The 69,499-nt window shown below is 34.9% G+C and overlaps 9 protein-coding genes, 2 long non-coding RNA genes and 2 other non-coding genes across 24 annotated transcripts in view; 3 read left to right on the top strand and 10 right to left on the bottom strand.

The window, feature by feature from the left end:
* The window catches only part of LOC140839899 (probable leucine-rich repeat receptor-like protein kinase IMK3), a 3,024-nt gene extending 711 nt beyond the window's left edge, over nt 1-2,313 (top strand). The window contains exons 1-2 of the mRNA XM_073206886.1: nt 1-1,421; nt 1,508-2,313. The exon at nt 1-1,421 is cut by the window's left edge and continues 711 nt beyond it. Coding sequence (XP_073062987.1) covers nt 1-1,421; nt 1,508-2,139 — 2,053 coding nt within the window. The 3' untranslated portion in view covers nt 2,140-2,313. The remainder of the gene's footprint in view (nt 1,422-1,507) is intronic.
* Nucleotides 2,314-2,896: 583 nt separating this feature from the next.
* LOC140839900 (protein DETOXIFICATION 44, chloroplastic) lies at nt 2,897-8,675 on the bottom strand. Of its 2 annotated transcripts, XM_073206888.1 has the most exons (14): nt 8,250-8,456; nt 8,052-8,173; nt 7,045-7,077; nt 6,919-6,964; nt 6,700-6,830; nt 6,287-6,422; nt 5,869-5,965; nt 5,659-5,759; nt 5,026-5,189; nt 4,857-4,928; nt 4,620-4,736; nt 3,974-4,069; nt 3,771-3,892; nt 2,897-3,347 (listed from the first exon to the last, which is right to left on the bottom strand). In XM_073206888.1, exons 2-14 carry the CDS (start codon nt 8,064-8,066, stop codon nt 3,290-3,292), a joined length of 1,188 nt encoding a protein of 395 aa, XP_073062989.1. In that variant the 5' UTR covers nt 8,067-8,173; nt 8,250-8,456; the 3' UTR covers nt 2,897-3,289. The 2 variants fall into 2 exon arrangements, with proteins under 2 accessions (XP_073062989.1, XP_073062988.1); XM_073206887.1 differs by having other exon boundaries at nt 6,919-7,077; nt 8,250-8,675.
* An 8,703-nt stretch (nt 8,676-17,378) lies between these two features.
* LOC140839901 (uncharacterized) lies at nt 17,379-23,556 on the bottom strand. The gene is made up of 3 exons (XR_012119808.1): nt 23,079-23,556; nt 17,596-17,772; nt 17,379-17,507 (listed from the first exon to the last, which is right to left on the bottom strand). It is a non-coding gene; the product is annotated as an uncharacterized lncRNA (long non-coding RNA).
* A 1,705-nt stretch (nt 23,557-25,261) lies between these two features.
* LOC140838014 (abscisic acid receptor PYL4-like) lies at nt 25,262-26,267 on the bottom strand. The gene has a single exon (XM_073204100.1). It carries the CDS (start codon nt 26,231-26,233, stop codon nt 25,445-25,447), a length of 789 nt encoding a protein of 262 aa, XP_073060201.1. The 5' UTR covers nt 26,234-26,267; the 3' UTR covers nt 25,262-25,444.
* A 1,909-nt stretch (nt 26,268-28,176) lies between these two features.
* LOC140839902 (uncharacterized protein At5g01610-like) lies at nt 28,177-30,559 on the top strand. Its single transcript, XM_073206890.1, has 3 exons — nt 28,177-28,440; nt 29,717-29,771; nt 30,080-30,559. The coding sequence occupies exons 1-3, from the start codon at nt 28,354-28,356 to the stop codon at nt 30,448-30,450; spliced, it is 513 nt and encodes a 170-aa protein (XP_073062991.1). The 5' UTR covers nt 28,177-28,353; the 3' UTR covers nt 30,451-30,559.
* Nucleotides 30,560-32,812: 2,253 nt separating this feature from the next.
* On the bottom strand, nt 32,813-37,814 carry LOC140839903 (protein FAR1-RELATED SEQUENCE 5-like). Of its 7 annotated transcripts, none has more exons than XM_073206897.1 (7): nt 36,891-37,814; nt 36,237-36,319; nt 33,865-36,112; nt 33,654-33,787; nt 33,489-33,566; nt 33,253-33,330; nt 32,813-33,145 (listed from the first exon to the last, which is right to left on the bottom strand). In XM_073206897.1, exons 3-6 carry the CDS (start codon nt 34,907-34,909, stop codon nt 33,256-33,258), a joined length of 1,332 nt encoding a protein of 443 aa, XP_073062998.1. In that variant the 5' UTR covers nt 34,910-36,112; nt 36,237-36,319; nt 36,891-37,814; the 3' UTR covers nt 32,813-33,145; nt 33,253-33,255. The 7 variants fall into 7 exon arrangements, with proteins under 7 accessions (XP_073062998.1, XP_073062997.1, XP_073062995.1 ...); XM_073206896.1 differs by having other exon boundaries at nt 33,633-33,787; XM_073206895.1 differs by adding an exon at nt 36,473-36,560 and having other exon boundaries at nt 32,814-33,145; nt 33,489-33,787.
* LOC140840360 (small nucleolar RNA R32/R81/Z41) lies at nt 37,602-37,693 on the bottom strand. Its single transcript, XR_012119948.1, has one exon. It is a non-coding gene; the product is annotated as a small nucleolar RNA R32/R81/Z41 (small nucleolar RNA).
* On the bottom strand, nt 37,773-37,896 carry LOC140840296 (small nucleolar RNA SNORD14). The gene has a single exon (XR_012119884.1). It is a non-coding gene; the product is annotated as a small nucleolar RNA SNORD14 (small nucleolar RNA).
* Nucleotides 37,897-38,963: 1,067 nt separating this feature from the next.
* Nucleotides 38,964-41,591, bottom strand: LOC140839904 (small ribosomal subunit protein eS4x-like). Its single transcript, XM_073206898.1, has 5 exons — nt 41,439-41,591; nt 40,704-40,781; nt 40,377-40,557; nt 40,014-40,111; nt 38,964-39,616 (listed from the first exon to the last, which is right to left on the bottom strand). Exons 1-5 carry the CDS (start codon nt 41,439-41,441, stop codon nt 39,182-39,184), a joined length of 795 nt encoding a protein of 264 aa, XP_073062999.1. The 5' UTR covers nt 41,442-41,591; the 3' UTR covers nt 38,964-39,181.
* Nucleotides 41,592-42,088: 497 nt separating this feature from the next.
* Nucleotides 42,089-42,831, bottom strand: LOC140838015 (uncharacterized). Its single transcript, XM_073204101.1, has one exon. The coding sequence runs from the start codon at nt 42,581-42,583 to the stop codon at nt 42,233-42,235; it is 351 nt and encodes a 116-aa protein (XP_073060202.1). The 5' UTR covers nt 42,584-42,831; the 3' UTR covers nt 42,089-42,232.
* Nucleotides 42,832-43,424: 593 nt separating this feature from the next.
* Nucleotides 43,425-46,095, bottom strand: LOC140838016 (uncharacterized). Of its 3 annotated transcripts, none has more exons than XR_012119523.1 (4): nt 45,754-46,095; nt 44,299-44,604; nt 43,929-44,004; nt 43,425-43,798 (listed from the first exon to the last, which is right to left on the bottom strand). It is a non-coding gene; the product is annotated as an uncharacterized lncRNA (long non-coding RNA). The 3 variants fall into 3 exon arrangements; XR_012119524.1 differs by lacking the exon at nt 45,754-46,095 and adding an exon at nt 45,598-45,731; XR_012119525.1 differs by lacking the exon at nt 45,754-46,095 and adding an exon at nt 45,592-45,725 and having other exon boundaries at nt 44,299-44,597.
* Nucleotides 46,096-53,006: 6,911 nt separating this feature from the next.
* LOC140839906 (ethylene-overproduction protein 1) lies at nt 53,007-57,452 on the bottom strand. Of its 2 annotated transcripts, none has more exons than XM_073206900.1 (5): nt 56,945-57,452; nt 54,802-56,817; nt 54,258-54,549; nt 53,865-54,174; nt 53,007-53,621 (listed from the first exon to the last, which is right to left on the bottom strand). In XM_073206900.1, exons 2-5 carry the CDS (start codon nt 56,808-56,810, stop codon nt 53,371-53,373), a joined length of 2,862 nt encoding a protein of 953 aa, XP_073063001.1. In that variant the 5' UTR covers nt 56,811-56,817; nt 56,945-57,452; the 3' UTR covers nt 53,007-53,370. The 2 variants fall into 2 exon arrangements, with proteins under 2 accessions (XP_073063001.1, XP_073063000.1); XM_073206899.1 differs by having other exon boundaries at nt 54,802-56,870.
* An 11,260-nt stretch (nt 57,453-68,712) lies between these two features.
* LOC140838017 (uncharacterized) overlaps nt 68,713-69,499 on the top strand; it is a 1,768-nt gene continuing 981 nt past the window's right edge. For both annotated transcript variants that reach the window (XM_073204102.1, XM_073204103.1), the window contains exons 1-2: nt 68,713-69,251; nt 69,345-69,421. In XM_073204102.1, the coding sequence (XP_073060203.1) occupies nt 69,176-69,251; nt 69,345-69,421 (153 nt within the window). In that variant the 5' untranslated portion in view covers nt 68,713-69,175. The remainder of the gene's footprint in view (nt 69,252-69,344; nt 69,422-69,499) is intronic.

Here is a 69,499-nt window from a genome sequence, read left to right on the forward strand (position 1 = left end):
CCGACGACTCAGCCTCCATGACAACTTTCTTGTTGGACCGGTGCCAACATCCCTCGGTTTCCTTCCGAATCTCAGAGGGATTTATCTTTTCAATAACCGGCTTTCGGGCTCGATCCCTCCATCAATCGGTAACTGTTTGGTTTTACAAACTCTTGATCTTAGTAATAATCAGCTCACTGGTACGATTCCTCCAAGTATTGCAAATTCCACAAGGTTGTATAGGTTTAATCTGAGCTTCAATGGCCTTTCTGGTTATATTCCATCAACACTTTCGCAGAACCCTTCTTTAACTTTCCTTGCCCTTCAAAATAACAATCTTTCTGGTTCTATTCCTGATTCTTGGAGCAGCAACAATAGCAGCCATTCTTATAATCTTCAGTCTATGAATTTAAGTTACAACCGAATCAATGGGAACATACCCGAAGAGTTTGGTAATCTCTTGAAGCTAAACTCCCTGGATTTATCAAACAATGCAATCACCGGAACCTTTCCTCTGAGTCTCACCAATCTCTCTTCTCTGGCAACCGTAAATCTGGAAAACAACAATTTATATAGCCAGATCCCGGGATCAGTCGAAAATTTAAGGAATCTTTCTGTTCTAAACTTGAGTAGCAACAGGTTCAAAGGGCAGATTCCAGGGACCATTGGTAACATCACCACTCTTACCTTTCTTGATCTTTCACTCAATAATCTCTCAATGGAAATACCAACTTCCCTGGTGAACTTACCCCATCTTGATACGTTCAACGTTTCATACAATAATCTTTCGGGGACCGTCCCATCTCTTCTTGCAAGTAGATTTAGTTCGAGCTCGTTTATGGGCAACATTCAGCTGTGTGGATACAGTAGCTCGACTCCATGTACTTCTCTCCAACCCAAAAATCTGCCTTCACCCAAAAAACATCTCCGAAAATTGAGCTCAAAGGACATAATTCTCATATCTGCTGGAGCCCTGTTAATTGTCCTACTAATTCTATGCTGTGTTTTGATGTGCTGCTTGATCAAAAAGAAGGCAGCTTCAAGAAATAGTAAAGCAGGTGGTGTTCTGGCAAAGGCAACTCCAGCAGCAGGGAATATAGTCGAATCCGGAGGCGAAACAGGAGGAAAATTAGTCCATTTTGACGGGCCTTTTGTATTTACAGCTGATGATTTGTTGTGTGCTACTGCAGAGATAATGGGAAAGAGCAGTTATGGAACAGCATACAAGGCAACATTGGAAGACAACAACGTAGTTGCTGTAAAAAGGCTCAGAGAGAAGATCACTAAGCCACAAAATGAATTTGAAATCGAGGTTTCAGAACTTGGAAAGATTCGGCACCCGAATATCTTGGCACTTCGAGCTTATTACCTTGGACCTAAAGGGGAAAAGCTTCTCGTCTATGATTACATGCCTAATGGAAGCCTTGCTTCCTTTCTCCATGGTTAGTTTACTCATTCGACCATAATCTACGCAACTAAATTTTTCTTTTTGTTTGCTAACCATCACAGTTTTATACGGTGTATGCAGCTAGAGGGCCAGAAACAAACATTCAGTGGCCAAAAAGAATGTCAATAGCCATAGGTATAACTCAAGGACTTTGCTATCTCCACACCGAACAAGATATAGTACACGGAAATCTTACCTCGAGCAACGTTCTTCTTGATGAGCAAAACAATCCTGAAATAGCAGATGTTGGCCTCTCTCGACTCATGACTAGTGCTGCCAACATGAACATCGTAGCCACAGCAGGCACAATGGGATATCGTGCACCAGAGCTTTCTAAGATCAAGAATGCCACCACAAAGACCGATGTTTTTAGCCTCGGTGTTATATTACTGGAGCTCTTAACAGGGAAATCCCCAAGCGAGGCCACAGATGGGCTCGACCTGCCTCAGTGGGTGGCATCAACAGTTAAAGATGAATGGAGTGATGAAGTTTTCGATGTAGAGCTTTTGAGGGATGCGCCAAATATACGCGATGAATTATTGAATACTTTGAAATTAGCCCTCCATTGTGTCGACCCCTCGCCCACAGCTCGGCCTGAGGCTCCCCAAGTTCTGCAGAAACTGGAGGAGATAAAACCAGAAATGGACACTAAGGTTATTCTACCAGCTTCTGGTGATGGTACAACCGCAGCAGTTGAAAAAAGAGTTGAGTAAATTTTGAGAATTGAAGTGTTCACTATATTATTTATTCTTTCATTCTTTAATTAATAATTTTGCTTTGATATGATATTACAATTATAGATCTTTTTTTCAACAGTTTACTCCATGCATGTAGTATACGTATATGAGGTTGTATTCTTTTGCTCATGTAATATGTTCTAGCTAAATACTTGTGAGAATGAATATATATGTTTTTATAGAAGTTTGTTTCTATTTTTATATTAAATGTTTCCATAAAAATGTATTATTTATTTATTTAATACAATCACTAGTTTACATCGTAAAAAAATAGGGGGATCCGTATCCAAAATCCAAATATATATACATCACTTTAAAGACAAAAACTTGTGTGAGACGGTCTCACGGGTTGTATTTGTGAGACGGATCTCTTATTTGGGTAATCCATAAAAAAGTATTACTTTTTAAGCTCAGAGTATTACTTTTTATATTGAATATGGGTAGGGTTGACCCGTCTCACAAATTAAGATCCGTGAGACGGTCTCACATGAGACTCACTCCACTTTAAAAACGCCATAATTATAAACGTCATAATTATTTAAGAAATTAATTTATGCATGCCAATGGAGAAACATTTTCAAGTGAGACAAGGAGTAGCACAAATGGATTACTTTTTCTACAAGGACTTCCCATCCAAATACACCCTTATGGTTTGTGTTGGCAATAATATAGATGATTTTAAAGAATCATATGAAATTACTCAAACTAAACTTCGCAATAATGAAGTGCACGCTTGAGTGGAAACTGGAATTTGCATTGCATAACTAAACCAGTTTACAAGAACCTGATCAATACAATAAAACTGAATGTTTGAACTTTACAAATCAAACTTACAAATCGAGGTGGGAATATTATGTTGATTTGTTCCCTGTATAAGCCAAGCTGTTCGACTATGGTCAATGAAAATGAAGATATGGCTTGCATTTTAGATGTTGGTATTCTCTCGAGATAACAGGTAGGCGCACCTAGATATAAACCATCGACGTCATAAAGTTCCATAAAACAAATCTGTGTTCAAAGTCGCCCCTGATGAGGTAGGGTCAGCCACCCAAAGAAAAAAAACTCTTTGGAGGCATTTCGCATAAACCCGGAAAGATCTTAAAGAAAATCATAAGCAGCTCAAATGTTACTCTTTTTCATTATCTGGCCAGAGCAATCTCCATGGTCCGCTTCTAGAGTTAAGCCTGTAAATAATAACCACTTAGCGGCGTTGCACGAGGTTAAGAAGCATGAACATGAGTAAGAGTCTGCAATATTGATGTTATTCAATCTTAACTTGAAATTATCAAATTCTGGCTCAGCTCAAACATGTTCATTATATTTTGAGCACAGACTATTTTGTTTGATAGCTCAAAAATCATCCACGCTCTAGGATGTATTTATTAATATTTTAATAAATACATTTACAACTAAATCAGCTCACAAGCTAGAGCTAGAAAATAAAATTCAATTAAACAAAATTAGCTTGAACTTGAACACTAATCAAGCCAACTCAGTATTAGACTTTCTTGTGACCAAAAACAATTTTAGCTCCAGTTCAAGTTAAAAAAGAAAAGAAAGAGGAATGTCGATGATTCATGAGAATTTTATTATAGTCACTTTTTCACCTTAATACACCAGCGAGTACACGCAAAGTCATAAATAGAAACAGCCCACTCCAGACACCGGCAAGACCAAACAGAGGAGCAGTCATCAATATGAAAACTGAAGAGATCAGTCCAACAAGAGCCTGCTTATCCAAGCGAAACTGAATTATTTAGTAACAGAGTATCTGACGAGGGATCTACAAACAAATGTAAAACAACATTACCATGGAATATGCAGCAAATCCAAAGTCTGAAACCCCATAATAAAGCCCATCCAAAACGAATGCAACAGCATTCATCGGCTGAGATCCAGCAACAAACTACAACACAAAAATAAGTGATCAAACATGTTTCAGTAAAACAATGGCTCTGTATCCTTTGCTAAACAGGATTCTTAAACATTATTATCAGGCTCCATTTCGCAAAAAAATATATTCAAAATATGTAACGTTGGCATTAATTTGTCACTAGTTCATAAAGCCCTGGCTGTGAAAGGATTTATGTTAAAAAGTAAGAAAGTTATACACCAGAGTCCAGAAATATCAAATGCTGCTAAAGTTCATTATGATAGGTTTAAGGAACACTCTCCTACAAATCCTCAGCGAAAAAACCCAAGGCCATGCTTTCATTCCAATAGAGAATAGAATACACCCTCAATATTATTCTATTGATCTAATCCAAGAATTCTGAAGTGCTCTGAATACCTTTAGTGGCATATGAGTTAGCTCACTTAAAAACCAAGTCTACGAGGTTTAAAGAGATATAACTGTATTACGATACTGTATTTGATCCTCTTCAAGCAATCAGTACCACCTCCTGCGCGTGAGCCAAATTCAGGAAGAATTCCTGCAGAATTTAAATTATTCTTACCAATGTTCCTGATCTCGCTATTCCAAGAACTTCTGAGTCTGGACTAAATAAGCTAGAAAGAGAACCGAATCCAATGAACAAGATTACAGCCAAAGCCAGGCCCATGATTAAACCAACCTGAATAATCATCAAATGAATAGAACATTCAGCAAGGTAACCATTCTAATCAATCAACATAGAATATAAATTTAAAATGCACAAAAAGTTATAGATGGTTGAGAATCAGATGGTTTGTACCTGCAGCACTTTGTAAACCAGTTGCCGTGCCAGACCGTAGTTCCCTTGAGAATAGTCACTAGCAAGTAGAGCCTGTGAAAATATGGGAACTACTTAAGCCTCCTCCAAAGAAACACCAAAAGTGTTGCCTGAATGTGTTTATTATGCCTGAAAAATCTCACATTTTTACCTGCCCTGCAAGTGCTAAACCATCATTCAGCAAAGATAAGGCTAGCCAAACTTGAAAACAAATCTGATGCCCAGCCATTTCTATGGGACCTTCACGTGCAGCCATGGACGTAGCTAATGTTGTAGTCATAAGAACTGCTATAGTTCTTCCTGTCAGGAGAGCTCCTGGGAAATGAAATTAAAAAGAAATGTCGACAACTGAATTTGGCTCATGTATTTGAATTTTTTATGCCAGTCAAAATGTTTATTTGGCCATAGAAGTGATATGGATGATTGATTATGGTTTTAGACCAACAGTCGTTCCGTATTTGACATACACGGACATTATTGGATCATTATTCAGTTGCTTACTAAGTTTTAGTTTTAAATTTTAAAAACATGAAGTGTTCCTCAAACTTCATGCTTTGACAAGGATTTTTTCTGATCACAGATTAATAGCAAAACGACTTGTTTCTGGACGATAAATTCTGCTGATGTCAAGGAGATCTCAAAATAAGCCATGTTTGAAGTTTTGGATGTAAAGAACCTACAATATGCCGATCACCAATTTCTACTTTCAAGTCATCAACTTCAGATTGGCTAATATAACCAAATCGAGTAATTAAACAACTATCTACGTTCTTCATCGACATACCGGATTTAAGGTATTGAAAAATCCTCTGCCCACTGATACTTGGAGCTATAAGTAGGACTTCATCGTTCAGCTTACATAGAAGAATTACGGCTATCAAGTACCTGATAAACATATACAAAAAATCTAAACATGACAAGGGAAGTCTGTGTTATCATGTTATACTTTGTGTGATGCAAATACAGAATTAGTTTTACCACATCGACGACATACTCAGAAATCACAGTAGACATGGCAGCACCACCAACACCAAGCCCACATAAGAATATCAGTATTGGATCTAGTATTGCATTTAGTAGGTTCCCAACACCTAAAAAAACCACACCAGTCATGGTCAGGGATAACTGAACATCGTGACATAGAAATGTCCTAACTAGCCCCGCTGTAATTGCCACTATCTAAATTTTTTTTTAGCTAGAGTCAAGTCAAATGCTAGTGCTTTTTTACTGAGATTCTAAGAAAGATCATACATAGGTAGTCATCCTTTTAAAAATCACATCAAGTTGCACCCTCAGATTGGAGAACTAGCACTCTTCAATAATAATAAAAACACCCAAAAGGGATGATTTCTACAGTATGCTAGTGAGCGCATGTAGGATGTACTGAAAAATTTTTGCAACATGATACTTGCCAACAGCAAATAATGGTGTCTTTGTATCTTTGAATCCTCTGAAAGTTCCTTGCGCGGCAAGCGCTACTACAATTGGTGGTGCACCGAAGGCCCTCAGAGTAAGAAATTGTTCAGCTGGCATACGCATTGGTGAATCCTACAATAAGCCAAATGTGAGTAAGGGTAAGCACGCAAAGTTTTCTATGGATCATGGCTAATTTAACTGGGACAATGAGTACAAGTTTCACTAACAAACCAAATCCCTTGTTGCTTCAGCTAGCAAAACAAAAAATATGATTGCCAAACAGAGAACTGAAATGACATTCTATTGTGCATATTGTTCATCAACCATTCAAGGATGGAGAAGTCTAGAATTGTAAGTAAGTTAAAATAGACCAAATATGAAGTTCCTTCATCAGCTGAGTAACACATACAACAGGTATACCGATGGAATTCAATAGGAAACTGGAGCCTGTGAAAAGGGCAACAGTTTCTATGACGCCAAGGGCTGCAGCAAGCATTATAGAAGTTGATACCGAAGGAAGGAGCATCTTGTTTTGCTGCTCTGCAAGACAATATTATCGAATAAACATGATGATGAGAAAAAGGACCACAGAACCAGGAATTGACTGTATATGATGGTTTCAAATTACCTTGATCAGTTTGAGGAGAGTCATCAGCAGCCATTTTAACTGATGCCTGCTCTTCAGCGACAAAGGATGTCGTTATATTCAGCAGAGGTACATTGAACAATTTAGACACAAGGTTGAACACTGCACCTGATACACCAACTGCTGCAAGTTCAGCAGACCCTAGAAACACGACACCGTAAGTTTAGAAACATGCTCGTGATGAACTCGAAAAATCAAATTAAATGATTTCTGGGAAATGCGTGGAAGTTATTCTAATGACAACAGGCGTAACATATGAAAGAGTGACATCATCCGATATACACGGAAAGTTATGAGCCTACATATGTGACACACTGTAAAGCCCGAGTCTGGTCAGTGACCCATGAAGCCCAGGCCCAAAATTCCTCCTATGCCAAGAACTCAAAGGGGGTAGTAATGACATTAAAAGTAGAGATCGTGAATATGATAACATCACCAGCTATTATACGAGAAATTAAAGTCGCTCCTGAAATAACCAATTTATGGCAGTAATGAGGCAAATTTGAGAGGGGAACATCTAGGGTATATGCCTCTGATTTCACCTATATAAATACCCCATCAAAAGCTTACAAAACTCTGAAAAGCATAAAAATTAGCAATGATACTATTCCAGCGAGGACAAGAAATTTTCGGCTTAGATGATCCTACTAAAGGAAAACTCAAAATTTCAAGCTTTCTTGCTTCCCAATTTCAGTCATTTACTTCTTGAAACCAGGCATTTCTTATAAAAATCTGAATGAACATGTGTATGATTTACAATCATAAAAATTTGAAAACACGAAGTAAAACATGTTTTAGAACCAAATGATTGGTCTAAATATGTGATCCGGTTTAGGTTATGTTCTAATCCTGAAGTGTGGGATATGATAATTGTTACTCTACCTAATAAAGTAGGAAATTATTGTTCCAATATCTTCAGACACTAATCGAACACGGAAAATGGATACTATCAAATCCTTCCATAGAGTTCCAAATGCAAACAATCTATAGCTCACAACATCTGCCAGATTCAAGACTGTCACAACTTTAAGGAATACCTTTTCAGGTGAATTCTTAATCCCATGCAATTACTAAAACAAAAAACAACCAATCGGTCATCCAAAAAAAAAAGTTACCCAAATGGCCAACATATGCCGTATCTACAAGTGAAGCAATAGGGTCAGCAGCAAGAGCCAATGTTGCTGGCAGTGCAATCGACAAAATCTCCATCCCAAGTCCATCTAACTTGAATTCACTCCTACAGAGCCAAAAATGTTAACCCATCAAACCGATAAATCACAACGTAACTGCAGAAATACACGAAAACAAAGTACCCTAAACGATGCACCAACGAAGAGAAAGAATTCGAAACAGAACCGCCAGAAACATCATCAAGTTCTGGGCCCGGATCCGGGTCACACTCACACCCACTGTCCCGATCATCCGTCACAATGGAATTCACCTTTCGTGGCACGTTGTTGGAGCTTTTGGCAGCTGACAATTTCTGGATTTTCCGAAATCGAGGAGAAACATGATTGGCGCTTTTGGTAGAAAACTTGTATTGTGGAACGTTTTGATCCGGTAAATTTCCATAATATTTGAGACTGAAGTGGCAAGAAAGGAGAAAATGGCCGTGGCAGTGGTGTAAGAAACTACACGCCATCGATGAATCTTCTGGGAAGAAAGAATTTTTGGGTAGATAGATGTTGCTGGATAAATCTTTGTTGTAGAATTTTAACGGCTGTTATGCAATTCCAGGTAATCAAATATATCCAATGGCCACGTGAGCAATTACATCAGAGTTTCCGATTTTTCTTCGCTTGAATCAGGTAATACGGTTGGAAGGAACCGATCCATCCACATATGAATGTTAGATGCGCATTCTTTCTTTATTATAAAAATTTGTGTATAACGGTCTCACATATCATATTTATGAGATGGATCTCTTATTTGGATCATCCATAAAAATGTATTACTTTTTATGCTATTGTGAATATGAGTTGGTCGACCCATCTTACAGATTAAGATCCGTGATACGGTCTCACATGAGACCCACTCCTTCATCATTGTCGTGGTCGTCGAAAAATATACTAGTATATATATGATTTATAATATATATACTTATTTTTTGTTTAATTAATGATAGTTTCTCCATAATTTAAAAAAGTTATTTTTTGTTTAATTAATGATAGTTTCTCCGTAATTTAAAAAACTTATTTTTTGTTTAATTAATGATAGTTTAAAAATGCGGTTTATTTTTATTTATGTATATTTTAATGTATGTAACATAAATTTTAATTTTTCATTTAAACCATATAAAAAACATTGATCTCAAATAAATAAATACCGATAAATTTAGTGATTACGACTTGATTTCCTACATTCATCATATATATAAAAAAATGTCGAATATATAATAAATATAATTATATTGAGGGGCAATATTTGTCGAAAGCAGTCGAAACTTGGTGTTAAAATTCGATTTAAAATATTTGTGTAATAATACTAACATTACTTAAACGACAAAAGTCATAGATATTCTTTTTCAATTTCTTAACAAGGTCCACGGCTTCTAATTCCTGCATGGAAAATACCCATTCAGGCAAAGGATCAAAATTCATTGTTCGAGGATTTAAAATACCCAAAAAAAGGAAAAATAAAAAGATCATAACCAGGGACGGAGCCACATATCTAAATAAAGATCGGTAACCCAATTTTTTTTTAAAAAAAAATTATATATAAATTTTGGATTAATATAATATTAGTCTGGATAGATCAATTTAAAATATATAAGATTATAGAGTTTAAAATTCTGACGGAACAGAACCATATTCCTAGTTCCGCGATTCAGCATAACTCAGAAATAATTAAATCTCATAAGACATACGAGCATGGGTAAATGAAAACGAACTATGGAGCGTGCAGGCAGCCCTCCTCCAAGGAATCCAAGATCTCAAAGCAAAGACAGCACAAAGAAACCATGAAACTCAGGATGGATAGCGCCGGCGAGATGATCTGATCTATCACCCGAGAGTTGTAAGCAAGATCGCCGGCGCTATCCCTCCTGAGCTTAGCGGGTTCTCCATACTTTAATCAAGCGGAAATCGGCATCAGTATTATATTCAGAAATAAAAATGAGGGTTGAGGGAGAAATGAATGCAAATTGGGGGAGTATTTATAGCAGCAAAGTAACGTGGGGATATATTACTTGTTCCCTCGAGAAGGAGCTCCCTGCCTTTGGAAATCTTTGACTAGATTTTATAATGTATCTCATTTTTTAAGTAATATTAATAAAATATCTGCTCTTGTATTATATATAAAAAGCTAATTTAATTTGTTTAATATTTTTTGTTAGGGTTTGTTTTCTTTTATAAATAATAGTAATGGTATTAATTTTTTTACGGGGAAGAGATAATTTAGGAAAGCAAATTTGTATGTTATTGGAGATTAAAAATAGTTAATGCAAGAGTTTAAATGTTCAATATTTTTATATAATAGAAATCATAAAAGAGAGTATATTTTTTGACTTTAGACATATCAAGATACTAAGATCTCATTTTTATGTCACCTCTTGTTTGATACACAATATCCAATATTTTCATAATCGGATCGATTTAGTTTAAGAGTGAATCTCATGTGAGACCGTCTCACGGGTCATAATCCGTGAGACGGGTCAACCCTACCTATATTCACAATAAAAAGTAATACTGTTAGCATAAAAAGTAATATTTTTTCATGGGTGACCCAAATAAGATATCCGTCTCACAAATATGATCCGTGAGACCGTCTCACACAAGTTTTTGCCTTAGCTTAAAGACAATTCAATCGGTTGAACTGACAGTCAAACCGAAAAACAGTTGTATTATATAAAATAATAATATAATATCATTAATGATATATTTTAAATTATATAGATTTTAAATATGTATATAAATAATAAAAAAGATATATTTATCCAAATTTATATTTAAACTTACATATAAGATGTATATAAGCGTCAAATAATTCAAAAAAACCCGGTTGGCTGGTTTTCCGGAAGGTTTTTGGTTGGTTTTGACCGATTTTAGACATTTTTACCGCCAAACAAATTTTTAGGGTGTTTCATATCGAACTCGTGACCGGTTCGGGTTGAGCCGATCGATGTGATCCGATTCTAGAAACACTGATAGTATTCTTTTGGGAGTAATATTTTTATCTTCTTATTGTAGAAATTATTTTTTTTATTGTGTTAGGAAAATAATTACACAAATAGTCATTATTTTCCGTCTTAAATATAGATTAGATGGATACGTTTCACGGATAGATATGTCTCATAAAAAATTTACTCAAACAAATAAACAAATCTACGAGACTTAAGTTAAAAAAATCATTGTTTATTAATTAAATTAGAAATATATGAAAATATAGTTAAAACAAATATAATAAACGATGTGCACTAGCAGACATTAATTTATTAATCATGTCATAATTTATTGAGCATATTATTTAATTTAAAACACTATTAAAAAAAATCTTCGACTTAACTTTTAATGTTTATGACTGAAAAAAAAATTGACAAATCATATAACCAAAAATGGTAATTTTCTAGTTAGACAATAATGATTACTGACTAAAGTCCATTTATAAGTTAAAAAATATGTAGTAAAGGTCTCTGCCGACTACTTTTTTTGGTTGAAAATCAGAGTATTTTTGTGGTTGAATTATTAGAATTAAAAGGTCCAATTCTATTTTCTTACTTCATCATTACTTTCCTTTTGTTCCACTAATCTTCGGGTCAATTATGAACCAAAAATCTTGGGTCCTTTTGGTCCATAGATTCTAATTTCCAAGAAAAAAAAGATGGTTTAACAACTTATAATCAATATAATAATAGAGTAGGTCTAATGTGAGACGTCTCACAGATCTTAATCTGTGAGACGGATCAACCCTACCCTTATTCACAATATAAAGTAATACTCCTAGCATAAAAAGTAATATTTTTCCATGGATGATTCAAATAAGATATCCGTCTCACAAATACGACCCGTGAGACCGTCTCACACAAGTTTTTGCCATAATAATAATAGTGAATACCCCATTATCAAGTTAAACGTCGCAATCTTACAATTAATCGGACAACTTAACCAAAGTTTAAGATATAATTTTAAATAATAAAGTAGATTTTCGATAACATTAAATTATATATCATATAATAATCTTTGCAAAATTTATAATCATTAGTACTTTTAGTTGATCACGAAAACTTTATGTGAAATATTTCACAGTATGAATATTTTTATAAAATAATATGTGTTTCTAACTTAAATATTTATATAAAATAAAATAAAGACAAGAATGACTAGACAAATCTGAGAGACCCGTACCCCTCTATCTAGGTCTTGGTTATAGGCAACAGAATCGACTCCAAAGTCTTTGAGTGATCTTGATCTCTTACCCTGCTTGTGTTCAGTATACGATAAAAAAAAATTGAAAAGTAAGTTTTTTGTGAGACGATCTCATGAATCTTTATATATGAGACAGATCAATCTTATCGATATTCACAGTAAAAAGTAATACTTTTATCATAAAAAATAATTTTTCTTCATAGATGATCAAAAAAGATATCCGTCTCACAAAATACGACTCGTGATATCGTCTCACACGAGTTTTTCAATCTATATATATATGGCAAATTTAAATATTTCATTTTTTAGATATTTAATACATAATATCAAAATATCGAGATTTCTGGGAAAAAAATCATTTATTATTTATGATTTTTTATTTTTTTCAAAATCATGATTGTAATATGCGAACTTAAAAAATTAAACTTCTCAAATAATCGGGTGGTGCGATCAAAATCTTTTATCGAGGACAGTTTTCAAAACAGAATCAGTCGGATATAATCACAAATATAAAGATGATAATAAATAATAATATTGGAGATATTTGTAATGATTTATTTAAACATATAAAAGAGAGACATCAAATAATTAAAAAATATTTATAATGATAAAAATAATAAGGCTGAAATAGTATAAATAATCACTTAAATAATATTCGTCTTTTTGTTTAGGTAGCAAAATTTTATAATCAAGATATTTAACTATTTTATCTCGACGAATAAATAGAGATATATATACATCATAAACTTCGTCTTGAAAAAACTCTTGGTTTTGGATATAGATTTATTTTGAGTTGAACTTTATCTTTTTTTTATTATTATTTAATGAAGTTACTTCCATTAAAAAGAGTAATAATACAATATATCAAATATTACCTAATCAAACTTACTTAAACTGCAATTAAGTTACATCAATAGAACTAGAAAAACATCGAAGTAAGAAGATCTTAATCTTCTTAATTGTTGCGTCAATATTTAGTTTCTTTTTTTCAAACATGATTTTGTTTCTTACATTCCAGACATGGTAAATCGTAGCTGCAAGAGCCGAGCATCTCATCTTTGCCAGCGTCGAGCTCCCTCGATACACACCTCTAAATGCTTTGAGTACCAATGTTTTTGCACCCATAATTTTTTTCATGCCAAGCCAGTGACGAATTCCATTCCAAATACGTGCAGAAATCGGGCATACGAAAGCAACATTAGACAACTTGATGCATCTATATTAATCAATTTTATCCGTCAAAGTGACATCAACGTCAGATTACAGACATAGCTTAGAAAAATAAACATTCATTTTCTTTGTTAAAGGACAAATAGATTAAAACCATAATTCCTTAATCTTAAATTTTTTTTAAAAAAAAATCATTGTACTATCAAATTTTATAACACCAAATTCATGTTCTTATGATTTGGCTTTTTGTTAAGAGTTTTAAATACATAATAAGTGAGTTTCATGTGAGATCGTTTCACGGATCTTAATCTGTGAGACGGGTCAACCTTATTCATATTCACAATAAAAAGTAATACTCTTAACATAGAAAATAATATTTTTTCATGGATATCCCAAATAAGATATTCGTCTCACAAATACGACCCGTGAGACCGTCTCACACAAGTTTTGCCATATATTTTTTCGATTTGATCGTTGATATCGAAATTAATTTATTATTTTATTATAAAAAATATATAAATATGTATTCAAATAAGAGTAGGTCTCATGTGAGACCGTCTCCCGGATATCAATCTGTGAGACGGGTCAATCCTACCCATATTCACCACAAAAAGTAGTACTCTTAGCATAAAAAGCAATACTATTTTATGGATTACCCAAATAAAGATCCGTCTCACAAAATTTGACCCGTGAGACCGTCTCACACAAGTTTTTGACTTCAAATAATAATGTACTCTAAGAAATAATATCGAATTAGAAAAGGGACCATATCTATTAAGACTCACCCACTCACCCTCCTCTCCCACTCTCATGCAAACATATTTATTAACTTCCAGGGTAATTACCACTCCACCAGATCAAAGATGTGGTGGTGGGAGCTCTCATGCACGAACTTTTGTCTACAAATTTTTTTTTATAATAGGAATATATTTATTTGTGGGGTGCATAAATTTCAGAATTTGCCGGCTATCTCCTGATAACGTTAATCCAAAATAAAATAAATAAATTGTTATTTAAAATATACAACGAATAAAGCAGAAATTTGATAAACAAATTTGAAAATTGAAACAGTAGACAAAAGACAAAATATATCGAAATAGATTTATCTTTCTGAAATGCAACAAGAAATGTCGATTCTGCACAAGAAAAAATAGCATAAACCAAACCGGGACTTCTAATCTTTTGCAAAGTTCTGAAAATAGATTTGTTCCGACTTTTGCTTCGAAGATCACAACCGACTATTGTTTTCTCAGGATATAATGGGTAAACCTGTAGCAAATGATACATTTTGAAAGAGGCCGGATCATCCCCGGGATATAAAATGACAAGTCCAAATTATGGTAGGATGACGGAAAGGGCTCATGAGTTGCAAAGCAAGTAAGTATCCGGGAAGTCATCCACACGGACAACCAGAAGCCCGAGCTCTCAGACAAATTCCCGGCTAATGACTCGCTACCGGGAAGTCTCAATAGTAGTGCCACACTCGAGTGCGAAAACATGTAAAATCTTACCTCGATAAACGTACCTACATAATCATACTAATTTGATGTGAAGGAAATGACATGAAGTTGATTTAACATGACTATAAGTGGTAGTTGACACTGAAAACGAGGTCATTACCATCTTCTTTCCTATAAATATCATGTTCATTCTACATTAAACATGAGTGCACTCACCTATTCATACCAATAGCAATATTTTCTCTAAAGAGCTTTCTATTTTACAATTGTTGACTTAACATCAGAGTGGATACGCCAAACACTCCTCCGGGACCTATTCATGAGTTCATTTCTTTGTTCGCTGGTTACGGTTGAAGCCATAATCACCAAGTTGTATCCCTTACTCATTTTTCTAAACATAAACCTTCATTCGATTCGGTGGATTGCCCCGACTTCGTTTACCCAATTCACTCAAATCGCATCAGCAAACTTAAACACAAATCCCTACAGCAACGACTGAAGTTTATCACAAACGGAAATTTGAGAGAAGGATATGCAGAGATGGATGCAAACTGGTTTAATTAGGACATCCGAAATGCCATTTAATAGACTGTACGAAAAGCTAACCGATCCAACCCATGCGAAAGGTCAGTCGCTCATATTTAACTCACTCGTACTAATTTTATTTTTCTATGTGACATAAACTAGTCGTTCTATATTTACGTTCTTCACTTAAAATATGACTTGTTTAATTAACCCATATAATATGTTTGTCCAATTTCCATTCGCTACACAATGGAAAATCCCAATCATTTCACCAACATCCAACATGAATTTTATACTCACTCTATCAAAAAATATTTCAAAGCGTTATAATTTCCTTCAGTTAAATATTTTCTATAATCGGAATTCAATTTTATTTAAAAATTTTATAAATATATATATATATATTATATATATATATATAATCGGAATTCAATTTTATTTAAAAATTTTATATATATATATATATATATATATATATATATATATATATATATGTGTGTGTGTGTGTGTGTATGTTGATTTCAACCTTCGTTTTCTTGAGAAAATATTGCCCTGAAAGAAATTAAGTATTGTGAATGCCATGGTCCCTCTTGCGAAACCAAACCTAATTAATTTAAATACGTGCAAGTGCAATGATGATCGGTTTGATGACAGTGAGTGGGGGCTCGTACGTAGTAACGTGTTAGCTCAAGTTACCTTAATGATATTTTTTAAAATTTTAAATATAATAATTCATTTTTTTGTCAAATTAACATTGTCAACGTTACCATTAAATATATAATTGGAATACTATCTTCAAGACAACATTTGATATCTCTGTAGTAAGGATATAACAAATCAACAATAAAAAGAGAAAAAAATGAATATATTTATGTGATATTTTATAAAAATTTATACGTATTTTTTAAAATATAAAATTCGACTTTAACAATTATATTGGATTTATTTTTCTAAAAATAAATTTTTGCCCATGAATTGCAATTCCTGCTTCCGCAAATGGGTCCTTGCTCCCTCGAGCACCAGTGCACCACAAATATATTCCTATAATTGCTATAATTTAATGCCGTGGTCCCTCTGGAGTCTGGTCTTAATTAATTAATTTTAAAATAAAGTTTTATATAATTTTAAATAGTCTCTGTTTCAAGCATAGGGTGACTTGACACGTGATCAATCATTAATATAGGCGTAAAGGATCTCAAGGCACTCCCGGAACACACTACACACCAATGCACAGAATCTGGATAGCTCGTTGGATCTCTCAGTCGCTTCTTCGCTTACATTGTGATAAAACTCTCGAAAAATGGATGGATGAGCATCCCTCCTGTTATCTGACATTTGTATTATTTTCAGATACTCGACGTTCAGGCCTCTCGTCGCCAGCCTCCGTATTGCCGATTCGGCTGCGTGCATGAAGCTGCGATTCGTGGTGATTACTGAAAACCCCATGCCCCTCGTCTATAATAGGCTTATTTGTATCGTAGCAGTTTTGCTCATTCTTCCAATCTTTACCCCTGCCATGTTAACGAACCATACTCGACGTACTTAATTAACATATATTAAACAATTACAAAATTTAAATATTTAGCAGTTAGCATTATAATTCATACGTACACTCGATGATAAGGTGACAAGCTCACGAAGAACAACTTTGTTTTCGTTTGGACTTCGTTTGATATTAAACTCCAACCAATCTGACCATATATGTGTTTAGTGCCATTTCGTAGAGGGGCAGACTCATTTCTTCCACATCGTTGTAGATCGAATCGGAGCTCTCAAAGGAAGACCATCTGATGTAATGCACGTATCAGATACAGGTAAATATTGAATTAAGAAAAGTGACTTGTGCTATTGGTTTCTTGGAATTTACTTACAAGATTGTCATGTGTGTTGTTGCCACCAATACGATTATATCTGCATCGTTCCAGGGCCTAGCACATCTTTCAATAGCCATGACTCTAATTACGCCATTATCTTGCTGGTGGACGTGTTGAACATGGCTTTTAGATTCAACTAGAAATGGAGACCGATAAAACCCTATGCTGGCGTTGCATTCCTTCATGTATATAAACCAAGAAAATTGTTTAAACCCGTTATAAGTATGAACATATTATAAATTTAGAGCAAACAGGATTCTTTCTTACATTCGCCTCAAGGTTGATTAAATTCCCCATTCTGATGACTGATATAGATGAGGATGAGCTAAGAGTCGACTCAATCAAGCACAAAGCATTTATGTCCATTAGTTCATGTTCAAAGAATCGCCCACAAACACAATCCTTTTCCCTCTAATATTCTCCAAGAATTTTGTGCGATTCAACCTTCAAACATGCATAGAATACAAACAGTCAAAATACATATTTCGATCTACAAAGTACATATAGTTTGTGGGATAGTTGGAGGTTGAGTAAATTATATTTACATATTAAATTTTTTGAATTGCATTGTTACCGCCAATAATACATGATAATGCAATGGAACGGTATATATCTCGGTCCTAGCGTACAACTGTAATTAGAATCAAATTCATATGTTTGATTCCCAGGAACTAAAGTTGGCGCAACTATCAGAAATGAAATGAGTTGTTATATGACAGCAATGGCACTTACAATCCTGTGTAGTTGTTATAGAAAGGTGATGGTATATGTTAATGATCGTAATATTGATCTCAAAATTATTGAGTTTGTGTACAGGATGCTCTGTATTTATACATGTTCTGGTGGCTAGCTAATTATTGACCTACTGTACAATGGCATTAAATCGTTATTGACTAAGAACTTAGTTGACTAGCACACTGGTAGTTGGCAGACTTGGTAGACTATGTAACATCCCCCCTCAAGCTCGGAGTAAATTCATCATGCCGAGCTTGGACACCAAGACATGATGCTGATCAGAACCAAGTGCTTTGGTTAGTATATCCGCAGGTTGAGAGTGAGTGGGAATATGTGATGTAACAATGGTGTGATCCCGAATCTTCTCGCGGATGAAGTGACAGTCAATATCTATATGTTTAGTGCGTTCATGATATAACGGGTTGGCGGCAATGTGAAGAGCAGCTTGATTGTCACAACGAAGTAAGGTGGGAGTCTCAAGATGTAACCCCATATCGGTTAGAAGACCGCGCAACCACACAATCTCACAGGTTGTGAAAGCCATTGATCTGTATTCAGCTTCCGCTGAAGACCGAGAGATCGTGTTCTGTTTCTTGGATTTCCAAGATATAGGTGAGTCGCCAAGGGTAATAAGATAACCAGAAACTGATTTACGACTCATGGGGCAGGAGGCCCAATCTGAATCACAGTATGCATATAGGCGAAAATCACAAGAAGATGACAAGAAGATACCCATGCCTGGGGAACCTTTAAGGTAGCCAACTATCCTTTCAGCAGCACGCAAATGGGAAATCTTGGGTGTCTGCATGAATTGACTAAGGTGTTGGACTGCAAAGCAAATGTCTGGACGAGTAATTGTGAGGTAAATGAGACGGCCGATAAGCCGTTGAAACACGGTAGGATCAGAAAGAAGGGAGTCAGTTACAGTAGATCCACATGTTGATGCCAAGCTTTTATCGAATTCTGGTGTGGTTAACTTGAGGTGGTGTTCCATTGGAGTAGATTGAGGCTTACAACCTGACAAGCCAACCTCAGAAATCAACTCAAGGGCATATTTACGTTGGTTTAAACATATTCCATGTTTTGACCGAGCTACTTCAAGACCCAAAAAATACTTGAGAGTGCCCAAGTCTTTAATCGCAAAGTGAGAGTGAAGATAAGTCTTCAAGACTTCTATAGAGGCAGAATCATTTCCTGAGATAACGATGTCATCGACATAAACCAGAAGAATGGTAATAAGTGTATCTTGACGTTTAATAAAGAGGGAATGATCATGTACAGACTGGACAAAACCATGCTGAATCATCACAGAACAGAATTTGGAATTCCATTGGCGTGAAGCCTGTTTCAAACCGTATAAGGACTTCAGTAGTTTGCAAGCATGATTCGTTTTGTTTGGTTGCTCAAAACCTTGAGGAATAGACATGTAGATTTCTTCGGTAAGATCTCCTTGTAAAAAGGCATTAGTTACATCCATTTGGTATAGGGGCCACTGTTTTGCAGCAGCAATGGCAAGGAGGCAGCGGACAGATACGATTTTAGCAACCGGAGAAAATGTATCATGATAATCTATGCCGTATTGTTGAGTATAGCCCTTGGCAACAAGCCGAGCTTTGAACTTGTTTATGCTACCATCGGCATTGTACTTAATCTTGTAAATCCAACGGCAACCAACTGTTTTCTTGCCCGTAGGGAGGGGTACAATTGCCCATGTTTTGTTAGCCTCAAGGGCTGCAATTTCAACCTCCATGGCCTTCTTCCAGCGTGGATCAGCTGAAGCTTGTTTATAAGACGTTGGTTCTGTCAATTGAGAAATGGAAGCAAGAAAGGCCTGGTGTGATGGAGAGATATGATTGTAACTAAGGTATTTTGACAAAGCAAAAGGTATAGTAGCAGGATATGAAGTAGTTAAAGTAGAACAAATGAAATCTTTTGTCCAAATTGGTGGTTTGGACTGTCGGGAAGGGCGTTGAGGAGGAACACGAGGTGAAATCTGAGGAGTTGGGCTAGGTGGAGGATTGATCGAAGATGGGTGTAATACATCTTCATCATGAATATTAGAAGGCAGTGAGGGCCAAGGAGAAGATGTGGCAGACTTGGTTGAGGCTTCAAATGGAAAAATATCCTCATGAAAGATTACATCTCGTGATACAACGAATTTGTTTGTTGAAGGATTAAGTAGTTTGAAACCTTTTTGATGAGGTGGAAAACCCAGAAAAATATAAGGGGTGGCTCGAACATCAAACTTATGACTGGGACGAAGATTGGTTGCATAACATAAACAACCTAGAACTTTAATATGATCAAATGTTGGAGCTTGCTTGAAAATGACTTCATATGGGGTTTTGTTCGCAAGGAGTGGAGTGGGAGTGCGATTTATCAAGTACACAGCGTGCAATACACATTCACCCCAATATATATCAGGAATAGAACCTTGAAATTTGAGTGCACGAGCCACATTGAGGATGTGGCGGTGCTTACGTTCAACAAGCCCATTTTGTTGGGGCGTGTATGAACATGAACTTTGATGGATGATTCCAAGAGAGGTGAAGAGAGCATGACACTCGGTGTTAAAAAATTCAGAACCATTATCAGTTCTAATATTCTGAATATGGGTGTGAAAGTGATTGGAAACAAAGGCAAAAAAATGTTTTAGGATTCGAAAAGTATCAGACTTGAAGTGCATTAGGAATACCCATGTACATCTCGAAAAATCATCTACGAGAGTCAAAAAATACTTAGCACCCTCATGAGTGGGTTCATGATATGGACCCCATATGTCCATGTGAACAAGATGAAAACAATGAGGGGATTTATGTCGTGGAGCCGAGGGAAATGCAACACGAGTTTGTTTGGCAATGGGGCATATATGACAGTGGTGTGTGATTGTATGTGGTGAAATGAAGGGCAAATATTGTAAGCGAGTAAATGACATATGGCCAAATCTTTTGTGCCAAAGATCAATGCTATTATTCATGGAAGAAGAAGCATTACAAGTTTCAAACTTTCGTGTATCAGGAGTAAGAGAAATACAGGGTGAATTATTGATAGATTGTGTGGTAACGTTGGTGATTTTGGTAGGGGAAGGACTTGTAAGATAATAGAGGCCATCTTTGAGTCTACCAATCCCCATTATCTTCCCAGTCAAGAGTTCCTGAAACAAACAAAATGATGGATAGAATATGACACAACATTGGTTTTCTTTGGTGAATTGGGAAATGGACAGTAGATTGAATTTAAAGGCAGGGACATGAAGCACTTTGGTTAAGGCACATGATGAAGAAAGTTGAATGGATCCAGTAGAAAGGATGGGGATAGAATTACCATTCGGGAGGTTAACTGATCCTGCTATAGAAGAGCATGGCTGTAGATTTTGAAGACCAGTAGAAGTTCCTGAAATATGAGCATTTGCACCACTGTCCAATATCCATTCATTAGCATCAGAAATTGATAGTAAACTAGTAGCCATACCTGCTAAATTGGCTGATGGAGGAGAATCGATGGTTGAATTCTCAAGGAGTCTCAAAATTTGTGCATATTGAGTGGAGGTAAACTGTATTCCAGATAATGGAGGAGACTGTGATTCAGCAGTAGTTTGAGATGCATCACTGATTGAGGTGTGCGCAGAAACTCGAGTATTCTTTGAGGGAGGCTTAAAACCTCTTTTTTGAGGAAATCTGTTGTGAAGCTTATGACCTGGAGGGTAACCAATTAAGCGAAAACAATATTCCTTGGTATGTCCTGGTACAGAGCAATGCTCACATTTGATCATCTCTGAATGCTTGGAAGAGGCAGAGTAGAAAGCTGCGGTGGGAGCATCTGATATTGGTTGAAAAACCATCACATTACGATGTGCTTCTTCTTGACAAATAAGTGAGTAAGCTTGACTCACAGAAGGAATGGGATTCATCAAGAGTATCTGACTTCGAATTGAATTATAACTGTCATTAAGCCCCATGAGAAACTGAATTAATCTTTGTTGCTGCTCATGTTCAGCATAAGCTCGGGAATTAGGACATTCACAAGACGGTGAAGTTATCAATGAAGCCAGCTCATCCCATAGCTGCTTGAGCTTCGAGAAATACACTGAAATAGTGTTCGATCCTTGTGAGAGACGAACAATGTCTCGATGAATTGCATAAATTCTGGAACCACAGATTTTGTCAAACCGTTCCTTAAGATCTGCCCAAACGCTTGATGCATCATTCGCATAAACAAGGCCGCAGAAGATATCCTTAGAAACCGAAGAAAAAATCCACGACAACACAACCGCATTACATCGTTCCCATTGATACAATGTTGGAGAATTTGCAGCTGGTTTTCTACAAGTTCCATTGATGAAACCTAGCTTATTTTTAGCTTGGAGTGCGATCGTCATTGCTCTGCTCCAAACATTGTAATTCTCAGATCCGATCAAATTATCAATAACAAGAGACGTACCAGGAGCATCAGATGGATGCAAATACAATGGATCATTGAAGCTGAAGGTTGATGTCGGATTCGCCATGAATACGAAAAAAAATTCCAATGTGTTCGTAAAATTCCTCGAAATTACTCTGAATTACTCAAGAGCAAGATTGAAATTACTCCGAATCATTGAAGATTGGAGTTGCCGACCTGCTGAGTTGCCGACCTGCTGCAGAAACATCACGATCGGAAAAAAATTGCTCTGATACCATGTTAATGATCGTAATATTGATCTCAAAATTATTGAGTTTGTGTACAGGATGCTCTGTATTTATACATGTTCTGGTGGCTAGCTAATTATTGACCTACTGTACAATGGCATTAAATCGTTATTGACTAAGAACTTAGTTGACTAGCACACTGGTAGTTGGCAGACTTGGTAGACTATGTAACAGTATAAACTATTTATATTTTAAAAAAATTAACCGTTACTACAAATTTTACGCTGACAAGAATTCGATTATGTACACAACACAAAGTATATTGTCATAATACATATTATAAGTTTTTTGGCGTGTGATTTTTGTAAATTAAAATAGAGAAAGAACCTCGGAAGATCACACTGATAAGGCTGCCACCGCCAACTCTGATACTTGAGATCCTTTCTTAGTTTCTTCCATACTTCTCACAAGCAAAATCACCCCCTATGAATAATGAACACTCTCTTTGTATAAAGGTGCCGGGTGCCGTTTTGATATCATGAACCCATTTACCAGAAAACAAGTTTGCCGCCTTCTTTTTCTGGCTCAATTTGAGCTTGACTACATCCTAATGTTATCTTCTCTTTATTGCTGTACATTTGAAATATTAATATTCCTTGACTTTCGAAAGTTAAATAAACAAAGAAGCCAGATCAGTGTATTTTCTGATGAATGTCACTGGTATTTATACATGCTTCATGCAGATCATATTAGAATACTTTATAAAAACTACATTTTGCATGCAAACTGTGATTAATCATGGAGCTTCTTCACTGGCGAGCGATTTCACATGGTTATCAAAATTTGATTAGTATCTTAGTCAAATATTTACTGGACTTTTATAATATTATAGATTATGTGTCATGCCACCCTAACATTTCAAATTTTGTATTTGTTTCTTGATATTACATGCATTCTCTGCTATGCAAACGCGGCTTTAAAATTTAATGGAACTTTATGTTTCAAGAATAAAAAAAAAAAAGAAGAAGAAACCGATCGAGTGTTTTTTCCCATTTTTTTTAAAGGATCGCTCAACTAAATTCATAAAGGTATCAACTTTTCTGTATTTTATGCTGAATAAAAATGAATAAGTCCACTTAATACATAAAACACACGACGAATATCCAATAAATTTGACAGATATGAACTCAAATGGAAAGAAGTATAAATAAAGGTAAAGTAACTCTATCTTCTTGCGCGTGTGATCAAAGCATAACTGATAAAGAATGTCATTATTGAGAAGACGTGCGAGTAAAAGGTTATTTTCAATTGGCTAATCCACTTCTTTAAATTTTAAAAGCGTATGAGATAACAATTAACAAGCGTATATGATATTAATTTAAACTAATTTATTTATGCACGAAACTTTGATTTGTAGGCTAGCTATATTTTGTGTTAATTAGGAGTGGAATATCTCTAAAAATATATTATTAATATATATTAGCATGAGATATTGTTAATTGAACTTGAAACGAAATTTTTTTATATTACAATATTGAGGTAGGGGTGAGAAATTTTGGTTTTATTTTCGTTTTTCCCGAAGAAAAAATATTTATGTCATTTCATACAAGCAATGGTAACTCTTTTTGAGATTTTAGAGAGTGGCGTATTTGAGATGGCCTTATCTATTAATGATAATTTTTTTAAAAAAGAAAATTTTAATCCATTTTTTTAAAGAATAATAAATGATCAAACTCTCTAAAACATATAAAAGTCTCAAATCATAAATATTAATAGTTCTAAATTCTGATCGTCTAGCTCGGAGAAATCTATGCTACACTATGTTTCTACTAGTAAATTATGACCTTCGAATTCTCAGTGCATCATGAACAAGTTAAATTATTTTCTCTTTGTACAGAAGAAATTGAAATCTCACATTATATATACTTTTGTGAGGGGAAAAACAAAGGGAAGTTTGAGGGCTTAAAATGTTTTTATAAATAATAAATATAAATAACAAAAACAAATAAATAAAAGGAGGAAATTTTAGAGGAAGAAAGCGTGCGTGCATTAAACATTTAGTAGGCACAACGCCAATAAAGTCGTGGGCAGACCCAAGCAAGTTGCGCCCCAACTTGCATGCATTAAACACAATATTTCTTAAAAAATATTATATAACATATTCAAATAAATTGTATATATATGTAATATAAACTATGAAACATATATATTAACAAGTTGGAAAATTCTATTGACTTTTTCATTGTTTCGAACAGCTAAAGATGCCCAACTTGCAGTTTCATTAACCTGTTTGAATTGATTCCCTTCACCTTTATTTAAATTAATACAGTCTTCCTATTAAAACAATTATATTATAAACATGTGATTCTCTTTAGGGAACAGTCGTTTTGCATGTTCATATATATTTCAAATATATTATTTCAAACATTTTGATCAGATTATACAAAATGATTGTTTCCTAAAGAAAACCACCAGCCACTCACAGTGCCCTCATCGCATCAAAAATCGACCATTCAACTGTATGAATTATATCGACAATAACAAGAATAATAGTAATATAATGTCTTGTTTTTCCTTAAAACTGTGATCTGATTTATTAACGACAAATATGCAAATTAAACAAAAAGACATGACAGGCCATTTTCTTGGATGCCATTCAATTAATGGATACCTCCAACTCCAAGAATATTATATTCAATAACATGAATCCACTAGAAATTACTCAGGCAATTTATATTAATAAAAAATAAAAGTTAATATGAAGAAGGGTTACGTCTGGTTGAATTCTCAGCGATCTGAGCTAAGGACTGAAGATTGCATTTAACTATGGTGTCCACAAACAGTCGGGTTTCTTCTACTGTATTACCTTCCGGCACGTCAACAACGTAGGACTCCACGATCACCGTGCCACCGTCGTCAGCAGCGTTATGGAGGGTGGTCACGGAGCGGTAGTTGGCCAGCCGGTGGTCACCGCCTACTACGCTGAAGCTGATCACATTCCGCTCGTCGTCCAGGATCTCCAGCCGCTCGATGCTGCTGGCAGCGGGCAGCCCGGAGATTACGCCGATTTTTCGGAGGGTTCCCACGCCGCCGTCTCCGAGGATGACGTGGCAGCTCTTGACGAAGTGTTTGTAGGCTTGTGGGTTGTCGAAGCGGCGGACGACTGGCCACACTGCCGATACTGGGGCGGAGATGAGTCGGGTGACGGCGGAGCAGCACTGGTTGGGTCCTGCATCGTGGTCATGGTATCCGGCGACGTGGTCCGGGACCTGGGCGGCGGTGGGACGGCAGTAAGATTGTTTGCATGCGGCTCTGGGGGTTTCGTTGATTCTTTGGAGTAGAAGGGAAGATTTAGGGAGATCGGAAGGCATTTTTCGTGGAGGGTTTTGATCGATTTTCTGGTTGTATGATCGACGAATGTTTGAGCTAAAGCAAAGAGAGATCGAAAGACGTACTAAAAGTGAATTCAATTGCCAAAGAAATCGGCATTTATTGGCTGGTAATGGAGAGAGCAGAAGCAATAGATATATTTTAGAAGCCATTAAAATAGGATCCACTTGCTCTTTTCAAATTACGAAAACAACCTTGTGTAGTATTGTTTATTTATTTAATATAATTTAATAAATCCAATGGTTTAATGAAATGAAATTTGCATACATACATATCCTCTAAACTCAATCTTTTCGATCAAATCTACGCATATATCAATATTTAAACAAATTAAAAAAAAAGTTAGCAGATCAAATGTAGGGTTTTGAGAAGTGTTATGTTGTATACATATGTCTAGCAAGGACACATTATGATATAAATCTGTGTAGGTCTCTTCTGAGACGGTCTCACAAATCTTTATCAGTAAGACGGGTCAACCCTACCGATATTCCTAATAAAAAGTAATACTCTTAGTATAAAAATAATATATTTCATTGATAACTCAAATAAAAGATCTGTCTCACTCAAGTTTTTAACTATAAATATTCATTTACATTTAATGAATATATAATCTCCTAATAATATATAGATCGACTCCCGACCACATTGGCTAGTTGGCTTGAGATTCCCAAACTCCCAAGTTGGTGTTAAAGCCGATTGGCCATGCCCACGACTTACTTGGCTTACACACTTTGCACATTTGAAAATTGGGAACCGTTCGTGTTTGTGTATCTGATGACTTTATATAGTTAAATTTGGAATAAGTCCCCAAAAAGGGCTAAAATCCTCGTGCCATCATTTAGAAAAAAGAGACGTGTTCAACTAAATGTTAAGCTAAAGCTAAAACTAAAATAAAAAAATATTGTCTCATAATTCAAAATACACTTTCACATAATGATGCGTGGCTATTATTATTTGTCACAAGCGGCGGCAATTAATTAGAAATTTAATGCATGATCAACTTGACTGAGAAGACGAGATCGATTGCAATTGTCCTCCTTTGTCATTTTTGCACTTCTTTTTATTTCCTTTCATTGTTTTTTTTTAAATGCAAGGAGATCGCATTTAATCGTGGCGTGGGATTCGATCATGCCCATTGAGTCTCTGATATACAATCTCAACTAAATATATTTTTTTTATTTATTTCAAATAAATTCATTGCAATAAAAATATCAAATTGTAGATATATGTTACGTTAAACAACCAAGGGTTGTATGAATTAGTATTAGGCCGATTTCAAATATACCTATACAAAAAATCTTATCAGAAAGTCTCATATGTTAATATTGTGACACAAATCTCCTATCATGTACGATTTATGAATTCAAAAATATTATTTTATATTTCAAAATATTATTTTTCATTATATGTATGAATCTGATCAACTTATCTCATGTAGATAGATTTGTGAAAACCGTTTCACAAAAGACTTACCGATAGATCTAATGTTAATCCATAATGCAATATCAATTATGATGAATATTGTCATTTCAATTTCTTGGATCGACTAAATAACCAACACTTGATCACTACAGAAAAGTAGCTAGGTTTGCCTGTTATGCATACATTAAATTTAATATAAATTATTATCTATAAAAAAAATTAAAATTAAAATGTGTACATTATAATTAAAATAATGGTCTCACATATCTTTATTCGTGAAACGAGTCAATATTACTTATATTTACAATAAAAGTAATTTTAATTTTAATGATTGATCTTAACAGAAGATTTGTGTTAAAATTATGTTGGAATTTTTTTCCCAATCTAGTTTGGAGTTTGAATTTTATTTAGTTATACATTCTCATAAAAATAAAAATAAAATAATGCGAGGAATATATATTTTGGGAAAAAGTAAATATTTTATAGGAATATGTGGTCTATTATTCAAGAATACAGTGTCAGTAGTAATTTTTTTTTTCCATTTGACTACATTATTAAAGACTCTTTGATTATATTAATTTGAAAATTTATGATATTCTCGAAGAGTTTGGATAAGAGTTAACTAATATTATTAATAATATAATTAATTAAATAATATGTATAATTGAGGTACTTCAACTTCGATGGTTCCTACTGAATAGTCGTAAAGACTTAGGGAGTAGAAAAGTCGCAGAATTCTCGAAGAAGATAACGGAGTTCTATTTCTCGCTTTGAAATTAGGGCTCGGAGGGAGTTTATCTTCGAATTTTGAGGATATTTGTAGTTTCTCTGCACGAATTGGTATTAGTAAATGGATCAAATATTGAATAAGGTGGGGGCTTACTGGTTGGGCCAAAAGGCAAACAAGGAGATTGGCTCAGTTGGCGATGATATTAATGTAAGACTTTGGATTGTTGTTAAGTTCACGGATTTTCACTTTCATTTCTCATTTGTCTGCTGAAATTTGGTTTGTTTGGCTTTCGTGTGTGCTGAATTTGATGTTTACTTTTGATACCGTAGATGTGAATTGTTCAATGCTGTGCAGCTATTCATATTTATGTTTTAGCTAAACTTCTGTTTTTGTGATTTTGTTAGTTTTGGGAATGTTAATAATTGAGGTGGATTATCGAGTGTCGTAATTATGATCTTGCTAATAATAGGTATATGTCAATTATGATCTTGTTTGCTAGTTTCAGACAATGATTTGTAGCAGAGTCCTTGCGATCTATTTGTATGATTATCACGGGGTACTTTCCCAAAGCATCGGCTTTTGGACGAGCCAATAATTTGTCATTCGTGTGAAAATTCACTGAAGTTTTCCATTTACTTATGAGTCTATAGGTCGACTGATACCAAGGAATTGCTGTTTGCTTACATAATGACATAGTCATATTTAATGAATCTGCTGAGTGATGGAATAGTGCATTATCAGAAAGTTTCATGTGATTCATGGAATCTGATACCTGAAAAGATGGCTGGCATCAACAAATCATGTCAAAATTTCCGTGCGAAGTTGAACCGAAAACATATTGCAACTCTTCAGTCGAGAAGAACCATGGAAAACATTTTTGGTCTGAACTTTGCTGTGCTTCTCTGTGAAGTTTAGAAAGTATATATTCAGATTTCCTTTGTATTTGCTCTGAAATTCCAATTGAAAATTGAATAATTAAACAAATTTACTCATGAAATGTAATCTTTAATATACTAACGTTGGTTGAAAGTTCATCTTTCTAACATTTTTTATAGAAGCAGTTGTGTTGATAGTTTTTTTAGAAGACTTTTTGGTGTTTATTTGAGTTTTATTCTGACAATGATGTTTGAAAATCACAAGTGACTGTTAAAAATTCTTTAATACAAATAATTTTTTGTCGAATCTTGTGGAAGATGTGGAATCATGAAGCTGGTAGCTTCAAATGGAAACTCTGATACTGGCCTTAGCTCAAATTTCACACAATAGCTTTACTGGTCTCATGGTTTATCTTTGATCTCTTTTCTTGTTTCCAAACTATACAATGAAAAGAACATTTAATAACTCAGTCGTTTGAAGAGCTCTGTGAGCTTTCATTATATGTTCTGCTGTAATCACAATTCTTTTTAAATTTCTTAGAATTAACTATTAAAGAGTGAGATGTCTGTATTTTGGCTTCACACTTACCTTTGTTTTATTTTGTCAGTCATTGTCAAGCAGTATTGAAGGGGGAGCCAAGTGGTTGGTTAACAAGATGAAAGGTTAATGTTTATCTTCCTAAGTTTCTTTTGAGTTCCTACTTCTTTTTTTATGTATGGGGTAGGGATTTTGGACGAATAAAGGAGTTCACTCGGCCTTTTGTGTATTAATTCTTTTATGGAAGCTTAAAACAGCTTGACATCTGATGGCTATATACTCAACTGCATTGTGATGGTGTCTTGAAGTTTGCACATGTTCCTGGCCTAGTGGATTTCCTACTTCACCTTTTTCTACTAATGTAGCCCCCTTGAAGGTATCCTGTGCTGGTTTTACACCGTAGATTATAAATTGTGAAACTTGTCTGAACCAGGAAAAATGCAAAAGCCATTGCCTGAGCTTCTCAAGGAGTATGATCTTGCAATAGGCATCTTCCCACGTGATGCGACCCATTATGAGTTCAACGAGGAGACTAGAAAGCTTACTGTTTACATTCCATCAGTCTGTGAAGTGGGTTACAGAGATTCATCCGTACTGCGTTTCTCAGACATTGTAACTGGTTATTTGGAGAAAGGCAAGTTGTCTGATATTGACGGCATCAAGACTAAAGTGATGGTGTGGGTCAAAGTGACATGTATTTCATCTCAGAATGCAAAGCTCTATTTCACCGCTGGTATGAAGAAATCTCGAAACAGAGATGCTTACGAGGTTCTTAGAGATGGCATAAGCGTGGAAAAATTCTAAGATGGTTATTTGATGAAATGCCTTTTAAATTTTGAATCCTTTTTTATTTCTCGAGTACTGGTGTAATTTGACTCGTGTAATCATTGTGTTCAATAAAAATCTGTGAGTGTTGGGCACTTGGGCTGAAAGTCGATGCATTTGCTCCAAGTATGATTTATTAGTAATTCTTTTGAGATTATTGTTAAATGTGGTCAATAATTGGTAAGTCTTATAATCTCTGGCTTTGTCGATGTTTGCTTCTGGCAACGCATGAGGATTTTCTGAGTATGCCTATGAGTTTGATCCAGTGGTCAGGGTTCGTTCGACGCTACCGGTATGGGCACTGCCCCATTCCACTCAGTTTTTGCCACGTGGCATTTCTATTATATTTTTTTTTGGACACCAAAACTCAACCGTGGTTTAGACCAACCAAACCAAGCTTTTGCCCTGATTTTTGAAATATTTGAGACAACCTCTCTCACGCTCCCTCTCAAAAAATCACGGCAAGATCTCTCCACAAAAATCACGACAGAGTCTCTCCACAAAAAAAATCGCAGTTCCCGTTCGTTTTTCCAGTCGACGACGGAATCAGGCAAGGGGAGGATTTTCTTTGCCACTTTCCATTTTTTTTGTTTTTGTAATGTAGATATTGTTGTTTGTTTCAAGAAATTTGGGTTTTGTTCCTGCCTTAATTTCATGCTCTTTGTGCTGCGTTTTCTACCCGTGAATCTATTCTGTTTCTGCATTTACATATGTGCGCGAAGCTTCTCTGTACGGGTATCCTATTCTCGTGGTTAAGGAGTTGTTTTGTAATGTTTTGACCTGATTTGAGGAAAATCTGGTTTTGATTTGTCGTGTTGAGTTTTCAATTTTTTTTGGTAAATTGGTAAATTTTCACCAGAAAATTTGGTTTTGATTTTTCATGTTCCAATGATATCGATTGAGAGTGTCTTGCGTATTGATGAAAAAGGTGATAATCAGAGTGATAAAAGATCGAAACTTTGAAGTTTCTGGTGATTCTTTTTCCGATGTATATTCTAAAAAATGAAATTTCTTAATTAATCTAAAACACTAAAAGAAAATCTCGGCTCAAAATTTTTTGGGATTGAGTTGGTTGTTGTATGGTGATTCATATATTTAATATTTTATTTTGTGAAACTGGATCGTGTATTTGAAGAAAGAGGAGAGTTACATGTAGGCAAATTTTTCCCAAAGCTTACAATTGCCGGCAAGGATAAACTCTGAAAAGATTGCAAGGCAATCAAGTTATCTGGCTCCTGCTTTTATTAATCTGCTGGCTAGAAAAGTAAGAACTCAGGCCCCAATGGTGCTAAATGTTCCTGAATATCTCGGTGGTTTTATACAAGGCAAATGGACAGATGGTTGTCGAAGGGGGTTTTGCTCGAAATCTAGCCAATAAATTTGGAGCTAATGATTTTATTTAATGTTCATTTGATAAGATCTGAAACATATGTATTGACTCTCTATTTTTTTTTGCAGTAAAAAAAATCATTTGGCATACCACTATTTTCGTTTATGGTGAGCGTCTTCGTTATTTTAATTTTTTTCCTGTTAATTATATTAAATATTTAGTGTTAACTTTTTAATGTTCTGTATTTATTTTTGTGATTAGGGGAAAACATATGTAGTTTTCATTGGGCGTAAACCTGGTGTATATGACACTTGGGAAGAGGCACAAAAACAAGTTAACAAATTTAGCGGTGCGTCTCACAGGTCATTCTCTTCTAGGGATGATGCAGTAAAAGCTTTTGGTTCGTATCTGGACAATCAAGTTGCAGCTTCTTCCTCTACTCCTAGTGTTGAAAGAACGTCGTCCGCACCTTCTAGTGCAAGTGCAAGTGCAAGTGTCACTCAAGCTGAGAAGATAGTTAAATTGGAAGTTGCACTTGCAAGTTTAGTAGAGATGACGGAGGAGATAAGAAAACAAATTGAATCTCTGAAAATTATTAGTGATAATTAGATATTTTTTGTCAATGTAATCTCTCATTTATTTTTTCCCTTAATTAGCTTGTGGTTTTTTCCGAGTAATTAGCTTGGGGATCATGTCCAAAAGATATTCCATAGTCAGTTGCGAAGAAACCATTCCATTATATAACTTAATCCATTTTCAGAATATTTGAATGATTGTTCTTTCAAAGGAATATAAAAAAGGTGATTCTCCAGCATTAGTGTGAATATGAGAACCCAAAAAATACAAAAAAAGAAAGAGATAGAAATCGAAATAACCATGTGCAGCAGTAGAGGCTAAAAGGTTTATAACTGGACATACAGAACCTAAAATTTCAACATAGGACACAGGTGAGCATTGAACTGGACATACAGAGCTTAAAAAATAAATTAATAAGAAACAGGTTAGAGGATCAAGGCTCACTTAAAAATATTCTCTTGGATCAATGATCATTCAAAATGCCTTGAGCTCAGGCTGCAAAATGCCTTGAGCACTGGTATTCACAAGCAACAAGAGTTTTGAATGTATCCCCAACAATAAGAGTCAAATGAACAACCACACAGCCTACAAATGAACAACCTCAACAGGGCTTCACAAGCAACAAGAGTTTGTTCAAACTACAAAAAAACAAACAACAAATTCTTTAATGTATGTCCAGCTTCACTTCATCCAAACTACTTGTGGTCCTGTCATGATTGAAATGAAGGTATCCAGAGCTTATTCGTCCTCCGCTGGTTTCCGAATAATCTGACATTTTATAAGTTCGAAAATCAAATGCTCGAAAACCACAGAAAATACAGGAAACGGATATGACAACAAAAAACAATTACCACGACAAGGACCTTACTCCTTACTTGTCATGAATGAGGACTCTGAAAATGATAAGGGAATAAATTCATTTCACCACTTGTATACAAATTTGTATTACCTTCCTGCACGAGACATAAAAATTATCGAGTATAATAATGAATTGAGAGTCCTTAAAAAAAAAGTTCGAAATTTGCATGTTAAAAAATTATACAGAATAGTGTTGGTAAAAATTTAAAAAGTTCGAAAATTTAATGCTTAAAAAATTATACAAAGTACTTACTTGTGATGAATTAGGACCCTGAAACTGATAAGGGAATAAATTCATTTCACCACTTGTATACAAATTTGTATTACCTTCCTGAACGAGATATAAAAAATACCGAATATAATAATGCATTGAAAATAAATAAAAAAAACAAGTTACCATTTGATTTGAGTGCTGTACAAAATGTTGAGGAGGTAAAAAAGGATTCTGCGAGAATGTTAAATTTAAGTGTTGTTGGGATGGTATGTTGTTTATTTCCCGTGCGGTGGTGTCATCTTTTGAACTTTGTCCTTTTCTTTTGCCTCCTTTTGCATCTAGCACATCCAAAGAAGATGGTCATCTAACTGCATAATTAGTATATGATCACAAGTTTGAATAACTTAAAACTTACTTGGAATTTCAGCTTTCTCTTTTCCTTTTCGTTTTCCTTTTTTGCTCTTGTTATCCCAATGTCGTGTAATATTTGCATTTGTAACTCCTTTTGCTTTAGCAGTGAGTGGGTTACGTATGAATACTTCATCGATGTGACCGTCACTTGGAATATCATCACACGGCGTCTCATCATCTACACTCAAATTCTGGAGAAGGTTGGATATTTCACCTGTTGCTGTATCAACCAACGTATACAAACTTTTTCTCGCATCCTCATGAGATTTGCTCAATTGAGTTAGATCATACATCGATCTCATTATTTGGTTCACAAACACCATCTCAGATTTATAACCACCACCACCACTTTCTTTGAAGTCATTGTTCACTATAGTTTTTATATTCTTCATCCATCTCTTCAAAATGTAACAGTTGGGTAGAACAGTGACGTCAAAAGAGTTAAACACCGTCAAAACATGCTTACACAAAATCCCCATTGTCTCAAACTTAGAACAACTACACTTTATTTCATGATTCTGCTTATTGAACACCACTTGTCTGACCCTTGAGTTTTCATCGTGGGATTTTACTCTGAACTCAATCAAATTCCAATCATTACCAAAACAAGATGGTGGTTGAACAGATTTGCAATTCAAAGAGTTAACCATTTCGATTTCGAATAACTTGTAAATGGAAATAGTGTAGACATCAGCAGCATGAATCAACAACGGATGATTTTTTAAAATCTGCGCAGGCTTACCATGACGACAACGGGTATCCTCAAACTTCTCCTTCTCTCGCCATTTATTTAGAATTTTTGTATAATTCATCACGAATTCATACAAAGAACACATTTTATTACCTGCTTTCTTCAAAACCATATTTGTGACCTCACTCCTTGAGGTAGCCAAAAGTCCTGCACTAAATCTTCCATTGCTAAAAGCAGTAGCCCATTTTTTCCTGATTTTATACATCCCATTCAACCATTTATGACCACACAAATTATATGTATCGATCATATATGTCCACGTGGCATCAAATTCATCTTCTGGGTCGCAGTAATTCATGCATTTATACCACAATTTTTTGAAATTTGAATCGCCATTTAAATTCCCAAAATGTGAAGGCGCATTTTGATTTATATGTCATTGACATAAACGATGATGGGAATGTGGAAAAACCGTTTCAATGGCATTCATCATGGCCTGGCATTGGTCTGAAAATATAGTTTCAGGTTGTTTTCCGTATATAGCATCAAGAAATGTTGTAAACAACCACTCAAAAGAAGCTTCGGTCTCATCTGACATAAAAGCCAAACCAAACAGCACATTTTGCATATGGTGATTAATGCCAATAAATGGAGCACAAATCAAATTGTATTTGTTTGATCTATATGTTGTGTCAATCGACAGCACATCACCAAAATATTCATAATCCACTCCACATTTGTAGTCCCTAAAGAAAAAATTCATCACTCTATCATCATCATCCAATTGCACATTCCAGTAAAAGTAATTCTCTTTGTTCGCCTTCTCAATAAAAAATTGGATAAGTGCAGTTGCATCTCCATTCTCAACTTTGGTATGCTTTTTTAGCCGACTCATATGGTCATATGCATCTTTTCTAATAAAACCTAAATTTTATGGCCCACATGCTTCATTTTCCATAAAAGAAACGGCATTAGAAACAGATATTCCAGCATTCACCATAGCTTCTAGAGTGGATTTTTTGGCATGTGATAAATTGCGTGCCAATCTTAACAGGTGAGTTTGATCAAGGGCAAACATCTCATGATTATGCTCCTCCAAAAATCTACTCACCGGCCATTCACCCTCTTTTTCCCTTGTAATTTTTAATCTGGCTTTACAGTTACTTCTGGTGATCAACTTTTGATAAACTGGAATCCTTTTACTAGAACATTTTTCATCTTTCGAACCTTCACATGAGCAATTAAATTCCTTCGATTGAAGTTCATTAGTTTTGGGAAAACAACGTTGATCACCCTTTCTCACACTAAATCCTTTGGAATGCGCGTATTGACAATACAACAAATATGCCTCTTCAACACTATTCACAATTGAACCCACTGCTAGTTTGTTCTCCAAAATATCGACAACAGAGATTTCAGTTGGTACCTCAACGTTTTCTGCCGTTGGAAACTCAGGAACTCCACATTGCTGTTGTGAAATGTGATCCAGTTCTACTCCTTCAATATATTTTCCCCCCAACTCTCCAATTGGGTTGTCATCTTCCATTGTCAAGTAGAAAACCTATAGCAACCAACAAAGAGGAAAAAAGTTACATACCCAGGAAGTAAAGCTAACACATAGATATTGGACAGTAAGATTTTGAACTTTTAAAATGCATGCATAACAAGAGGAAAAAGTTACATACCCAGGAAGCGCTAGAAATAGACTAAAATCGTGACTCTTTTTCTTACAACAGCTCCACTCTTTCATCCCATCATGAAATATTGCCTGTCAAAGACACTTCCGTGATTAATTTTACGAATCAGAAAAAAAGCATTTTTGTAAACTAGTCAAAGGAGAAAGTTAGAGAAAGCGTTAAGCATGACATACATCAGGAGACATTAAATTAGTGATTTTTAATAAATACAAGGTAACAATTACATTGCACAAATCGCAGGCCCATTTAAGCTTCCAAATGAATAACACGTTAGACACGCCATGTCAAGTATGTATGACTAAACAATCCTTTCTGCAGACAAATCAAAACCAAATTTTCTGGTGAAAATTTACCAATTTACCAAAAAAAATTGATAACTCAACACGACAAATCAAAACCAGATTTTCCTCAAATCAGGTCAAAACATTACAAAACAACTCCTTAACCACGAGAATAGGATACCCGTACAGAGAAGCTTCGCGCACATATGTAAATGCAGAAACAGAAGAGATCCACGGGTAGAAAACGCAGCACAAAGTGCATGAAATTAAGGCAGGAACAAATCCCAAATTTTTTGAAACAAACAACAATATCTACATTACAAAAACAAAAAAAATGGAAAGTGGCAAAGAAAATCCTCACCTTGCCTGATTCCGTCGTCGACTGGAAAAACGAACGGGAAGTGAGATTTTTTTTGTGGAGAGACTCTGCCGTGATTTTTGTTTTGAGAGCTTGCCGTGATTTTTTGAGAGGGAACGTGACCGAGGTTGTCTCAAATATTTCAAAAATCAGGGCAAAAGCTATGGTTTGGTTGGTCTAAACCCGTTCGTCTAAACCGCGGTTGAGTTTTGGTGTCCAAAAAAAAATATAATAGAAATGCCACGTGGCAAAAACTGAGTGGAATGGGGCAGTGCCCATACCGGTAGCGTCGCATAAACCAGTGGTCAGATTTGTTGGCAGTCATACTGGCAGAAAAGTTTTTATCTTTCTTTGTCCGTGCCAATACACAAAGTGCAGTATAGAGTAGTCCTCGTAATACATGGGTCATGAGTTCGAACTTGAATTAATTGTTGCATCGCCTGTCAAAATTGGGTTACCGTTCATTCAGTTGAATTTCAACAAGTATTCCAAGAGCACATCAGAAGACGTGTCCCTTTTCTCAATTTCGATTTCAGTATTGTTGGTCAAGAGCGCTGTCACATGAACTTGTGAAATTTTTTGTTTCCAGATTTAAGAAAATAGAACGAAAATTCAAAATTTCTCAAACTACATGTTCCAGCCAATAACAAATAAAAATGAATTTGAAAACTTGAAAATAAAGATGGAACTGAAAACAATATAAAAGACGATGCAAGACAAATCAGAAAGAACGTAGCGAAAACAAAATTAAATCTTGATCAAGTGGAATTAACCATCACCATCGATTGCTTCCATCATTTTTACCCTTCAAAATAATATTTTAAATTGAAGAAAGAATTAATAACAACGATCGAAATGAAGAGTAAAAAAAATTAGGGGATCGTAGATCTCAGACATCCAAGGAAGGATAAAGGCAGCATTAGCTCTCAAGCCCGGCGAAGGCGAAAGCTCTTAGGCGGCCACTGCGAATGTTTTGAGAAACAAGCCTTTCCATATATCATCATGGATCCCACAACTAATCCAATTGAAAAAAAGAAAAAGAAAATCAAGACACATATATAACAAAAAAAAAACACAAAGATTGTATGAGGAAGGTGAGGCTGGAGCCTGGGGATGCGATTGCAGCGGAGAAGACCCCAATTTATAGAGCGACTACGTTGAAATAAGGGTTAGGGTTTCCGGAATCTGACGGCGGAGAATTTTGAGTAACAAATTAAATTATTTAAAATAACTTGGTTATAAAGTGAGGTTTCAAGCTCCACCAATTTAAATTTAAATTTAATGATAAATCAAACAAATAATAATGATAATAAATCATGTAAAATAAAATGTTAATAATAACAATAGAGTTAATATTTTAAAAATAACAAAATTAACAGACAATAAATAATAATAATAATAATAATAAATTGTGAAATTTGGTTAAACCGAAATGACGGGTGTCATCAATTTAATTCGAAAATTGGTTTGAGTAATTCAGAAATCCGATTTTATTTTTAAAATCATTGAAATTAGTTTATTCTATTTAATTTTATTATTTTTATAAGATATCGATTCAATCGACTAATGAAAAAAAACTTCATACATTTATATTCGATAATTTATTAGATTTTTTAAAAATAAAATTCTCATCTTAATAATAAATTGAACTTTTTTAATGAACGAAAATATTGAAAATAAAAATGTTAGAATTTTATTTAGAAACTTGATTTATTCCGTTTTAGCGATATTTCATAAAAATAATTAAAATTAGACCATATAACAGGATTATAATACGATTTTTTAAAAAGAAAAATCAGAACTTATGAAATAATTAACATTATTACCACTATTATTTTATTTTGCATTATTTATATTATTCTTAATATTAATACTAATTGGTTTTTTTTAAAATAATGTAAAAACAATTATATTTATCAAAACGCACATAAAACACTCAACATTTCATAAGAAAACTTAGTGCCGAGGTTTCATGAAAACACACGTAGAGAAGGTGGAGTCTCAAACCTTTGGAGTTGTGGTCAAAGTACCAAGTATTACTGCTTCCATCACATAATCTCTTCCTCAGGTAGATAATTAGAGCATAATCTCGTCACTTTTTAAATTTTAACCAAACTCCAAAATAGAATCATTCAAGCAACAAAACTTTTCAAATTGAAGATAAATAAGTCAAAACTCAAACGGAACATCTTGAATTCTTCAAAAAGTCTCTATACCAGAACAAATGAAGGCATCTGCAAGTACAGGTCCTGCCGGTGAATCAAAACTACCTTAAAAAGACTCCATAAAGATTTTTAAGCTGTTGCAGCAGACTGAGCAGCAATCCTCTTCCTGGCCTCCTCAATGATAGACAACTTGATACCTTTACCCTTTGGAAGAGACACCCAAGGCTTTGTTCCCTTCCCAATTGTGAAAACATTGCCCAGTCGAGTAGCAAATTCGTGCCCGGTAGCATCTTGAACATGAATAGTCTCAAAACTTCCCTTGTGCTTCTCACGGTTCTTGATTACTCCAACTCGTCCTCTGTTCCTACCACCAGTCACCATCACAACGTTCCCAACATCAAACTTGATGAAATCAACGATTTTGCAGGTCTCAAGGTCAAGTTTGATGGTGTCGTTGGCCTTGATCAGAGGATCCGGATAGCGAATTGTCCTTCCATCATATGTGTTGAGGTAAGGAATACCTTTCTTCCCAAATTGGACTGAACGAACTTTACAAAGCTTAAACTGCGGGGCAATTATAAGGACATGGTAAAATCTTTTACAGTCAGAAAACCAACACAACAAAGGCAAAAATTCATGTCCAACTAAAAAATTGAGAATTCGTATTGGAACATTTGTTTGTGTTCCATCTAACCACTACGTTAATCTTGAAACTACAAAATACAACTCCCAATCAAGTAATAAAAATCCTTTCTTCTGATTTTGTGTTCTCAGCACTTATATACCAACATCAATCAATCTAATTTGAGGGTGAAGTGTGGAAGCTTGGATTCCATCAATAATAGAAAGCTAACTAGCATTTAGATACGAGTGCGGATAAATTCACGCAACATCTTGTCATAATATAACAAGTAACAACTGAAGTACAACAAACTAAAACTAAAGAAAGAAAAAGAGTGACCTTGGCCTCCTCATCCCGTATAGAGTGAAGACGGAATCGACCCTTCGTGTCATACATCAAGCGGAAATTTTCATTGGTCTTTGGAATAGAGACAACATCTAGAGAACGTGATAAAAGAAAACATAGCACATTAGTTAATTAACATATCTACATAAAGCAAAAACAGTCGAAGAATGAGCCAAGGTAAATATATATCCATTCAAGGGCGAAACCGCATTTTTATAAGAACAGAAACGAAAAATGCATGGGTACTGCATAGGCAATTCAAATATACCGATTAGATAAACTCCAAATTTGTCGAGCACTGGGAATCTGGGATACATAGGCCACTAAAATATTTGAAGTGCAGAACAGAGAGCATACCCATGAACCCAGAAGGATACGTCTTATCAGTCCTGACCTTCCCATCAACGAGCACATGGCGTTGCATCAGAATGGCAATGACCTCCCGATAAGTGAGTGCATATTTTAGTCTATTCCTTATGATAAGAATCAAGGGCAAGCATTCTCTGGATTTGTGAGGTCCAGATGATGGTTTGGGCGCCTGAGTACATATGCTTAAAATTAAAATCAACCATAAACACAGATATACATGCATTTTCCGGGAAATGGTTAAAAGATAGAGAGCCAAGGGACAAAAAGGGAAAACGTGTTATAACTCAAAAAACAAATGGGAACAGTTAAACTTACAAAAGCACCACCAAGCTTGTCCAACATCCAGTGCTTTGGGGCATTGAGCCTCTTCAAGTGTTTCTTCAAACCTCTGGCCTGTAATCAATCCAATAGCAACAATAAAAGAGTGCCTTCATTTATAATTTTTTTATTACAGCACCCAAAAGTTTTTTAAAAAAAATGCACCAAAGATGGCCTTCATTTCATAGTGGATCAATAAATATAACCGAAGAAAAACTACAGACACCATTTCATTCACATACAAACAGCAGCAACAAAATTCTTTACAACCCAGCTATTTTACATCGCGACATGAGGAAATTCAATACATCTCCCAGTAAATTTAAATTATACATTTTGGAGCAAAAATGTTACAGCTTATCACCCCCGATGCTCAAATCGATTTTCATCGCCATGGGCAATCGCAGCGTTAGTCAGGGCTGTTTTACGATTCATTAGACATGGAATTCCGCCTTATAATTGCTAAGTGACACACGAAAAAGACTCCATACATTAAACCACCAAGTTTCTGTATTGCACGATAAACATTCACATAAAATTTTCAAAAATCGAGATCCACAACGTGGTGCTCAAAATCTGTAAAGCACAGTCCAAAATGCAGCTTCAATAGAAGTGCTGATTTTCTCAACTCAATATCAAACACAGAGTATGTAAAATCAAAATATAACATCATCCTCACACAAGTTTGCCGAAAATACGATCAATACTATTAGATTCGTTGATATAACTGACCATATCTGTGATGGCTGTGGCAATCTGCTGCGCCGCCGGGCTCTCCTAGCTTCAATCCTCCTTCGATTGCTGTTTGCGAAAGCTAAAATCTTAAAACCTAGTGTTCTCTAATTATATGTGGGCCGGAAGCCCTGTGCGGAGGGTACTTCGGGAGTTTCATTTTACATTTGCTTCACTCGAGTCGGGTTACGTGTTGGGATCCGAATGTATTGTTTCTTCTTCTCCATACCCCCTAAGTTGGATATCCGAATACTGAAATAATCTACAAATTGAATAATTATTGTAAACAATATTTAACAAGCCCAAGTCCAATACATTTAGTTTCGGGTCTGAGATTAACCTTTTTTTTTTTTGGTTTGTTTTTTAAGCTCAAGCGAAATTGTTTAATTAGCTAGATTTTTTAAAATTCACAAACTTTAATCGATCTTCTGTTTAAAAGAAAAGCTCAAACGAAATTAAACAAATAAATTAAGACCACGTGTCTTGTAATTTGACTTGTTTTTCCGTACCAGGTCATATCCAAACATTCAACACAAATATGTATTTTAACCGACGGATTTGTAATGGAACAAGAAACCTAATTACAAAAACTCCCCTCCCCTGGTTGTTTCAATGAAGACAGTGGATTATAATACTTTGAGAGAGACTACTCTGGAAATGCATCGCATTGCTTTATACCAATCCACGAATTCTCGGGGGTAAACTACAGAAACACTGATTTGTTGCCTTAAAAAACATGGCAGCCTTTGGTTGCAGACCATACATGTACATACATATTCACACACCCTAGCTAGCTACTCATGAACTACTGAATGGATCAAGATCGAGGCTTCGTCATTCGGTGGAGCTGCCACCACAATGTCCGACGCAGCCGGCAAGTGAGAGACGAGATCATCCATCAAGCCCAAGCCAAAGCCACCGCCTTCTTCTGACGGAGATTTTTCATTTTCTTCAAATTTTCCATCTTTTTCTTCTTGTTTTTGACTCGTTTCTTCCATTTCCTGACGTCCCTTGTCTTCCTCTTCGGCGCTATTTTTCGAAACAAAAGCGGAAATCAAATCGCCTATCACCCCACCTCTTGCATGATGCTGCTCTTGTTCTTCGTCCCCGAGTAAATCGAGGAGATCTTCGACACCATCTTCCATTCTTGATGACTGCTTCCGCTTTCTAGTGTAGTAGTACTTATAGAGGGGACAAATATTGGCGGTGCTTTGAAAAGAGTTCCACGTACTATTTTATCTTATTTATTCCGTCGCACCCAATGAAGAGCATGCATCTGGATCACTCTTACATCGATGAAGGATTTCTCAAAGGTCGGTTACTCGATATATGTGAATTTAATTTCATATATTATCTTTCTATATATTTATATTTACATATATATCCGGATTTGTGATACCAAATTACCAATAGTCTTTAGTTTACATTTTTTAAATTTCGATTTTATTAAAAATAAATTTGCATTTTTAATGAAGTCACTTGATGGTTAGTCCTATAATTTAAATGTTTTTTTTGTCATTCCGAAGTTCATCTTGTTTACTTTAAAAAATATTCTAAAAAAATCAGGACACATGCAAGTTTTTTTTTCCAAATATTAATGTCAACATCCACGACAGTTCCGGTAAAAAAAACGAGAAAAAAAACAAGTAAGTTATAAAACTAAAACTACAAATTCATCATTAATATCACCAAAAATTAAAAAAAAATGCAAATTCATTATTACTATCATCAAAAATAAAAAAAAACATGCAAGTTACGTAACTAAAAATATAAACATACTGTTAACAAGACCAATTTTTTTTAGAAAAAAATGCAAGTTACGAAAATGAAAATGCAAATTTATTTTTAACAATACCAAAAGTAAAAAAAATACATTCCAAGTCAAAATGTAATTTTCTACCAATTGAAAAATTTCTCACCCAATTTTAAAAATGTGGTATTTTTTTTAATATAATAAAAATCTATTTTAGTAATTTACAAGTTATCTATAAAAATCATATATGTCAGTATTAGCCTAGATTAGCTCAAGTAACACGAAACTCTACCGGTATGTAACGGGCCGATAAAACTTGATCAGCAATCTACAATCCAAGTGTGTGCCATTTGAGATTTTCGAATCTTCTACATTTTGAGTTGCAGCTAAATATGCCTATAGTTCTCATTCTTGATGACCAAACTTCGAAAAACAAACAAGAACATGTCTTGAACGCATGTTGCACCAGACTCAAATGAAAAAGTAGCAGTCAAGGTTCCTCACAAGCTTGTCATCCTCCGCAGGGAACCACAAGTTTCGAAGGCAGTGAACTTTGCTCGATCAAACTCAAAATTTAAAGCCATTTTCTTATTTCTCTCCACGATATCTAAGAATTTAAGTGAAGGAAATATCGATGAAGCAGTAGATGCTTAAAAGATAATGAAGAATTCATAGGAGAATCAATGATAAAGTTCTAACGTAGTAGATAAATGTCAATCTCAATCAAGGAAGGATACGACCTCTGATATTTTGGACCGATAATTCAAGTATGGGATTACATTTGTGACAGAAGCATACATAGAAAGCTGCATCCTGCATATGACAGAGAAAGTTCTGTTAAATCTTTGGCTAAAACTAATTTCATGATCAGAACCTTTTCTATTGTAGATTCAAAAATCACAAAGCATGTTATGTTAATAGATCGATATAGAAACTCCTCCTATCCATATATGGCCATAAGTAACACAAGTTCGGAAAATTTTAGACACCATGAATCGAAATAACGTGGAGTTACTTTAGTGTGAAACTAATAACATAAACACCATCAAGTACATATCCTAACACAAAGCAAAAAATGGAAGTCCACAGGATTCAAAACAGACTTACCGAGCTCTCAGCTCATCTTGTTCAAGTTTCTTAATGGTTTGCCTTTGATCTTCAAAGGAGACTTGTTGACCCTCTAAATCATCAATTTCATTGATAGTTATTGTGTTTAAACACAAACACAATTGTTAGCATACTAGACACAATAAATCTTGAATCGGAGGATATAAGTACAGTCAAAGACTTATCTAAGCTCCCCTCTTAGCATCTGTTCAATTCGCTCTCTCTTCCAACTCTTTCTGTAGTAAATCTAATTCAGGATCAGCAACACACTCAGATGTTTGTTAACATTGATCTTCTCTCTATAACCTGAGAGTATCAAGTATCACCATCTAAAATAACACTAACAGGATAGCTGTTTATGCATGTGCCCACAGATTTCAATATTTAAGCACATCAAAATAGCCTACTTAGATTAGCTTGTAAAGGTAGTCCATTCCACGCAGATATCGATGTGGAAGATAAAAATGGGCAGGATAACATAAAGCGAAAAGATCAGTTGTGTTGGATGTCGAAGAGAGAAAATGCTACAGAATAAATCCAAAATTCAAAAACTATTTTTGCAGGATTTTAGAGTCCAACTAAATCAACTTTTATGAACCAAATGTAATATGCCATGCTGGACAGCATGTTTCGATTGTCTGGTTTTCTTTAAGTTTTCAGAAACTACTTAGTGTCCACAACAGCCCGACACTCAACTCTCCCCAAGTCCCAAGGCTGGCCGAATAATTCACTATGAGTTTGGATTAGAGGATTTGAATTTGAGAGAGTATTTGAAATAACTTCATATTATGAAGAATTTGAAATCCATTGTATCGGAATTTGTAAAAGTGTTCGGACATGTACTCACCTTCAGTTAAGATCAGTTGAATCTTATGGCAAGTAGGGAGACATTTTACCCATAATTTACTACTGAGCAATAGGATATTGAAGAAAATTAAGAAATTCCCCTTAAAGATTTTGAAAAGCTTAAGACAACTGGACCCGAGAAGCAGCAGCCACAATACATAAATATTCACTTGACCTACAATTAAAGTGGTGCCATATTAAATTTCGTAAACATTAGTAGTACATTTTTAACCCAAAGTTTTTGTATCAATCTCAAGTCAATTAGTGAAAAACTACAAGTGTAGCACTAGCAGCCTCAAAAAGTGGTATTCGAGGGTGCGAAAGATAACTCGGTATGAAAACCATAACCAAGATTAATTTCTTAAACAGCTACCTATAGTTTCGATCATTTATACTAATCTTTAAGGAAAAGCAAACCAACTGGCTGAAAGCATAGAACACCAAAACATTTACCCAGAAAAAAGCACGATTCATTCTTTCTTGCTACCACTTTGGAACGAGCAAGTTGTTTCCCTAAGCCAACACTAACAATTCTACATCCATGTATCACCCGACAAGCGCAGCAAAAAAATAATCACATTTTGATTGAGAAATGTAAGAATTTTTAACCTTGAATGGTTTTTTGAGAGCAATGATATCTTTCTCCTATTTCAAGAATCCTATCAAGTTGTTTCCGTAAGCCAACAGCTCTTCCATATCCATATTTCTCAATTAATCTCCCAAATTTTGCTTCAGTTTCTTGGTATCTGGATTTCGGGAGTGAAATTAGCAACAGTGTTCAGGTTTGGTAGGCCGTGAGTTCGAAAAATTCACCACATTGAATGAGATCTACAGTGGTAGTTTGATTTTCCTGTAAAGATCGGAACTTGGCGGAAAAAGAGAGAACACAGTGAAATGTACACAGTGAGGAAGATGAAATTTCGAAATAACAATTTGGGTGCTGATTAAGGAATATCATGCTGCTCGATTTTAAATTTTTAACATTTTAATTTGTGGGTAAATTAGTTATTTATATTTTTCGAGATCTAGAATTTTAATGAAAGGGATGAAAATTGGGTTCCATTGTAATGATTTTTCAAGTGCTTTTTAGGGTTTTTTTGAGATAACATATTTACAGCTGTTATTTTCGAAAACATTAACTTTACTTAATCAAGCATTTAAATGAGACGACAACTAATTAAGCTTTCCAGCGGGATAAATATAATCATTAATAGTAATAAATGACCATCTATAAATATTGAGATTTAAGTACTACAATAAATTACGAAAATTTAAAAAATATAGAGACAAGGTGTACTCAGGCCAAGTCGAATTCTGGTCGCGCCCTAATCGAGTTTGAGTTCAACTTGACAAAAAAAATTGAATATGCAAACTCAAGCCATGTCGAATTTTGGTGATATGCTACTCGAGTTTGAGTTCAACTTGACATAAATATTACAAAAGTGAACTTGATCAAACTTATTTAGTTATTGAGCTTAATTCATATTCATTAAAACGGATTAGATCCATCTTCTATTTTTTTAAATGGATTTACATTCACATTTAATAGTTAGATCAATCTTTTTTTTTTATATATATATATATATATATATATATATATATATATATATATATATATGAAAATCCCAAGAGTGGTAGGCGAAGGGCAAATAAGGATAATAAACAAGCGTGCTTTGCCCATTTTAAGAGAGTGGATTGTAAATTTGTTTCTCGAAAGCCAAATGCTCTTCTGTTTCATTTGCTTGCGGATTTTTTGTGGCATTAAGATTTAAATTCTGCTTGTAATGGAATGTGTATTCTTTTGTTTGTGGTTTTCTGCTTTGAAAAGTATGCCAAACAATTTTCCTTTATTGTTTGTGAATCACACGATGTCTTTCTTGCATTTTAGTCTTTTTATCACTAAACTGTTAAGATTGAAACTTGGACCTAACTCAACCCCAAAAGCTAGCTCAAGGGGGGAGGATTGTCCAAGCCAATATATGCCACTCAAAAGTTATTTATCCAACCGATGTAGGACAATTAACACACCCCTCTCACGCCCAGGAATGAACATCTGGAGCGTGAAGTTTACAAATGACCCAATTGTGGGCAGAACGGGTGGCCTTATTATAGGCAGTCCAACACATAACGGTGAAACCCGGGCTCTGATACCATGTTAAGATTGAAACTTGGACCTAACTCAACCCCAAAAGCTAGCTCAAGGGGGGAGGATTGTCCAAGCCAATATATATGTTAAGATTGGAACTGTCGGTATGAAAAGTCAAAGGAAGGGGGGACCAATGAAATTCATTAAATAAAAACGTGGAGGTTGCATATTTGACGCGTAAGGAAGTTGGACGGAAATACGCGTTTATAACGCGTGTTCACACGGTCCAGGGGCTCTATAAATAGAGCTCCCCCCTTCATTCTGAAATTATCCCTTCTTCGAGTTTTCTCTCATATAGCATTTGAGTGCTTAGTTCTATAATATTTGTGAGGTGTTTGTTCTCCTGTATTAAGAGAGTGTGTGTTCTCTTTGGAAACACAGTGAGTGAGTTGTACACAACAAAATATTATAGTGGAAATTCTTTTCATCTTGCCCGTGGTTTTTACCCTAATAATTTTTAGGGGTTTTCCACGTAAATCTCGGTGTCCAATTTATTCTTTATTTTCGGGTTTTATTATCTCAAATTCCGCACGTGGGACCAACAAGTGGTATCAGAGCCTTGGTTTAAAATTTCTTAAAATTCTGAGTATGCTCTGTGGTTGCAGCCTAGACTGATCTTCCACATCAGAAAAGATTTTTCGAGATTTTTTATTTAAGGCGGGATTATTTTGTCCGGTCTACTAAAATTGTCGTAGACATAATGGCGGGAAGGTACGAGATAGCAAAGTTCAACGGAAGCAATTTTATGCTGTGGAAAATAAAGATACAAGCAGTTTTAAGAAAGGAGAATTGCTTGGCGGCTATTGGAGATAGACCGGTGGAGATTACAGATGATGGAAAGTGGAATGAGATGAATGACAACGCTGTTGCCAATTTACACTTGGCTATAGCTGACGAAGTTTTGTCAAGTATCTCTGAGATAAAAACAGCCAAAGTTATCTGGGATACTCTGACAAAGATGTACGAGGTCAAGTCGCTACACAACATGATTTTCCTAAAGAGAAGGCTTTATACTCTTCGGATGGCGGAATCTTCATCGATGACCGACCATATCAACACACTAAATACTCTATTTGCCCAACTCACTTCCATGGGGCATAAAATAGGGGAAAATGAACGTGCAGAGCTTCTACTTCAAAGTCTACCAGATTCATACGATCAACTCATCATCAACATTACCAACAATATTCTGATGGGCTTTCTAAGATTCGACGATGTCTTAACTGCGGTTCTCGGAGAAGAAAGCCGGCGCAAGAATAAGGAAGATAGGTTGGTATCCTCGAAGCAGGCAGAGGCGTTACCGATGATAAGAGGAAGATTTATGGACCGTGACTCCAGTGGGAGCCAAAGACGAGGTAGATCAAAGTCCAGAAGTAAGAAGAAAAATATTTACTGCTTCAAATGTGGCGGTAAAGGGCACTTCAAGAGAGAGTGTACGAGTATCGATAAAAGTTCTCAAGGAAATGTGGCCAGTACTTCAGGCAGTGGTGAAATATTATTCAGCGAAGCAGCAACAGTTGCGGAAGGCAGGTACAAATTTTGTGACACATGGATAATGGATTCAGGAGCGACGTGGCATATGACGTCTCGGAGAGAATGGTTTGATCATTATGAACCAGTCTCAGGAGGATCTGTATTCATGGGAAATGATCATGCCTTGGAAATCGCTGGGGTCGGTACTATCAAAATTAAAATGTTTGATGGCACCATTCGCACCATACAGGAGGTACGACATGTGAAAGGACTGACGAAAAATCTTTTGTCCTTGGGGCAATTGGATGACATCGGGTGCAAAACTCGGATCGAGAACGGGATCATGAAAATTGTGAAAGGAGCGCTTGTGGTTATGAAGGCGGAAAAGGTTGCTGCAAATCTGTATATACTTTTGGGGGAAACACACAAAGAGGCGGAACTAGCTGTTGCATCAATTGGTTCTGGAGAAGAATTAACAGTGTTATGGCATAGAAAGCTCGGGCATATGTCAGAACGGGGGTTGAAAATTCTCTCAGAACGGAAGCTGCTGCCGGGACTTACAAAAGTATCACTACCCTTTTGTGAGCACTGTGTTACCAGTAAACAACACAGATTAAAGTTTGGCACTTCTACTGCCAGGAGCAAAAGCATATTGGAGCTGATTCATTCGGATGTTTGGCAAGCACCGGTTGTATCCCTAGGAGGAGCGAGATACTTTGTCTCGTTCATTGATGATTTCTCTAGGAGATGTTGGGTGTATCCAATCAAGAAAAAATCAGATGTTTTCCAGATCTTCAAAGATTTCAAAGCGCGGGTTGAACTTGATTCTGAAAAGAAAATCAAGTGTCTGAGGACTGACAATGGAGGAGAATATACCAGTGACGAGTTTGATGAATTTTGTCAACATGAAGGCATCAAGAGACAGTTCACGACGTCTTACACACCTCAACAGAATGGAGTGGCGGAGCGGATGAACAGAACCTTGTTGGACAGAACAAGAGCTATGTTGAGGACTGCAGGTCTAGAAAAATCATTTTGGGCGGAAGCAGTCAAAACCGCTTGTTATATTATCAATCGTTCTCCTTCAGTGGCGATTGATCTGAAGACTCCGATGGAGATGTGGACTGGGAAGCCGACAGATTATTCTCATTTGCATACATTTGGAAGTCCGGTGTACGTTCTGTACAATGAGCAAGAAAGATCAAAGTTGGATTCTAAATCCAGAAAATGTATCTTCTTGGGTTATGCTGATGGAGTAAAGGGGTTTCGCTTGTGGGATCCTACTGTTCACAAGCTTGTCATCAGCAGGGATGTTATCTTCGAGGAAGATAAAGTAAAGGGAGACAAAGGCACACCGAATTCAGAAACTACTATTATTCAGATGGAAAATAAGACGGATGAAAGTCAAGTTTCTTGTGAAGTAGTACCAGAGCACGAAGGACAAGAACATGTTGAGTCTGAGGTTTCCAATGTGAGGCAGTCAACTCGAGACAGAAGACCACCAGGTTGGCTTTCAGATTATGTCACTGAAAGCAACATTGCATATTGTCTATTATCAGAGGATGGTGAGCCATCGAGTTTCCATGAGGCTACTCAAAGCTCGGATGTATCTTTGTGGATGATAGCAATGCAAGAAGAGTTGGAGGCATTAGACAGGAATAAAACTTGGGATCTTGTTACACTACCACGAGGGAGGAAAGCTATCGGCAACAGATGGGTCTATAAGATCAAGCGAGATGGCAATAACCAAGTGGAGCGGTATCGTGCTAGATTGGTGGTAAAAGGGTATGCTCAGAAAGAAGGCATTGACTTCAATGAGATATTTTCTCCTGTGGTTCGGCTTACAACAGTCAGAGTAGTGTTGGCATTGTGTGCGGTGTTTGACCTACATCTAGAACAGCTAGATGTGAAAACGGCATTTCTTCATGGAGATCTTGAAGAAGAAATCTATATGCTCCAACCAGAAGGTTTTGCGGAAATAGGCAAAGAGAACTTGGTTTGCAGGTTGAAGAAATCTCTGTATGGTCTCAAACAGGCGCCGAGGTGTTGGTACAAGAGATTTGATTCCTATATCATGAGCCTTGGATACAACAGATTGAGTGCAGACCCTTGTACGTATTTCAAGAGGTCTGGTGATGATTATATCATTTTGCTGTTGTATGTGGACGACATGTTGGTAGCAGGCCCCAACAAAGATCATGTCCAAGGATTGAAGGCACAGTTGGCTAGGGAATTTGATATGAAGGACTTGGGACCAGCAAACAAGATTCTAGGGATGCAAGTTCACCGAGACAGAAGTAACAGAAAGATTTGGCTTTCCCAGAAAAATTATTTGAAGAAAGTCTTGCAACGCTTCAACATGCAAGATAGTAAGCCAATATTGACCCCTCTTCCTGTTAACTTCAAGTTATCCTCCGAGATGTGTCCTAGCAGTGAAGCAGAGAGGATGGAGATGTCTCGAGTACCGTATGCATCAGCAGTGGGGAGTTTGATGTTCGCCATGATATGTACAAGACCGGACATTGCTCAAGCAGTGGGAGCAGTTAGTCGATATATGGCGAATCCTGGACGAGAGCATTGGAGCACTGTCAAGAGGATCCTTAGATACATCAAGGGTACCTCGAATGCTGCATTATGTTATGGAGGATCGGATTTTACACTCAGGGGCTATGTCGATTCAGATTATGCAGGTGATCCTGACAAGAGAAAATCTACTACTGGTTATGTGTTTACACTTGCAGGAGGAGCAGTAAGCTGGGTTTCAAAACTGCAGACAGTTGTGGCGTTATCTACAACAGAGGCAGAATACATGGCAGCTACTCAAGCTTGCAAAGAGGCAATATGGATTAAAAGGTTACTGGAGGAGATCGGGCACAAACAAGATAATGTTCCTTTGTTTTGTGACAGTCAGAGTGCCTTGCACATCGCAAGGAATCCAGCCTTTCATTCCAGGACGAAACACATTGGAGTACAATTTCACTTTGTGCGGGAAGTAGTAGAAGAAGGAAGCGTGGATATGCAGAAGATCCATACAAAGGAAAACATAGCTGATTTTCTGACCAAGCCAGTGAACACTGATAAGTTTGAGTGGTGTAGATTCTCCAATGGTCTAGCAGAAACGTAAGCAGCAGGGAATGGCAAGATTGAAAGGATGTGTGGAGATATGTTTGATTCTCAATCAAATCTCCAAGTGGGAGAAATGTCGGTATGAAAAGTCAAAGGAAGGGGGGACCAATGAAATTCATTAAATAAAAACGTGGAGGTTGCATATTTGACGCGTAAGGAAGTTGGACGGAAATACGCGTTTATAACGCGTGTTCACACGGTCCAGGGGCTCTATAAATAGAGCTCCCCCCTTCATTCTGAAATTATCCCTTCTTCGAGTTTTCTCTCATATAGCATTTGAGTGCTTAGTTCTATAATATTTGTGAGGTGTTTGTTCTCCTGTATTAAGAGAGTGTGTGTTCTCTTTGGAAACACAGTGAGTGAGTTGTACACAACAAAATATTATAGTGGAAATTCTTTTCATCTTGCCCGTGGTTTTTACCCTAATAATTTTTAGGGGTTTTCCACGTAAATCTCGGTGTCCAATTTATTCTTTATTTTCGGGTTTTATTATCTCAAATTCCGCACGTGGGACCAACAGGAACTTGGACCTAACTCAACCCCAAAAGCTAGCTCAAGGGGGGAGGATTGTCCAAGCCAATATATGCCACTCAAAGGTTAATTATCTAACCGATGTGGGACATTTAACACACCCCTCTCACGCCCAGGAATGAACATCTGGAGCGTGGAGTTTACAAATGACCCAATTATGGGCAGAACGGGTGGCAGTCCAACACATAACGGTGAAACCCGGGCTCTGATACCATGTTAAGATTGGAACTTGGACCTAACTCAACCCCAAAAGCTAGCTCAAGGGGGGAGGATTGTCCAAGCCAATATATGCCACTCAAAGGTTAATTATCTAACCGATGTGGGACATTTAACACACTAAACCAACAATAAAAAGAAATATTATGGATCACCATATACCTTCAAAAAATAACCAAAATAAAAAATAAGGAATACAAAATCTTCATCTGATCTTGAAAAGTGGTTATGTAATTGATGAGAAAATTTAAGGATCACAAAACGAACATGCGTGTATTATCAGTTGACTTCTCAAGTCCCTTTAAATTGATCTTCACAATTATGATTGGAAAAATCATCACATCTCAGTGGATTATGCAAGAAAGTTGAATGAAAAAACTTTGTTCTTTGCATTTAAATAACTGAGCAAAAATACAACAATTCTCTCACAGAAGTGCACGTATGTATCATTTATCTTAAACAACTAGTGTAAGGCATAGAGCTGTACAACTACCATCAAACTATATTGTGAAGAAGTATAATCAATCAACCATTCTTCCTTGGCGCCATCAAAGATTCCAATCATTATTCTTGCTAACTGAATGTCTCCCAACAGGTTCCGCACACCAGCCTGTGTCTGTCTGGCTTCTTTCATCATGGAAAAAATGAAAACATAAAAAATGTCGCATGGCCACGACCCTACGTTGAAAATCACATTTTTAACAGTACAAGAGAGAAACAAGAATCAAAATTTTCTATCTTTCCCTCTGACCATTTTGGTCTTGCTCGTGCGCACGTTCCTGTGCCTTCCGATAAAGTTCAACTGTATCTGCATGGTTGGGATCAAGACCAAGAGCTGCCTCACAGTCTCGGAGGGTGGATGAGACATTTCCCATTGAATCATGAAACGCTGCACGAAGATGGAGCAGTTGAAGGTCCAGCCTGAATGCTAAGGCTTTGGTGAGCTCCGCAATTGCTTCTGCTTCCTTGTGGTCATCCATGTAAACTAAATACAACAATCCCATGCTTAATTAGTATAGCAGCGGAACTAAGGGCAAACTTAGTAGGGTTTTTTGTTTTTGCTTAAACATCTTTACATTCTTGAAAAGGTTTTACTTTTTAAGTTACCTTCCTCTCTATTCATTTACTGGATCAAACATCTAATTTTGCTAAAGAGGGAAAGCAATCCCGTGGAACAAGTCTAACATGGCTAGTATATTGTTTAGGATATAAACAAACTAGAACATACCTGCAGCACGATATCGATATGGATACGTTCGTAATGGGTCGAGTCGTGTTGCCATGGCAAGATCACTTTTGGCCATTTCTCGATCACAGTATTCTGAACGTTTCTCATATGCTGATGCATTGTATTGCACCTTCTCGATTAACTTTGTCATCTCATCATATGCCGCTTTACGCTGATTTTTGAGATGGTATACACGTGCCAGACCTTGATGTGCTCTTGTATGTTTAATGTTCAATGCATTCATGTAGCAATTAACAGCATGGTCTAGCTTATCGACATCTACATAGACGCTTGCCAGATTACTTAAAGCCTGCATGGCAATAACATTTGGTTGCTGATATTTTGCCTACAATAATGACAACTATTTCCTCTTGTGAATGAGAGAATACTTACTTGACCTTTCCTGAGGCCATCGGATGGACACCTAAGAGCTTCTTCAAGAAGCTCAATGACATAGAATGACGATTTTGGATCTGTAGTGGTTTCAGATAGTACATATGCTTTAAGGAAAAAGGCTTCAAATGATCTCTGAATAGAGATGGATTCTTCAGCTTTTGCTATCGCCTCTGCACGATAGCCGGTATCGTACAAAACCCAACCTTCATATACAAGTCTTTCATTCTCGGACATTGCATGATTTCGAGCTATTCTGAGACTTCTCATTGCTGGCTTGTGGCAATTTAATCTGCCATAATATGAGATACTTTTTCAGCAAATCAGTAATGCAAAGAGAAACATTAAACAATAGAAAATTCTGATGGAAAGGAAACAACATGGCCAAATCCCATTTTCTCATAAATAAATAAAGATGAAACTTTAGAATAATCATAATAAACTTCCATAACATTCTGAAACACACACTTATGATCAGAATATGGTAAAAAAGGATCGATCTTCGGATAAATAAAACAAATTCATTTCATATACAAAGAGTTACCGCAAGAGAAGGAGAGATTGACGAAACCGTAAAAGGCTCTTTCCCGGATCATTGGCCAGCATTTGGTGAACAACAGCCAAAGAACCAATATCGTCTACCGAAGACCACCTGTCATAAAGTTGCATCCAGCAATCAGCCTGGCTCCACTGTTGCACATGACTGCATAAAAGTTCAACCAGTTTATCACCATGTAACTTCCCATGAAACATCATATAATTGGGATCCAACGTCAAAAGGGCTCGAATATCTCTTAAAGCCCCTTCATAATCCTCGAGGGAAATCAAGAGCCAAGCCCGAAGCTCGAGGCAGTCAGGAGATACCTTAAAACTGATAATCTTGTTAATTTCAGATATGGAGGTGCTGAGTTTATCCTCCTTTGCCATTACGACAGCTCTATACTTGTAAGGATACAAAAGGGTTGGGTCCAATTCTGTTGCTGTATTCAAATCCATCATCTTTTCTTTCCCGTTACAGTATAAAGACCGCTCTTGATACATCCACCCGGTGGCCGTATAGTCAGAAATGAGGGAGTTCAACAATTTGTATGCCTTGAACTTGTGACCACGCTTATATTTGGCACGCGCCACGCCGACTAAAGAATAAACATGACCTAAATTAACAGCCTCCTGGAACCATTTCTCCGCATCCTTATATTCCTTTCTTTCGAGCATGACACAACCCAACTGGTGAAAAGTAACTTGCTTCTGCCAATTCTCAATCGCACATTCGCCTTTTCTTTCCAAAAGCAATGCCGTTGTATTAGATTTCATGTCTTCTTCCATGGAAACCTGGCTTAGAAAACTGTATAACAAAAACGAAGCATGCCCCACCAGTGCTAATCTCTCCCTCGCCTCGGAACTGCAAAAAAGCTTCACCACATTTGGATTTTGCAATGAATTTGGGAGTTCCCTGAAGATTACTTGTAAGCAAGCCGCCACTAAGAGATATGCCCCCTCTTCTAACCCATATTCGATAAGAACCATAGCATTATCCATGTTATTGACCAAAGATGCTAAATATGAATCACAAGACGATTTCATTCTGTCACAACAGAACCGATTAGCTAAAGTTAGTAGTTCCAAAACGATGTTTGGATCCAGTGAATCCACCCTATTCGTCCTGCTGAATATCTCGGCGGCTCTCATGGCCTTTGCAGAAATCCCGTTTTGTGAAAAGTAAATAATTTCCCTCCGTGATTCAATAAAGCTACCGTATAACATTGCTTCGAAAGGTCTTGAAAGAGAGGCAAATTTAAACCTATTACATTTGATCTCATCCTCACCAATACAAAACCATGTATCATAATCATCGTCATCCATGTCATAATCGTGACTAAGTGAAATTGAACATTCTTGAATTTCTACATTGGAATCCATATCCCCACCTTCTTCAAAATCTCGGGGACATGAACAAGGATCATTCAAAGATTCGGGATTATACCCTGAAACCAATGAACTCCTCGGGCATTCCATGCTCCACCCGCAGCAATCCATGGCCGATACACCGAACAATGCATCCTCCCTCCTCTCAAACCTCAACCAAGAAGAAATAACAACCTTAGAATGGACGTCAACCGCATGTTGTCTAGCTGATCTAAGGCATCTCCTGAACAATTTAGCTTCAGGCAACCCCCCAAAGATTGAACATTGTTCGATATATACCCCAGATCTATCAAACTGAGGGCATTTCTCAAGTTTTCGATAAACATCAGCTAAAATATCCACATTATCAACAAATTTAAGACAAGGATCAATGCTGGGTTCAATGAAATCTGTCTGAGGAAGCCCGTAACCCGACAAAGCCTCCTTTAAAACACTAGTATTCGCATTATTACTTTGAGAGAAACTCTGATTATGTCGATGAGATTTCGACGACCTAATCGAATTGACCCTTAAATGATCTTGCAAATGCTGAAAGAACTTTTCTCCCAAACCAGTTCCAGCAGCTGCCCCGCCGTGGACACTGGGGTTGAAGGCGCACAGTTGGGTTCCCTTGCATCCATCTACCATATTCAAACTACGCATCGAATTGAAAATATGTTGCTGCATTTTCCTCAATCAAATACAACCCTACAACGTAAACAGTAACGAAAACAGAAAATATTATAAAGAAAGCAAATACCAAACGATCAAAACCTGCATACCTACAAACTTTCGCTCCGTTGATCAGGAAAGCCAAAATCTTTGGAAAAACAGACAGTGATTATGAAAGCAATTTTCTTCTGTTATTTTCTCTTTTTCTTTAGGTTTGGTTTAAAAAAAAAACAAACTGGTACTTGATAATTGCTGATAGGAGGGACAGCGGCGGTGGCGGCCGTTAATCTCAACGGCCACTCCTCTCTCACCTCTCTATAAATAAATTATGTATCTATATACGTATATATCCACAAATTTTTTCTCTTTTTTTCGTTTTTTAAACTAACAAAGCTGTCTCCTTTTCTTCTAGCTCTCCCCGATTTATTATTTCACCCGTTAGGAATGGAGAGCCGCTGAAGAGGAAGGCTGTGTTGCAATAATTTTTTTCACATTTCCCGTCGCGTGTCTTTCGGGGAATAACTCCTTTTTCGGCCTTCGCGCGTGGAGTGTAACTCCTCTGTAGATTGAGTGAGTCGAGGAAATGATCCATGGCGCGTGCTGGCGGTATCGCAGGTGACAAGAATATGGCGTGGCACCACTTTTAGAAACGGCAACGCTGGGCAGTGCTGATGAATGATTGGTGAGAGTGGGCTGAAATGTTGGCCCATTTTGTATCACTGAGTTTCCATTTTGGGCTTTGAGAATGAATGAGGCCCTTTTTGGACACATTGTATGTCCAAATTTGGAGATCAAGATACTGAAAGATTTTTTGTTAGAATTTACCTATTATGGATTCAAAATATAAATTTTTTTAAAAAAATTTATTTGAACATTATCTCTTAAATTTAATTTCTCCATATTTTTCGTATTTAATACTAATTTTTTTTAATGTAGGCAGACCTTGAATACATAGAGATACTCATTTAACTTTATTGGTGAAACCTCTTCCGCTTTTCTTAAAATAAATCATTTTTAAAATTATATAAAAGTAGTTTGTAACTTGGTATTCATGTTCAATACGGTTAAAATATTACATATAAATTTATATTTTATTTATTATTTTATACAAACAGCGTGCGTTCTTTGCTAGAATGCAATAAATATAGTTGTCCATATTAGGAGAACGGTCGACAAAAAAAATATTAAAATGTTAATACTAGTTATAATTTTTGATAAAATATCGAATGTTCATTTTTATAATTGATATCAAAGTTAATGTCACCACATGTTATATTTTCTTGAATTGCAAAGAATATAATTATCAGGAGCATGATTGTTGAAGTACAATAACTGTCTTTACTCGGGGAGCGGTTGACAAATGAAACTTGAGCTGATGTACACTATAAAAAAGTTGAAAGTACACACCATTATTATTAGCTATAGAATTTGGTTAGAGCCAATCATTTGATCATATATATGCTTGAATGTTATTACACCTATACACACACTAATATCTCGTGGCAATCCCAACTTAAAATTGAATAGAAAAATTATTTTGAATTATATTTAAAAATCTTATAAAGTGCAATTATGTTAAAATATTTTTATAAAACATTTTGAGCTTTGATTTTATGATATTTTTTTATTAAATAAAATAATCATTTTATTTCATCATTATAGACGAGGGAAAAATATAAATCCTATATTTTGTACATATCAATGAATATCATTTGTTTATTTTTTTATTCATAGTAGAAGTAGAAATGTAATAGTTATAATAGATTTTTGTAGAAAATACATATGTAGATATGATAGGCTATGAATCTTAGCGGACTCTAGCAAATCGAGCAAATTATAAGCCATTTATGATATCTTTTATTTTTATTTTTACCTTTTTTTTTACTTTGATTGACGGGATGATAAACATTAATACTTATTTATTAGACATACATGTGGTTATAATTGAATATGTTTCTTGTGAGACGGTATCACAGATCTTCATTTATGAGACGAGTTAATAATATTTATGAATAGAAAGTAATAATTTTGATATAAAAAATAATATTTTTAATTGAGTGACTTAAATAGAATTTTTTTTGTTAATATATACAATAATACAAATCAACATGTTGCAATTAATATATATACATTTGCATATACGAAGCACAAGCTTATTCAATCCCGAAAATATTTCAATTTGACTTTCTAACCAAATGCTTAGACATGACGATGTACTAAACAATATTATAAAAATCATATATATCTACATTTATATGGGGTTAAGTTGTATTTGGTGAATTTTTTTTATAATTTTAAAGATATTATTACCCATCAATCTTAATTTCACATTTATCTTTATTTGTTATTTTCTATCTTATCATTTCAAGTTTAAAAATGGATAACTTTAATTTTTAAATTAAAAAGAAAACTATTGTGTTCTATTTTTTGTAATGAAGTACATGCATCGCGTATATCACTGTCCGTTATGTATTAATTAAATTAATTAATCTCTAGATAGAATAACTAATTTTTAGTACGTTAAGTAAAATATTTTTATAATACCAAATATATCATTTAACCACCAAACTTTATATTCCATATTTTATTTTATTTTTTTATAAAAAAATTCTTTCTGATTTTTTTTTTATGTATAGAGTGAGTCTCATGTGAGATCGTCTCACGGATCATAATCTGTGAGACGGATCAACAATACCCATATTCACGATAAAAAATAGTACTCTTAGCATAAAAAATAATACTCTTCTATGGGTGACCCAAATAAAAGATTCGTCTCACAAATAAAACCCATGAGACCGTCTCACATAAGTTTTTGCCTTATGTATAATAGCGTGTGCCACGATATCAATATATACTAGTTACACTACACACGCGTTGCGTGTGTGTACAATTTTTTTTATCATTATCGATGGAATAAAGTGAAAATTGACAAATTATGGAGGGACTAAATTGATATTTGAATGATTGAAATAAAAATAAAAGTGTGTGTTGAAATAAAAAAACAAAAAAACAAAAGTGTAATATTACTATAACTCTAAGGGTAAAACTGGAAAAAAAAGATGGTGTCCTCTTTGGCAGTTTTTATAAGGTGCTCAGCCTTAATAAATAGTATAGATATAAATAACCTAACAAGAATTATACATCAAATATACAACTCAAGAAATCCCTAAAAACGTGGAATACTGATCCATAAAAATAATTAATTACTCAGATTCCTCTTCTAAACCTTATCTTAATTACAACCCATATTAATTAACGCATCTCTGTATCATGATGCTCATGCTAATATAATACTATTTTGTGATTGTTTTAATGGACATACATAGTAGTGATGATAGTATTTTTATTTTAATTTTGGAAACTCGCAAATGCTATCTTTGCTAGTTTGCTTTGTCTGCCTATTAATTTCGTTAATCGAATAAACTACAATGTACAAGTTCTGTGTACCAAGCTCCAAACTGAGATGACACAGACGAGAAGCGGTTGAACTTCCAACCTCCCAGCTCATCATATCCTACCTACCATTCAAACTACCTAGATTAATTAAGACAATGACAAGTGCTTCTTCCTCCTATATATAACTTGCGTGGCTTATGTCACTTCTCATATCTCACACAAACACTTCTCCTGCAAAAGATAAATATATATATCAAAGCGAAATGGCGAATTATTTTGGAATAAGATCGCGTGTAAATATGGTAGTGGCACTAACGGTGGCTTTGGCTGCTATAGTAAGTTGCAACCAGGTATCCGACCTTGTGACGGGGCTGGGAACAAATCCAGCTAATAATTGTGGGGTGGACGCAGCGAACGAGATTTCAAATGCCTGCTCAGGGGGGGACGCAATAGCTTGCTGCGCTCAGATTGTAGACGTTGGGTCTGCCTGCATATGCGGTTCCGATTCCAATGTCCTGAACGAGTTGGGGAAGCCTAATCTCGTCCAAATTCGACAGCTAATTGGTGCAGGAGAAAACTGCGACCAGGACATACAACAGGATTTTGCTTGCCTATATAACTAATGATTTATTTATATTTTTTAAAGCGTGTGGTTTTTAAATTGTCGTTTTTCTATCTCCGGTGGATCTCATTTCTTTCCAAGTACACGTGATTCAAATAAAGTCAGGCACGCGGAGAATCAATAAACGAGAAATATTGTAATTTCTTTGTTACAGTGGCTTGTGTCTCGTCTCGTAATTTACTTTTTCATATGTTGTACTGATGGTTTTAAATATATAATGTATTTTGAATTTTATATTTTCTATTTCGAAACTTGGGTTCAGAAACTCTTAACAGAAATCAATATATTAATTCCGCTGTAGCCAATCGTCAATGAGAAAAAAAAAAAAAAAAACCTTAACAGATATCGTTCCATATAAAGTATAAACTGTTTATCATAATATTTGATAGAGTTTTAATAATATATAAACAACATGCTCAATTTTATTTATATTAACATAAAAGGTAGATCAAATATTTATTTAATAATTTAATGATAAAAAACATGAGATACATATAACTCTAGAATTGTCCCAAACTCAGAGCAATATTATAATAGCAATTTTATTCATAAAAAACTATATACCTGTTTGATCTTAGGTATGTCTGACAATTGTTCTACCGAGTGAATTTTTGCAATTAAACAAACCTTTTCTTGGTAAAAACTTTTCAAGTCCCATTTATTCTATTTATTTTTTTGTTTTGGGTTTTTATTATTTTTATTTATATTAATTTCGATTTTTCCTTCTTTTGGACATCACCATGCATCAGAAATTGCATGATTTCAATAAGTTGAGCTCCTTGGGCATCCATGCGCTGATCAACATGTGCTCTTAGTCTAGTCATTTGGCTCGAAAGCTCAATGCACATATTGAGATGCGAGGAATTATGCATTTCTTTTCGGAGGATAATGCTAGTATTCATGACAAGAAATTCCTTGGATATGTCAAATTTCATGGATTGAAAGGCTTCTTTAAGATCAAATTGCTTCCAGTTAATAGCAATAACTGATTGATCCATAGTCTTCATACGATCCAAAATTTCCTTCTAGTTGTCCTCTTCCACAAGTTCTTCTTTGGGTTCAAATAAATCCGATGAAGAAAGTATTCGAACCTTGAATGAAGCCAGTTGAGAGGATGATGCTTTTTCGGTTGACTTGTAAAGATGCGGTAGATCGATTTCAGAAGCTAAAGCATCAACTGTGATATCAAATGCTACAGACGAAACATGGATTGCTTCGATGGGTACTTTTTGTGTTACCAATTGGTTGATGGTTCCTCAGCAATAAAAGAGACTAGAGGTAGAGAAGCAATAGTTATACCGTCATCCTTGAGAATAGAAGGTGAAGATACTAACGGTTCTTGGAGAATGCCTCATACGGGTGTATGACAATCTTCTGATTTCCAGGCTTCTTTCTATCTCGCTTTTCTAAATCACACCACAAAACATTGAAATTATTGGAGTGCAATAATTATCTCTACTATGAGAACGGTTGACAAGTGAAGCTTGAGCTAATCTACGCTTTAAAAGATTGGAGTTACACACCGTTACTATTAGTTATAGATTTTGGTTAGGTGTCGATCGTTTGATCTTATATACTTAAATGTTATTACAGATATACACACACTAATATCTAGTGGCAAGCCCAAATTAAAATTAAAAAGAAAAATTAATTTTATTTATATTTAATTATCTTACAAAGTGCAATTATGTTAAAGTATTTTTAGGAAACATTTTGAGCTTTGATTTTATCATATTTTATTTTTCTGAAATAAAATAATCAATTTATTTAATCATTATAGACGAGGGTAAAATATAAATCCTATATTTTACATATATGATCGATTAACATAATTTGTTTACTTTTTCGTGCATAGATAGAAGTAGAAATGTAATAGACATAATAGATTTTATTTTTTAAAATATATATGTACATATAATATGTTCTGAATCTTAGCGGACTCTAGCAAATCGTGTAAATATACTTAGCTTTATTGTGAGATGGTATCATATATATATATTCTCGTAAGATATGTCAAATTTGCTCATATTTACAATAAGAAGTGATAATTTTGAAATAAAAAATAATAATTTTTCATTAATGACCTAATTAAAATACTAGTTTCACAAAATTGACTAATTAGAGTTTCTCACAATATTTTTTGTGTTATTATTATATACAATAATACAAATCGACATGTTGCTATTAATATGTATATACCTTTGTATATACGAAGCACATGCTTATTCAATCCGTAAAATATTTCAATTTGACTTTCTAACCTCATGCTTAGACATGATAATCAGATAATGTACTAATAGTATTATAAAAATCATATATATCTACATCTATATTGTGTGAAGTTGTCTGTCATGAAACTTTTTTTTATAATTCTAAATATATATTTAACCATCAAGTCTAGATTTCTCATTTATTTTTACTTTTATTTTCTTCAAAAATTAATATTTTTAATTTTTATTTTTTTAAAAAAAAAACCTACTTTCTTTTCATTTCCTTATAAAGTACATGTATTGAGTGTGTCAATATCCGCTATTTATTAATTAAATTAATCAATCTAAATAGATAATTAATTTTTGGTATGTTGGTAAAATATTTTTATAAAACCTAACATATCATTTAACCACCAAACTTTATATTCCATATTTTAATCTTTTTAATAAAAAAATTCTTTCTGATTTTTTCTAAGTAATAGCGTGTGCCACGATATCAATTATATACAGGTCTGCCATCTAATTAACAGAATATAAAATAACCTAACAAGAATTATACATCAAATATACAACTCAAGAAATCCCTAAAAAGGAGGAATGCAGAATACTAATCTATACAAATAATTAATTACTCAGATACCCCTTCTAAACCTTATCTTAACAACCCATTTTAACGCATCTCTGTATCACGATGCACATGCTAATATAATACTATTTTTTGACTTTTTTTTAATGGACATGCTAGTAATGATAGTATTTTTTTAAAGGCAAAAATTTGTGTGAGACGGTCTCATGGATATTATTTGTGAGACGGATCTTTTATTTGGGTAACCCATGAAAAAGTATCATTTTTTATACTAAAAGTATTACTTTTTATTGTGAATATGGGTAGGATTGACCCGTCTCACAGATTATGATCCGTGAAACGGTCTCACATGAGACTCGCTCTTTTTTTAAAAAAGATTGAGAACTCGCAAATGCTACTTTTTTTTTTTGCGTCTATCTATAAATCACATTGATCGGGTAAACTACATTGTATAAATTCTGTGTAACAGACTCAAAGTTGGGATGACATAGACAGAAAGACAATCTCTTGATAGGAGCTCATCATATACTACCATCCAAGTTACCTAGATTAATTAAGACAATGACAAATTCTTCTTCTTCTTCTTCTTCCTATATATAAGTACAGAAGCTTATGTTACTTCTCATATCTCACACAAACACTTCTCCTGCAAAAGGTAAATATATATATCAAAGCGAAATGGCGAATTATTTTGGAATAAGTCGCGTGTAAATATGGTAGTGGCACTGACGGTGGCTTTGGCTGCTATAGTGATCTGCAACCAGGTGTCCGCCTCTTTGGTGGAGCAGGTAAGTAATTGTGGGTTGGACGAGGCGATCAAGATTTTAAATGCCTGCTCAGAGGGGGATGCAACAGCTTGTTGCGATCAGATTGTGGACGTTGGGTCTGCCTGCATATGCGATTCCGATGTCCTGAACTTGGTGGGGAATCTTGATCTCACCCAAATTCGACAGCTAACAGGTGATGGACAAAACTGTGTCCAGGATAACATACAACAGGATTTCTCCTGCCTGCATGACTAATGATTTATTTATGTTGTTTAAAGCTAAGCGTGTGGTTTTTAAAATTGGCATTTTGCTATCTCCGGTCCTTAAATCTCCCGTGGATCTCATTTTGTTCCAAGTACACATTATTCAAATAAAGTCAGGCATGCGGAGAATCAAGAAACGAGAAATATTGTAATTTCTTTGTTACAGTGGCCATGTGTCTGTGTAATAGTTTCGTCTCGTAACTTAATTACTTTTTCATATGTTGTACTGTTGGTTCCAAATATGTAATGTATTTTGAGTTTTACATTTACTATTTTGAATTTTTTAACAGATATTATTCAACTTAAATCGTTTGTCATAATATTTAATAGAGTTATAATAATATGTAAATAACACGTTCAGTTTTATTTTTATTAAAACAAAAAAATAGATAAAATATTTATTTAATAATTTAATGATGATGAACATGAGATATAACGTAACTCATAGAATTGTCCCAAACTCAGAGTAATATTATAATTGCAATTTTATTCATAAAAAACTATATTCGTGTTTATCTTATGTACGTATGACAATTGCTCTACCGAGTGAATTTTTACAATTAAATTAGTCGAGCAAACCATTTCACGGTAAAAACTTCGGGTCCCAATAAATAAATCTGGGAAAAAGAATTAGGAATCTAGTTATTAATTATGTATAAGTATGTATAATGCAAGCACATATTTATGAAAATGTTTATTAAATAGTATTGCAAGCTTTTTATTATTTTTATTTATATATGGGAAAAAGAATTAGAAATCTAGTTATTTGTAATTGCTAATCCGACTTCTTGATTATTTCATTTATTACAAAGATAAATACTATTTTGTTATACATTTATAAATATATACACACACAGACACACACATATATAAAACTTGTTAACTCGTTTATCTTTATTTTAGATCATATATGTTGTATGTTGCATCTTTTGTTTAACATATATAAAGTGTATATATTTTCTGAATTTTTTCTTCAATTTCCAATTTCCTTAGAATGCAGACGATTTATATCGTTTGATTAGGGTTCTTATGTTTTTTTTTTTGTTTGAAATTCTTCTTTGCTTCAAGAATTTGATTTTACTCTTTTAAAATCTGTCGTGTAATGACGTTACTCTAATTCTTATTACAAAATTGACGAGCTTTATTTTTTGGACAAATTCATGTTACTGCATATTTTTGGGAAACTGTAGTTAGAAACTAGGAGAGGTAGAACGATGATTCTGATGCTTGAAAGCCAAATATTTGATTCCTCAGTTTTAGTTATGTCAATTATTAATTAAGATAAGTATTCGACAATTTTAAGATTTATGAATAAATATTAATCAATGCATACGTCACATGAAGTTAAAATACGACAAGCTTGGAGGAGAATAGTTTGGACAAATCAACGAAAATTAGTCGATTGAATGTTGATGGAATATATCCACCTACCAATTAAACAAACACTTCCATGCCTTTTTTTCCCCATCCAACATACAAACGCATTTTTTTTTCCTAAATTAAATATTATATATAGTTGTTAGTATATTGAGTCGATTAATTTAATGATTTATAGGTAAATTAGTTCTTTCAGTACGTAGGTAAATATTTCACATAATAAAATTTTCTCATTAAAATATATCGTATACATTTTAAATATTAATTATAAAATATTTGTGATATAAATCAACCAATTATTAATTTTTTTATACTTTGAAAAAAATATAGTTGACATGATTATGGTTGCAAATTACTTTCCAAAATAAATAAACGTATTTAAAAATCAGTAGTTTTAACTTTTAAGTTGAGTGTGTGTTTGACTACAGCAATTTGACATTCAAATAAGACGACGATAATAAATTGTAAAGACCTTTAAACTTTTTATCAAAACTAGTGCACCAACGCAAGTTGCGTGTTTGTATGATATTTTTTATAATTCATTTGATTTATATTTAAATGGATATCAAAATGTAATTATAAGAAATAGTGAGAGGCTATTCTATAATTTTGATAGATAAATTAAAAAATAAATAGAAAAAATAAATGAATAAAAAAACCCAAAGGAATTAAACCTACAACTTCATGCCTAAGAAACAAAGATTTTATCTGCTAGGCTACAAGTGACTTACATTAATTTTTTAACACTTTATTAATATATAATTAGTAAAACAGACAATGATACCAAAAGTTAGTTATTTTAAAGATATTAAACTTAATAATATAGTATAAAAGTGTAGATAACACATTCTCTTCAAATTTTGAATTCAATTTGAAATATGGAAATATACACATTAAAATATTTACCAGATCTCTCAATTATTTTATACTCGCAACACTCGATACGAGTATATTAATTTATGCAGAATGGGTGAATGCACCAATATTTTGGAATGGGAAAAAGCAAGATTCAATGTCAATTAAAGAAATTAAAGAAATACAGATGATTTGATTAAGAATGGATGGTCAAACCATGATTGGCGTAGTAAACATGCTCAATGTGCATGAAATGGCCCTGTCGTTTTATTTCAACATACATTAATATAACAAGAATTTTTTATTTTCTTAATAAAATAAAATATTAAAGATTTTAATTTAAACAACATAAATTACTGTCTTTTTTAGCGTAATTATTTGTCTTCACAAATCTACGGAGTTCAATTAATTTTCCCCACCATAAAATCTGTGATGCGCATTTAACCTTAAATTTATATTGATTATACAATGTTTTATATATCATTTTTTGGCTCAAAATAGTTATATAAAAGCATATTATATTTGAAATAGTTATTATTTTTAAAAGAATGAATATAGCAATCATGACGTCATTATCATCGTCATATATGTTAAAGGACAGACATCCTCTGAAACCATGAAATTGACGATGAATGCTAGATCCGCATTAATTGGGCGGACACATATCCCTATGGAAAATTGTAAGAATTATTAAAATCCAAATTACGATGAAGAGTTGACTTCCCCAGCTATGATGAATCTTTTTTCAGACAAGGGTCTTTTTTATATATATATTTATTACATCTTTTAAAAAAATAATAACAAAATTACTGGAAGTATGCATGCATCTTCGCACTCCATTTGTCGTTTGGAGAAACTTGAGCCTAGTGAAGTACTGAAAAAATATTCCATTTTCGAACTTCGTAGAAAACAAGCCAACAAAATAGTTAAACTTCCTTGTTAATTTTCTCGCAACAATTAGTATTTAATAATTAATATCGTATTTTGTGTTGCCCCCTTGAATCGAATTTTTTTCCCGGGATCAATTTTTTGTTGATGCGTCAATGGAAAAACGTGAGCTCGAGTCGTTATCGGAAATAAATGTTCAGATCAAATTAATGTGAAAGAAAATACACATAACTTGGATAAAGAACGTAGATTTATAATAAAATCCCTTGATGGTGATGGAATAGAAAAATTGGTGGCATTTCTATTTTTATTTACAATAAAAAAAAATGGATGGTCCCAAGACTTGGGTATATTATGTGACGAACACAAGTTTTACTTTGAAATTTCTTAGACACTTGTTAATGGGGTTTTCCTTTTTTAATATATATATATATATATATATATATTGGAATAAGATATGCATCAAGTTTATATATTGGAATAAGATATGCATCAAGTTGCATTAGTCCACAGATTTTAATATATATTGAAAATCTGTGAAAACTGCACTATATATTATTAGTAAAAGTTTAAGAGGCGAGCTATTTGATCCTAGATTAAGTATTATTATTGAAGGGCTATAAACCATGCATGCATATTTACATTTTGTGTAGAAGGAGTTCATTTTTTTTTTTGGAAAATACGGAAAATTTTGAAATTTGATCTTATAATCTGGTTTAAAGATTTTGTTGTCCTATAATTATTCAAGATTTGGTGTTAACACGATAAATTCGATCATTTTCACGTTTACTCCGATTTTTGCGAGTTTTTCGACGAAAACCTAACTCGTTAGTACTGTTAAGCTAATTGTTTAACTATTGCTCGAGACATATCACATATGACCTTTCAAAGCGTAGAGAGAGAATATAGTTCTTTCATGTGTATTCTTCATTTATTATTGATACTGGAAAGGACCAGGGTGTTCTTTTTCTGTGTTCATTTTCAAACTTAGTCAAAGAAATATTATTATTGCATCATGTCCTGTGGGAGGAAATAATTATATAGATCTTGAAACTTCATTCTCTTTTGATCTTTGAGAGAAGAGAAAAACTGTATGCATATGCGATATTTATAGTGTGAAATATCAATATGTGCATACCCTTAACTATTTCTAGTATCAAACTCTCTATTTCTTGAAGAGGATATATAAAAAAATTAATTTGATGGAGGGAAGTGGTGATACTGAGTGTTCTAAGGTCACTAGCCATTCCGGAGAAGACGAGGCGTGCAGCAAAGGACGAAAGCTGCAAGCAAAAAGATGGAGGAAGTTCAAGCAACAGCACAGTTGAAGAAATCAGCAACAAGAAGTCATCTGTGAGGCCTTATGTCCGATCAAAGATGCCTAGGCTCCAGTGGACGCCTGATCTTCATCTTCTGTTTGAGCAGGCAGTGGAAAGGCTCGGAGGACAAGAGAGTGAGATTCGAAATCGTTTAATCGATAAATAGAAATACTACTTTTGGATCATAGACTAATTCTCCGTTGCTTGTTTCCGGGGTTTTGATTCAGGAGCAACACCAAAATTAGTGCTGCGGTTGATGGACATCAAAGGACTAAACATTGCACATGTCAAGAGCCATTTGCAAGTACTATAAATTAAACTCGGCATTTATTTTTTATGTTTTCGACAAATGCTAAAGATGAAGTTGTTGATCAAATTTTAA

Source organism: Primulina eburnea, chromosome 8, assembly GCF_022965805.1.
Source record: "Primulina eburnea isolate SZY01 chromosome 8, ASM2296580v1, whole genome shotgun sequence".
In the NCBI taxonomy this organism is placed as follows: domain Eukaryota; kingdom Viridiplantae; phylum Streptophyta; class Magnoliopsida; order Lamiales; family Gesneriaceae; genus Primulina; species Primulina eburnea.

What these genes read in the sequence shown, in the direction of transcription:
- LOC140838015 (XM_073204101.1), bottom strand. Translation starts at nt 42,583, where the DNA reads ATGGAAGATGGTGTCGAAGATCTCCTCGATTTACTCGGGGACGAAGAA.
- LOC140839906 (XM_073206899.1), bottom strand. Translation starts at nt 56,849, where the DNA reads ATGCAGCAACATATTTTCAATTCGATGCGTAGTTTGAATATGGTAGAT. An exon ending in ATGGCCTCAGGAAAGGTCAA is followed by an intron (nt 54,175 to 54,257) that starts GTAAGTATTCTC and finishes ATTGCCATGCAG; the next exon opens with GCTTTAAGTAATCTGGCAAG. An exon ending in ATATCGATATCGTGCTGCAG is followed by an intron (nt 53,622 to 53,864) that starts GTATGTTCTAGT and finishes TGTTGTATTTAG; the next exon opens with TTTACATGGATGACCACAAG.
- LOC140839903 (XM_073206894.1), bottom strand. Translation starts at nt 34,909, where the DNA reads ATGAATTACTGCGACCCAGAAGATGAATTTGATGCCACGTGGACATAT. An exon ending in AGAGAAAGCTGAAATTCCAA is followed by an intron (nt 33,788 to 33,864) that starts GTAAGTTTTAAG and finishes TGGATGTGCTAG; the next exon opens with ATGCAAAAGGAGGCAAAAGA. An exon ending in AGGGTCCTAATTCATCACAA is followed by an intron (nt 33,331 to 33,488) that starts GTAAGTACTTTG and finishes TGTCTCGTGCAG; the next exon opens with GAAGGTAATACAAATTTGTA.
- LOC140839904 (XM_073206898.1), bottom strand. An exon ending in ACAAGCTTGGTGGTGCTTTT is followed by an intron (nt 40,558 to 40,703) that starts GTAAGTTTAACT and finishes ATATGTACTCAG; the next exon opens with GCGCCCAAACCATCATCTGG. An exon ending in GTATCCTTCTGGGTTCATGG is followed by an intron (nt 40,112 to 40,376) that starts GTATGCTCTCTG and finishes CACGTTCTCTAG; the next exon opens with ATGTTGTCTCTATTCCAAAG.
- LOC140838014 (XM_073204100.1), bottom strand. Translation starts at nt 26,233, where the DNA reads ATGGCTTCTAAAATATATCTATTGCTTCTGCTCTCTCCATTACCAGCC.
- LOC140839902 (XM_073206890.1), top strand. Translation starts at nt 28,354, where the DNA reads ATGGATCAAATATTGAATAAGGTGGGGGCTTACTGGTTGGGCCAAAAG. An exon ending in CAGTTGGCGATGATATTAAT is followed by an intron (nt 28,441 to 29,716) that starts GTAAGACTTTGG and finishes TTATTTTGTCAG; the next exon opens with TCATTGTCAAGCAGTATTGA. An exon ending in GTTGGTTAACAAGATGAAAG is followed by an intron (nt 29,772 to 30,079) that starts GTTAATGTTTAT and finishes TGTCTGAACCAG; the next exon opens with GAAAAATGCAAAAGCCATTG.
- LOC140839900 (XM_073206887.1), bottom strand. Translation starts at nt 8,578, where the DNA reads ATGGCGTGTAGTTTCTTACACCACTGCCACGGCCATTTTCTCCTTTCT. An exon ending in CTCTCCTCAAACTGATCAAG is followed by an intron (nt 6,831 to 6,918) that starts GTAATTTGAAAC and finishes ATTGTCTTGCAG; the next exon opens with AGCAGCAAAACAAGATGCTC. An exon ending in GTACTCGCTGGTGTATTAAG is followed by an intron (nt 3,348 to 3,770) that starts GTGAAAAAGTGA and finishes TATTATTTACAG; the next exon opens with GCTTAACTCTAGAAGCGGAC.